Source organism: Triticum dicoccoides, chromosome 6B, assembly GCF_002162155.2.
Source record: "Triticum dicoccoides isolate Atlit2015 ecotype Zavitan chromosome 6B, WEW_v2.0, whole genome shotgun sequence".
NCBI classification, from domain to species: Eukaryota; Viridiplantae; Streptophyta; class Magnoliopsida; order Poales; family Poaceae; genus Triticum; species Triticum dicoccoides.
Window position 1 is genome coordinate 43296111 of NC_041391.1, and position 72089 is coordinate 43368199.

At 45.1% G+C, this 72089-nt stretch overlaps 2 protein-coding genes and 6 pseudogenes across 2 annotated transcripts; all 8 read left to right on the forward strand.

Annotated features, from left to right (window-relative positions):
• Positions 1-2367: 2367 nt before the first annotated feature.
• LOC119320680 lies at positions 2368-4869 on the forward strand (annotated as a pseudogene).
• A 2482-nt stretch (positions 4870-7351) lies between these two features.
• Positions 7352-18735, forward strand: LOC119320681 (annotated as a pseudogene).
• Positions 18736-22282: 3547 nt separating this feature from the next.
• LOC119322112 lies at positions 22283-25930 on the forward strand (annotated as a pseudogene).
• Positions 25931-26728: 798 nt separating this feature from the next.
• Positions 26729-30559, forward strand: LOC119320682 (annotated as a pseudogene).
• Positions 30560-31889: 1330 nt separating this feature from the next.
• On the forward strand, positions 31890-34914 carry LOC119325385 (receptor-like protein EIX2). The gene has a single exon (XM_037599138.1). The coding sequence runs from the start codon at positions 32008-32010 to the stop codon at positions 34912-34914; it is 2907 nt and encodes a 968-aa protein (XP_037455035.1). The 5' UTR covers positions 31890-32007.
• A 2714-nt stretch (positions 34915-37628) lies between these two features.
• On the forward strand, positions 37629-41690 carry LOC119320683 (receptor-like protein EIX2). Its single transcript, XM_037594666.1, has 4 exons — positions 37629-39908; positions 39984-40535; positions 40931-41049; positions 41580-41690. Exons 1-4 carry the CDS (start codon positions 37631-37633, stop codon positions 41688-41690), a joined length of 3060 nt encoding a protein of 1019 aa, XP_037450563.1. The 5' UTR covers positions 37629-37630.
• A 25556-nt stretch (positions 41691-67246) lies between these two features.
• Positions 67247-72089, forward strand: part of LOC119325798 — a 28185-nt pseudogene continuing 23342 nt past the window's right edge.
• On the forward strand, positions 68443-68581 carry LOC119327046 (annotated as a pseudogene).

Below are 72089 nucleotides of genomic sequence, written 5' to 3' on the forward strand. Positions count from 1 at the left end.
GGTGGTCATCTCTTCCGTCAGAGGTGGTCGGCCTGAGGCTGGGTGTTCGGATCTCGGGATCCGTCATCTGGCACCAGCTGCGAGTCGGGGAGACGTAGTTGCCGGTGAAAACCGAGCTGACGGCGGGCGATGGCGGTGTTCCATGTCGTTACCTTGATGAAGACATCATCGTGTGACTACCGTTGACCCACTCGTATTGCTCCGGGGGAAACCTAGGATCTGGTGTTCCAGACCGGACGATGGCGGCACTGCGGTGTTGTTTCTCTCTTGGGAGCATTGTTTTGTGGAGCATGGCTGGAAGTCAGAGGAAGGAGGTGGAGCGGCTTCGTCTTGCACGGAGCTTTGGTGGAGCTGTCAAGTCATGCCTGGTCGACAGGTGCTATGCTTGGTCATGCTTGAAGCAAATTAACGAGCATTGCGCCTCTTTTTTATTTTTAATGACTTATTATAACTCAGAAATAAAAAGAAAAAATGTAACAGAAAAGAAAAAAACTATATAAAAAACCACTCAGAAATAAATAGAAGAAAAAATAATTTTGATTAACTTTACTAAAAAATAGCATAGATGCTTATTTTTAATGACTTATTACAACTCAGAAATAAAAACAAAAGAATAAATATAATAGAAAAGAAAAAAAACTATATAGAAAACTACTCAGAAATGAATAGAAGCAAAAAATAGTTGTGATTAACTGTACTAAAAAAGCAGCCTTTGGTCCCGGTTCAAGCCACCAACCGGGACCAATGTTGTTGGGCCAGGAGCGAGGCCCATTGGTCCCGGTTCGTCCCACCAACCGGGACCAATAGGTCCAGACGAACCGGGACCAATGGCCCACGTGGCCCGGCCGGCCCCCGGGCCTCACGAACCGGGTCCGATGCCCCCATTGGTCCCGGTTCTGGATTGAACCGGGACTAATGGGCTGGACCGGCCTGGACCATTGGTCCCTTTTCTACTAGTGTAAGTATTGCACATCTAAATCATATGCCATTGATTTTACGCTAAGATTCGTGCAAGCATTTTCTTTTATCTTTTTCCTTTTCTTTCTAGTTTGATTGAGTCACTTAGATGTGCCCTAGACATACCTTATTTTTTCATTGATTTGTACACAAGGATCAAAGGGCTTGTATGTTTTACTATTTTTTGTATTTTAAGGAGCCTCTGTTAACCAAGTCATACACACCAAAAGTGGAAGGGTAGATGCGCTTCCAATTCCTATAGAACCAGCCCTTTAAATTTGAGATGGGGCTCGGATCTGAAGTGGACATAAGACACACAAATGTATAAGAAAGAAAAAGATTTTAGTAGTGACTATCAAGCGTCCTTGACTGGGTCAGTCAACACATATGAATAGCTAACCTTAGGTATGCAGGTTGTGACTAGTGTGCTACCAAAGAAAATACAACACCGATCTTGATGGGTTTCTTTGACTAGGTGTGGAATTTATTATTATTATTATTATTATTATTATTATTATTATTATTATTATTATTATTATTATTATTATTATTATGTTGACGTGTTTGATGGGTCTCTTTGACTAGGTGTGGAATTTATGCTAGTAGATCATGCATCCGTGACAGCTAGCTGTGGAATGGGAATTTGGGGATGACACAAAGAAATTATACAAAAGAGTTCAATTGTTTGCTTCGAGATGTATCTAGGTGCAATTTGTTTTTTCGAACACAGTATAGACGCAAGCGCTCATATATACGTGCATACACTCATCCCAATGAATGCACACACGCACACCCTATCCTATTAGCATCTTCGACGGACTCAGTCAGCATATCATCTTGAAATTTACGAAGTCATCATAGGCGCCTCGTCGTCGACGGGACTGTCCCTCTAACCATCCAACCACAGGTTGGTTCGCTATCTAGGTACAACTTAGAAGAGTTAATAATATACAAGAGTTGTTGACATATTATTAACACAACAAACAAAAAAACAAGAAATAACCGTAATAATGTATTGGGGATAAGCTACTGTCTTTGTCATTTTTACGACTGAGATCCAATATGTTTTATGGTCACATTCCAACCGCTTGCCGTGGCCGTCGGCTGGTGGAGTTAGTGGCGCGATAGTGGTGGTTTGGCCATATCGCTCTTCTTCCGCCAAGTCCTCTTTCTATCGGAGGTCGACCGCTTGTATCTGGCCGCTGATGAGTTTCGATCTTTCCATCAAAGATTTATACGGATTGGTATATGTTGCCCTTGGATATCTAGATTGAAAAAGTTCCGGCCATGCGCGCTCATTTTATCAGCCAGCACAACCCTAAGACGGCGGGTGAAGCTTCACTTTTTACCAGTGTCATAGGACATGTCTAAGTTAAGATTCGTAAGACATTGATAGAGGTGGAGAAATTCATGGCGATTGCAACTGAAGGTCTTGAAGCTTTGGTGGAAGGATGTATTGGATGCGATGAAATATGTGTGATAGATGTCCGGTGACTTGCGTCAGCAGCCTCGACAAGTAGGGGCAACAATATTCGAGGACTACATTTTTTAGTGGTGCTCCTCAAGTACTGAGTCTCGATTCCCATCGTGAAAATTCAAGGTATGTCTTTTATTGGTTGTACTTGATATTAATCTTGTTGAAAGCATTGTTTTTTTGTGTGAATTCGGACTTTCTTCAGGATGAAAACCTAAGATCTTCGATCGGGCAACGACAATGCTTGTGCATTGTATTCTTCTTGAAGGCGTTGTTTTGGAACCTTTTTTGTAATCTGGGTGTTGTCTTTGGTGGTGATTAGAACACTGCTGATGCTTGATTACCGGTAGTGGCGATTCTACTAGGAGGCTTCAGGCTTAAGCCTACCCTTCAGAAATCTTATTTCAGCTAACAGTTTTGCTAAGTCTCAGTCAACTGAGACTTCGTCATGTCTCAGCAGACTATATATTCCTTTCATCCTCCATGAAGATTCGTACACTAATTTTCTTTTCAGTTTTTTTTCTTCTTCTTATACTACAACCTCCGTCCTGGTTTATAAGTCCTCTTTGTATTTTGTTCAAATTTTGACTAGATATTTAACAAATAAAATATTAATGCAAGTCACCAAATATTATATCGTTGGATTTGTATTTGAACATAGTTTCCATTTATATTATTTCTTATGACATGCATTAACATTTTGTTAGTTAAATTTAAAGTCAAAATTTAACACAGAATACAAAGGGGACTGATAACCCGCAAGTATACGGGATAGTTGTAGCCTCTTTCGATAAGTAAGAGTGTCGAACACAACGAGGAGCTAAAGGTAGAACAAATACTCTCTCAAGTCCTATCGGCCACTGATACGACTCTACGCACGCTTGAGTTCGCTTTACCTAGAACAAGTATGAAACTAGAAGTACTTTGTAGGTGTTGTTGGATAGGTTTGCAAGATAATAAAAAACGCGTAAATAAAAACTAGGGGCTGTTTACGTAAAGATGCAAATAAAGTAAATATTAGTAGAGAGCTTTTTGCTACGAGAAAATTATTTGTCCAAGGCAATCACACTACTAGGAAAATGCCTACTAATGACGCACCTGTTTTGGCTACTAATGGTGCACTACAGGTGCGCCATTAGTATCTGGTATACTAATGGACCACCACCACAGGTGCGCCATTAGTATGCCACAGGTGCGCCATTAGTATCTGGTATACTAATAAGATAGTAGACGTTTTCTCTCATATATTTTTCAGGTTTAAGTGCGGGCATAGGAATGGGCAGCGGCGCTGGCCTTCTACTCATGGTGCTTGGTGCCTTTTTTTGACCCGGAAGATGAAGCATCGGAGGGCAAAAATGTTGAAGCAGAAGTTCTTCAAGCAAAACAGGGGGTATCTCTTGCAGCAATTGGTGTCACAAAAAGCGGACATCACGGAGAGGATGATCATCCCCTTGGTGGAGTTGGAGAAGGCCACAAACAATTTCGACAAAGCACGCGAGATCGGTGGGGGAGGGCATGGCACGGTGTACAAAGGGATCATGTCAGACCTGCATGTCGTGGCGATCCAGAAGTCTAAGGTCGCGATCCAGAGGGAGATCGACGAGTTCATCAATGAGGTAGCCATCCTCTCTCAGATCAACCATCGAAACATGGTGAAGCTCTTTGGGTGCTGCCTCAAGACGGAGGTACCATTGCTAGTGTACGAATTCATCCCCAATGGGACTCTTTACCATCATCTTCATGCTGAATAACCTAAAGCATCGTTACCATGGGTGGATCGTCTGAGAATTGCAACGGAGACGGCAAGAGCTCTCGCGTACCTTCACTCGGCCGTGTCAATCCCTATGGTCCACAGGGACATCAAGTCTCAGAACATTTTGATAGATGGCAATCTTGTAGCAAAGGTATCAGATTTTGGAGCTTCAAGGTGCATTCCGGTCGATCAAACAGGGAATGCAACCGCCATCCAAGGGACATTCGGGTACTTAGACCCTATGTACTACTATTCGGGACGGCTTACCTAGAAGAGCGACGTTTACAGCTTTGGTGTTCTCCTCATGGAGCTGCTCACCAGAAAAAAACCATGCTCATTTCGGTCGCCGGAGGAGGAAAGCCTTGTCGCATATTTCACTACCTTGCTCGCAACAGGCGGTCTAGTCCGTGTGCTAGATCCTCAGATTGTGGTTGAAGGGGGCAAGGAAGTTGAAGAGGTAGCTATGTTGGCAGCGACATGCGTGAGGATGGAAGGAGACCACCGGCCAACCATGAGGCAAGTCGAGATGACACTCGAGAGCCTTCGAGTAGCCAACGAAAATTTTAAGATGTATGAGATGGCTGCCCCTAGTTATGCAGTTGTTCCGGGTAAGAGCACGGAGGAGGTGAGCAGACAATACAGCTTAGAAGAAGAGTATTTGTTGTCATCACGATACCCACGGTAGTGAATGTATTTTTGTGCTAGTTAAGTTTAATTAGAAACCAAGGATTTTTTTTTCATTGATTTGTGCACAAGGATCAAAAGGGCTTTTATGTTTTACAGTACTATTATTTTGTATTTTAAGGAAACAACGAGGCCTCTATTAACCAAGGTGGAAGGGTAGATACGCCTCCTAGTCCTATAGAACGAGCCCTTTAAATTTGAGATGGGGCTTGGATCTCAAGTGGACATAAGACACACAAACGTACGAGAAATAAAAAGATTTTAGTAGTGACCATCAAGCGTCCTTGACTGCGTCAGTCACATATGAATAGTTAACCTTAGATATGCAGGTTGTGACTAGTATGCTACCAAAGAAAACGCAACATGGATCTTGATGGGTCTCTTTTTTATTATTATTATGTTGACGTGTTTGATGGGTCTCTTTGACTAGGTGTGGAATTTATTCTAGTAGATCATCTCATACATCTGTGACAGCTGCGGAATGGGGATTTGGAGATGAGACAAAGAAATTATACAAAAGAGTTCAATTGCTTGCTTCGAGATGTATCTAGGTGCAACTTGTTTTTTGGAACACTCATATATATACGCGCATACACTCATCTCATGAACGCACTCACGCACACCCTACCCTATTAGCATCTTCGACAGACTGAGCCGATATATCATCTTGAAATTTACGAAGTTATTATAGGCGCCTCGTCGTCGACGGGACTGTCCCTCTAACTATCCAACCACAGGTTGGTTCGCTATCTAGGTGCAACTTAGAAGAGTTAATAACACACAAGAGTTGTTTACATATTATTAACACAACAAACAAAGAAACAAGAAATAACCGTCATAACGTATTGTGGATAAGCTATTGTCTTTGTCATTTTGACGACTGAGATCCAATATGTTTTATGGTCACATTCCAGCCGAGCTTATGAAGCTTGTTCATCATCAATATTTGGACCTTGCTTACCACAATACATCAGGGAGCATACCGAGATCTATTGTTGATTGCAAAGTTGTGACACAAACAAGAGACTACACTGATAATCAATCTTCAGTCTGCATCCACTTTTAGTTCTGGGTTTATTGACCATGAACTAGTTAACTATATATATGCTAGGAACTTCACAGTACCCACGAAAGGTCGAGAGAGATTATATAAAAGAGAAATCGTATATACGGTGAATCTTGATTTATGCTGTAATAATCTTACTGGAGAGATTCGTAAGGAAATGAGCACTCTCGTTGCATTGAAGGGCCTGAACTTATCACGAAACAGGAAAAATCCTTGAGAATAGTGCAAGTGGAGTCACCGGAGTGAGTATCATCTTCTGAACACAGGGTGTTCTGTTTTTCTGTCAGATAAGATAAGATATATTGCTAGTTCAGAACGAATAATGCAGAGAAGCACAAGCAGGGGCCGTCAGTCCATAGGTTACAGAAGTACAGGTCTCCGTCCCCACTTCACAGACGCGGATTCATTCCCTTGTTGCCGGCGCCGGCGAGGAGGGCCGAGGCGGCGGGAAGGGGGTGCTGGGGTCGTGGGGGAGTTCTTCCACCAGATCGCCGCCAGCCACCTCGCCAGCCCGCTGGACGTCGTCTCCGTCCGTCCTCGTCACCGGCCTCCAGATCGCTAGGTCATCTCCTTCCTCCGTCCCTTGCCCGAGCAGATGGACGGGACAATGTTGGAACTTCTTTCAGATCCATCTTAGTTTGGACATTAACTATTTTATAAGCACATACTGAACATTATTTTTATACATATAAATTATACTACTATTCTTAGACTATTTACATTTGGGATTACTGGTAACTTAAACATTATGCTTCTATTTTTCATTCCCAACATATTCATGGTCCAGAACTACAGCTACTTCAGATATTTCTTCACATTGAAGATTAGTTTTAACCAAAGCATAATGTAATTAATCTAGATATTGATAGGACGAGAGGGGAGGGGAAGGGGGTTGTGGGTGAGTGAAAATACACCCAGCATGAATCTTGTAGAGTAACGTTCTTGGACCATCGAGCACGTCAAAAATAGCTGTAGAAGAACGGCATATCGAGCTTCAGGCCGGTTGCTGTCAATCCCTGGCACCACTCCACTCTCCAGTGGCTGCAATTAAATTCCAAGCTTCAGGAAGACCTGGTCGGTCTGCTACCTCTGGTTCCCAACCGTATAACAGAGGGAACCCCATGAACAAGGCAAAAGCAGAATAGCGACCAGTGACCTTATCGTGCAAATGACTTGTGTTAACGTTTACACGTAGCACAGGTCATGTTCCTGTCTATAAACGACAATAAATCATAAGAAATTTCACCTCAGATGTCACTGTAAGCAATTAACCATCGTTGAAAATTCAACAGTCAGGACACCAAGAATTGTTCTCTTTTTTTCTAGTCGAGGTGGCACCAGGAGTTGGAATTACATATATATCACACATACACGGGGTGTGATGCACCAAGAAAAACATATGTACAACCCTCAGAAGGAGGAAGAAGAAGAAGATCATACATCCATGGCAAAAGCACCCATGGACACGCTTCGACTCTCCTGCATCCAAATAGCCATAGCCTTGCTCTTGTTCACTCAAGCCAAGAGCACCACAGAGGACAGTGGCAGAGCTAGGCAGGAATCTCAGGAGGGGCCAAAAGCCAAAACATGAACAATTAAGAGGGCAAAGATTGATCTTTTCCTTATCTAATCCCTGCACAGTAATTTTTCTTCACTGTTTTGCCTAACGCTAGGGGGCCACGGCCCCCTCAGCCTTGCACTAAGCTCCGCCACTGACAGAGGACACATCTGCCCTGCATCCAAACGATGTGATCGCCAGCTGTGTTCCGGTGAGAGATCTGCCCTTCTTGCCTTCAGGGCAGGTCTATCAGACCCTGGCAACCTCCTTTCGTCATGGAAGGGTGATGACTGCTGCCGATGGAACGGCGTCTACTGGCCATGCTGTCAGGCTCGATCTCCGAGGCCCTAATTACGGAAGTTATGGTGAGAATAGGGAGGTGCTAGCAGGCAACATAAGCTCCTCATTGCTTAGTTTACATCATCTACGCTATCTCGACCTCAGCTACAATGGGTTTGACAAGATACAAATACCGGAGTTCATGGGTTCTCTCCATCAGCTGAGATATCTCGACCTATCAAGCTCACAGTTCATTGGAAGGATACCACCGCAGCTCGGTAATCTCTCCAACTTACAGTACCTAAATCTTGATACCGACTCATACACATATTCCACTGATATCACCTGGTTGTCACGGTTAACTTCCCTTGAGCACCTAGATATGTCTGGGGTGAACCTCAGCACAATTGTTCACTGCCTTCCGGTTATGAACATGCTTCCAACTTTGAAAGTTCTTTGTCTTCCCTTTTGCGAGCTTAGAACTGCCCCTGATTCTCTTTTGCTCTCAAACCTGACATCTCTTGAAACATTAGATCTCGCAGGCAACGACTTCCATAAGCATAGCACGCCCAACTGGTTTCGGGATTTAACTAGCCTAAAGTATCTAGATATCTCATCTAATGGTTTCTATGGCCCGTTTCCGGACGAGATAGGTAATATGACCTCCATTGTGGAACTTGATTTATCATATAATAACCTTGTGGGCATGATATCATCCAGCTTCAAGAATCTATGTAATTTGGAAAGATTATCTTGTTACTCGAACAATATCAACGGGAGTATAGAAGAGTTATTCCATCGATTACCCAACTGTTCACGGAATAAACTACAGAAGTTGTTTCTACCATATAGCAATCTGACTGGAAGCCTGCCGACTACACTAGTAGAGCCCTTGAGAAACCTGAGCTGGATGGATCTCAGTGATAACAAACTCACTAGTCATGTGCCGGTGTGGATAGGAGAGCTCACACAGCTAACTGCGTTGGACCTTAGCTCTAATAACCTGGACGGGGTTATGCATGAAAGCCATTTATCACGTCTAGCTATGTTAGAGGAATTGACATTGTCAGGCAACTCCATAGCCATCACAGTGAGTCCAACTTGGGTTCCTCCTTTCAGGCTAAATTTGATTGGACTTCGGTCCTCTCAGCTAGGGCCTAAATTCCCAATGTGGCTTAAATGGCAAACACCCGTAATGAGTCTTGACATATCAAACACAAGCATAAATGACATGGTACCAGGTTGGTTTTGGATAGCAACTTCCTCAGTAGAATATTCCCTAAATATTCAAAATAATCAGATTACAGGAGTGCTTCCATCAACAATGGAATGTATGAGAGCAACAAATATGGATTTCAGTTCTAACCAGCTTGGTGGTCCAATACCTAAACTTCCCATCAATCTAACCCACCTGGATCTCAGTCGGAACAATCTTGTTGGGCCACTACCATTAGACTTTGGAGCTCCAGGGCTTAGAACACTGTTTCTATATAACAACATGATCTCTGGGGCCATTCCATCTTCATTGTGCAGATTGCGAAAATTGAGGTTCTTAGGTCTATCAAGAAATAACCTCAATGGATCAATTACCGATTGCCTAGTCAACAAGTCCAGCACAGACATGACAGATCTGAGCATCGTTAATCTAAGCTTGAGAAACAACAACCTCTCTGGTGAATTTCCTTCACTTCTCCAGAAATGTCCACAACTCATCTTTCTTGATCTCGGACATAATCAATTCGTTGGGACTTTACCAGCATGGATCGGGGAGAAGCTACCATCTTTGTCATTCTTACAACTGAGATGCAATAAGTTTCATGGTCAAATTCCAGTCGAGCTTACGAAGCTTGTTGATCTTCAATATCTGGACCTTGCCTACAATAATATATCAGGGAGCATACCAAGATCTATTGTTAATTGTACAGGCATGACACAAACAAGAGACAACTTTGATTATCTTCAGAATGCGTTAACTTTTGAAAGAGAGGATGGTGACAGACTAGTATTTGTCTATGTTGAGAATTTCACGATACTCACGAAAGGTCAAGAGAGGCTATATACAGGAGAAATCATATATATGGTGAATCTTGATTTATCCTGTAATAGTCTTATGGGGGAGATCCCTGAAGAAATTAGCGCTCTTGTAGCATTGAAGAGCCTGAACTTATCATGGAACAACTTCAATGGAAAAATCCCTGAGAATGTTGGTGCCTTAATGCAAGTGGAGTCACTCGACCTATCGCACAACGGTTTGTCTGGTGAAATCCCTTCAAGCTTATCGGCCCTCACGTCATTGAGTCGCCTGAACCTGTCCTACAACCATCTGAGAGGAAAGATACCAACTGGAAATCAACTACAAACACTCGAAGATCCGGCCTATATTTATATTGGCAACCCCGGCCTCTGCGGTCCTCCTCTCTCTGTAAATTGTTCGTCACAGCCCGAGCCTATTACAGGAGAAAACCACGGAGATGCAAGTGACAACTTGGTTTCGTTTTTGCTCGCCATGGGCTCTGGATATGTGATGGCTCTCTGGGTGGTATTCTGTACCTTCTTGTTCAAGAGGAGATGGAGAGTTTCATGGTACTCGCTCTGTGACAGCCTGTATGATTGGGTTTATGTACAAGTGGCTGTTACCTGGACTTCCTTCAGAGCTAAAATTAATGGGTAGAAGCTGAGATAAGAGGACCATCACTGGTTCTTGGTTTGCTCTCATGTAATTCAATAAATGCTTTTGAGATTTATCATGAATGTATCATTCAATGTTCAGGTATTGTACTAGAACTAGTCTGGATGTGTATTCAAGGTGCATTCGATCGACTGGGGTTGGTATGCTGTTTTTCGTATTGTACGAGAACCAGCACTTGTGGTTCTTGGTTTGGTATAGACATGTAATTTGATATACTCTGGAGATTTATCATGAATGTATCAATTGATATTCCAGTGTATTGTACTGGAACTAGTCACACATATGTATTCTGGGTGCATTGTATTGGAACTAATCATGCACATGTATGAATTCTAGGGCCATGCCATCGACTGACGTTTGTATTACATAACTATATATGATGTGTTTTGTATGTGCTTTCTGTTGCTGGTGTTTTTCTTTTTATAATATAGTTTATGGTCCTTTTTTCAATGTGCTTTTACCCCATGGTAAATACTGATACCTCGGGCAAAACTCAAATGGCAAAGTTAAGGAGGATGAAACCGGTGATGGCAAGGATGATGATAACATGGCAGGCAATGAAGCTGATTCTGATTTTGTTCTGGCCTGGAAGACGTTCGATTCTGCAAGAGCAATAGTTGAGAAGAGACCAGACAATACAATGGAAGGTGATCTCTGTTTTGTTTGTTACTCCTGCATATATCCGATTTACAGATTTCATACGGGTTGCTTCATTACTACTTCAAAGCTTCAGCTCTCTTGGATTATTTGGCTGAGCCTGACCATTGTCGACTTGTCGAACTGTGTCCCCCTTGTGGTAATGACCGTGTTAGTGGTCTCTCCCGTTTCCAGCCCGAGCGAACTTTTTTAGTTTTCGTGTCTGCTCAACTTACATCTTCTCTGGTTATATCAGTTACTACCAAATTCCTTCCTGAAGTTTAATCCTCCTTGTGTTCCTCGGACAAAGGCATATGCGTTCGTGCACCATCAGGCCAACTCCAACAGGCACCCCCAAATGGTCCGCGGTTGTATGTTTAGACCATGACGGACAAAGCAGGCCGTCCAAAACGCGCCGCATCCGTAATTTTTGTCCGTTTGGCATGTCTGGCCCGCCCCATTTTCGGCGCAACCATGCGCTCGGTTTGCATCCACACGGACGCTGAACGGACGGGCACACGCTTGCCGGTCGTCCGCCTCGGGGACGCGTGGCGGCCGCCCTGTCAAACACCATACATATGCGGTATATATTCGGGATATAGATATATGGCTAGGAGGTAGTTTGTATGAGATATTCTTGTAACCATCTCCTCCTTTTCTTCTCTCTCAAGTTGTATCCTAGATTCTCCCTTATCTCTTCTTCTCAACCGCACGTAAGCCATCTAGAGTTTTGGCTCCCCTACTATATAACATGGACACGTCGCCCCCAACAGGGCAGGACGTTTTACCGCTCGCACATGGTAATCAGAGCCCCTCTTCTTCAACTCATCTGGCTACCAGAACCACCTGTGTCGAAGCCATCATGTCTTCCTCCTCCGGCGCTTCCTTCCCGGCTAGTCTCAATGGCCAGGTCACCGAGAAGCTATCCCGCACGAACTACGTGCTGTGGCGCACGCAGATCATACCCCAACTGCGTGGCGCCAGGGTCTTCGGCTACGTCGACGGCACCCAGCCGGAGCCGACAAAGCTCCTCGTCACCACCAAGGAAGGCAAGGAGACTTCAACGCCCAACCCTCTCCACCCAATCTGGTTCGGGAAGGACCAACAGGTCCTTGGCTACCTGCTGGGCAACCTCACAAAGGAGGTGCTCCTCATGGTGACCGCGGTCACCACTGCGGGCGTGCTCTGGACGACGCTCGCCGGCATGTACTCGTCGCAATCGGCGAGTCGCATCAACAACATCCGAACTTCTCTCATCAACGCGCAGAAGGGCAACCTCTTCGTCGCCTCCTACTTCGCCACCATGCATGGCTACGCCGATGAGCTGGCCGCAGCGGGCAAGGCGATCCTCGACGATGAGCTCATCTCCTACATCATCCACGGGCTCGATGCTGACTACCATCCTCTGATATCTGCTCTGGATGCTCGCGTAACCCCCGTCACCATCGACGAGCTTTTCGCTATGATCTCCAACTTTGATCAGCGGATGGTGCACTTCCACGGGTCCAGCGGTGGCGGCTTCAAGTCCTCCGCGAACTCGGCCTCTCGCGGTCGTGGTGGCTCCTCTCAGCGCGGCGGCTTCTCCCATGGCAGGGGGAGGTCCAGTGGAGGCGGAAACGGTGGCGGCTCCAACTCCCGCAGTGGCGGGCGTGCTCCCTCCAACAGCAGAACTCGCCGCGGTGGCGGAAACCCTCGTGCACGACCTGATGCCCCTCGCTGCCAGATATGTGGCAAGTTGGGGCACACAGCAAAAGATTGCTGGTACCGCTATGAAGAGGACAACGATTCCTCTAAAGACGATGACAAGGTGGCGCCGGCTGTAGATGGCTCCTACAGAATCGACACCAACTGGTACGTCGACAGCGGCGCCACCAACCACATCACCAACGAGCTCGAGAAGGTGACGATGAAGGAGAAATACCGCGGCAAGGACCAAATCCACACAGCTAGTGGTGAAGGTTTTAGTACCCCTTCTCGTAAAATCCATCTTAGGAAAATTTTGCATGTTCCAAATGCCGACAAGAGTCTCATTTCTGTCCATAGAATTGCCCTTGATAATCATGTCTTCCTTGAATTTCACCCTTATTTCTTTTTGATCAAGGATCAGGCGACGAAGAGCATTCTCTATCAAGGTAGATGTGTTCGTGGACTCTATCCGTTGATTCCGGAGCTTAGGAGACTGAATAAACAAGCTTGTGGTGCTATCAAGCTTTCATCCACACGATGGCATGATCGTCTAGGACATGCTTCTTTTTCTTTAGTTGAAAAATTGCTTAGAAAGAATAAGCTCCCGTTTGTTGGTGAGCACAACATTGAAACTATTTGTGATTCCTGTCAACAAGCTAAAAGTCATCAGTTACCCTATCCTATTTCTACTAGCGTTTCTACCAAACCGTTGCAATTAATTTTTTTCCAGATGTTTGGGGTCCTGCCCCCAACTCAGTTGGTAGACATACGTACTATGTGAGCTTCATTGATGACTATAGTAAATTCTTTTGGATTTATCTTCTCAAGAAAAGATCCGATGTTTTTCAAGTCTTTAAAAATTTCCAAGCACTCGTTGAACGCCAGTTTGAGTGCAAGATACTTGCTGTCCAATCAGACTGGGGAAGAGAGTATGAGAAATTAAATTCTTTCTTTCAAACTCTCGGCATCTCTCACCATGTGTCATGCCCCCACGCTCACCAACAGAACGGTTCTGCCGAACGCAAGCACAGGCACATTGTTGAGGTCGGTTTAGCTCTTTTAGCCGGCGCCTCCATGCCTCTAAAATTCTGGGATGAAGCTTTTCTCACTGCCGTTCACATCATTAACATGCTTCCTAGTCGTGTTATCAATAATGAAACTCCAGTAGAAAGGCTACTCCACACCAAACCTGACTACACGTCTCTTCGTGTTTTTGGGTGTGCATGTTGGCCAAATCTTCGTCCATATAATCAACGCAAACTTATGCTTCGCTCAAAGCAATGTGTGTTTCTTGGGTATAGCGCTCAACACAAAGGTGCAAAATGCCTATGTGTCCACAGGGTGTGTTTATATATCCCGTGATGTTGTTTTTGACGAAACAAAGTTTCTTTTTGCTGATCTTCATCCCAACGCTGGTGCATTACTTCGCAATGAAATTCTTCTCCTACCGTCTCACCTCCCCGGCCTTGATCAAGGGGGAAATACTTGTGATGATTCAATGCTGACTAACCCTCCTAATGGTGCACATGGGTCCTCTACTGATGTTGTAGGAACAAACAACGAGCAAAATGATGAAGAAATCAGGCAAAATGATAAAGAAATTGGCCCCCAAGTGCCATATTTGCTGTGTCCAGATTTGGGAAACAGATCCTCCTCGGGATCGCTGCCGAATCAGCAGTGCAGAATATCTGCGCCGGGATCAGCGCTGGCAGATGCGCCAGACCCGACAGCAGCGGAACCTGCTACTCAAGCGGGCTCACGCGGCTTCGCGCACGCCACGCGCCAGCTCTCGGGTGGCAGCAGCCCCACGCCGGCTCCGCTCCAATCGCCAGACTCCACGTGGCGACGTCCTGGTGGCTCGGGCGGTCCGCGCTTCCTCGACAAACCGTGCTGCTACAAGCGGCGCGCCCAGACGCGGCCGACCGACGTGGGGTCCAGCGCTGACCCATCCAGCCAGGTGGGCACGGGTTTCGGTGCTGATCCGCGTGGCCCCGCGCAATCATGCACTCATAATGAGCCGGTCGGCCACCAAGGATCTTCTGCGGCAGATACAACCTCGCTGTTACGTGCTGGAGACACAAAAGATCCAACGCGGGTACCGGGCGGATCTACCTCGGGATCGCCTGCACCAGGAACTCCTGTGCGTGGCTCCGAATCCTCTGCACCGGCTGATTCTATGGTGCAATCTCGGCGACTCACACGGTTGCAAAAAGGTGTAACTCAACCCCTTAATTATAAACATATAAGTACATATGGCCTAGTTTTCTCTATAGATGAACAAGCTGAACCAAGGACTCTGGATGAGGCATTCGGAGATGAAAGGTGGAGAAAAGCAATGATGGAAGAATATGTGGCACTAAAGAAAAATAAGACATGGCATTTGGTTCACCCACAATAAGGTAAAAATCTTATAGATTGCAAGTGGGTGTTCAGAGTTAAAAGAAAATCTGATGGAACTGTTGATAGATACAAAGCTAGGCTTGTTGCAAAAGGGTTTAAACAGAGATATGGTATTGATTGTGAGGAGACCTTCAGTCCTGTTGTAAAAGTTGCCACTGTTCGACTTGTTCTCTCTATTGTTGTGTCTAGGGGATGGAGTCTCAGACAGCTACATGTACAGAACGCGTTTCTCCATGGTGTTCTGGAAGAAGAGGTGTACATGAAACAACCTCCTGGGTTTGAGAGCAAATCTAATCCCTCATTTGTTTGCAAACTTTATAAAGCACTTTATGGCTTGAAGCAAGCCCCACGGGCATGGTACTCCTGTATTAGTCACAAGATGCAATCACTTGGTTTTGTCCCTTCCAAGTCAGATACCTCACTGTTCATCTACAATAAACTCAATACATGCATATTTGTTCTTATATATGTTGATGATATCATTGTTACAAGTTCATCTAGTGAGGCCATTGCATCACTGTTGAAGGATGTAAGTGCAGAATTTGCTCTCAAAGATCTTGGAGATTTGCATTTTTTTTCCTTGGGATTGAAGTGAAGAAACACAAGGATGGACTTCATCTCTCTCAAGAGAAATATGCAACTGATTTGGTGAAAAAGGCAGGTCTGCAAAGTTGTAAACCCTCCTTTACTCCTTTATCTAGATCAGAAAAACTATCTCTCACAGAAGGACAACTCTTGAATCAAGAGGATAGTACGAAGTACAAGAGTTTAGTAGGTGCACTACAGTACTTGACCCTAACAAGGCCTGATATTTCTTTTGTTGTCAACAAGGTGTGTCAGTTTCTGCATGCTCCTACTACTGTGCATTGGACTGCTGCAAAACGCATTGTTAGATATGTCAAACACACTTTGAGCATTGGCCTTAATTTCAGCAAGTCATCCTCAACTCTTGTTAGTGCTTTCTCTGATTCTGACTGGGCAGGTTGTCTGGATGACAGGCGCTCCACTGGTGGATTTGCAATATTCTTTGGACCTAACTTGATTTCATGGTGTGCAAGGAAACATGCCACCGTGTCTCGGTCTAGCACATAGGCAGAGTACAAGGCATTAGCAAATGCTACAGCTGAAACCATATGGGTTCAATCAATGCTAAAAGAACTTGGTATGCAAAGTTCTCAAGCTCCATGCTTGTGGTGTGATAACCTTGGTGCTACCTACTTATCTGCAAATCCAGTTTTTCATGCCAGAACAAAGCACATAGAGATAGATTTTCACTTTGTCAGAGAAAGAGTTGCACGGAAACAACTTGATATTCGGTTCATTCACTCCAGAGATCAAGTTGCAGATGGGTTTACTAAAGCCCTGCCTATCAGAAGCTTTGAAGATTTTAAACATAATCTCAACCTAATGAAGTTGTGATTAAGGAGGGGTGTCAAACACCATACATATGCGGTATATGTTCGGGATATAGAGATATGGCTAGGAGGTAGCTTGTATGAGATATTCTTGTAACCATCTCCTCCTTTTCTTCTCTCTCAAGTTGTATCCTAGATTCTCCCTTATCTCTTCTTCTCAACCGCATGTAAGCCATCTAGGGTTTTGGCTCCCCTACTATATAACATGGACACGTCGTCCCAACAGGGTAGGACGTTTTACCGCTCGCACACGCCCAACTACCTCCACCGCCCAAACTAAATGTGCACGAGCGGCGGGCACCGACTGTCAGCCACACATCCTGCAGTTGTCATCCTTCTTAAATTGGAGGCCAGGCCATAAATTGGAAGTCGTGGACTGGCCCGTCCATAGCTTCCACTTCCCTGCTGGCCTGCCTCCTCGAGCACCGACAAGAGCGAACCCTAGGTAGCGCCTCCGCACCCCCACTCGCCCACCTCCCCGCCGGCGCCATGGGCTGACATTGGATCAAGGGGAAGCACGACCACGAGGACGGCTCCTCCTCTGGCCGCCACAGGTCCAGCTAATCCGATCCACTCGCACCACCTGCTCCGCCTGCTTTCCCGATCGCACCGCCGCCGGCCGGGCATCGGGACCGACCATACATTCACGTCGACGTCTACCAGCGCTACTGGGGGACGGCGACGCCATTGTCGTGGGGAGATGTCCACTTGCCAAACAACTAGCATCACTCCGCCAACCGGGTGCCCATCCCTCCGGTGCCCGTCAGCGGTCGCGCCCGCCTCCAGGAGATCAACCGACGCCGCTCCCACCTGCCGCCGGATCTGCTGGACGACCCCGGGTACGCCGTAGGTTCGCCATTGTGGGATACGTGGCTCCGGGATGAGCACGACCAATGATGGCAATCTTTTTTGCCGATCGTCCTCCGAGCCCGCGGTGACCACGTTCTTCTCACGCTAGCAGCCCTCCCAAAACGCGGGGCCGTAGGCGTGTGCGTGGCATCACGCCAGCGCCTTCTCCTTCTCCGTCCCCGTCCCTGCCACCGTCGCCGCCCATGACCGAGGAGGAGGCCCGACTCATGAGGCGTGTCATGGAGGACTCCATGAACAGACAGGACAAGCGAAGGGCCTGGAAAACCGCGCTGGCCCTCTCTGCGGCCAGTGACGTGGGCATCACGGAGCTGGACCTTGCCTGGTGGGCCAGTGGTGGAGCTGGGAGTGCACGGTGCCGAGATGGCTGACGCGGTGGGTGGCGGCCCATGGGCAGCCACACCGCCGTGGTCACCAGAGCAGGAGCCGCAGGAGGAGATGGTGCATGCGCCGCCAGTGCATCCGGTCTACTAGGGGCCGCCTGCCCACCTTTGGCATCCACCTCCGTACGTCGACCTCACCAGCGATGACGACGCGTAGAAGGGAGGCTCCTGGAGACGACGGTGGCCTCACCGGCGACCATTTTTATCTAGTTTTGAAGTCTTTTATTAAGTTTAATTTAGTTATTATGAACTACGGTGAATGTGGGTACTGCGGCCGTGTGGCCTTTTTAATGTCTATGTTTATGTTTTCGTATTATTTGCAAGTATATTTGGGTTTTCCTTTGGGCACAAATGCAAGTCCAAAACACGCGGACGTTTTGGGATTGCGGTGCCGGTTAGGAGCGATGTACGACCGCAAACGGATGGCCGTGTCCATTTTTCTACCTCAAACCGACGAAAAGCGGATGAACCGGACGTCCGTTTGAAATCGCGCGTTGGAGTTGGGCTCAGTCTGCCCAACATGCAGCCGGCTTCGTGCAGTCTCCAGCTTTTCCTCTCCAGCTTTTCAGCTCGTTAATGGAGCAAACTGGAAAACGGGAAATAGTATGTCATGGTGTTCTGCTGTCTTTGTCAGATAACCAGGGAAGAGCTGACAAGGAATCATTCAGAGAAGAGAGACAGCACGGGAAGACTAGTCTTCTCGCCAAAGGCCGCGAAAAACGGATTGCTCCTGCGATGCTCCCCACGCGCGTCACCGAGGTAAACAAGTCGCTGTCGTCGGGGATCCACCTCCTCCTCTCTTCCCTTCCTCGTCGCCGCCAGCATGCGCGGCCAGGCGAAGCCCAGTCGGCGCTGGCGACAGTGGGGTGGTCTCGTCTCCTTGCGTGAGGCCTCTGGCGCGGTACGAGGCGGACAGGCCTGGATGCAGCGCCCGCGACGCGCGCAGCAGCGTGGCGGCGCGCCGGAGCTCATCAGCAACGGCAGCATGATGGCGGCGTGTCGCACGTCAAGGTGGTGTGCCGCTGGGCGGTCGGAGTCGCCGGACAGCGGACGCGCCGATCTGGCTGCTTGAGCGAGGCGCGCTGAGGGCGGCGTGGGTCGCGGCCGACCGGCTCCGCAGTGGTCGTCGGCTGGTGGAGTTAGTGGCGCGGTGGTGGTGGTTTGGCCCTATCGCTCTTCTTTCGCCAAGTCCTCTTTCTATGGGAGGTCGACCTCTTGTATCTGGCCGTTGACGAGTTCATATCTTTCCGTCGAAGATTCATATGGATTGGCATATGTTGCCCTTGATATCTAGATTGAAAAAATTCCGGTCGTGCACGCTCATATTATCAGCCAGCACAGCCCCAAGAGGGCGGGGTGAAGCTTCACTTTTTACCAGTGTCATGGGACATGTCTAAGTTAAGATTCCTAAGACATTGATAGAGGTGAAGAAAGTTATGGCGGTTGCCATTGAAGATCTTAAAACTTTGGTGGAAGGATGTATTGGATGCGATGAAAACTGTGTGCTAGATGTCTGCTGACTTGCATCAACAGCCTCGACAAGTGGGGGCGACAACACTCGAGGACTACATTTTTTTATGGTGCTCCTCAAGTACCGAGTCTCGATTCCCATCATGAAAATTCAAGTCTGTCTTTTATTGGTTGTATTTGGTATTGATCTTGTTGAAAGCATTGTTTTTTTGTGTGAATTCGGATTTCTTCAAGGTGAAAACCTAAGATCTTTGATCGGGCAACGACAACGCTTGTGCATCGTATTCTTCTTGAAGGCGTTGTTTTGGAATCTTTTTTGTAATCTGGGTGTTATCTTTGATGGTGATTAGAATACTGCTGATGCTAGTGATTGATCACCGGCAGTGGCGATTCTACTATTGGGCTTCAATAGGCTTAAGCCTACCCTCCAGAACTCTTATTTCAGCTAACAGTTTTGCTAAGTCCCAGTTAATTGAGACTTCGTTATGCCTCAGTAGGCACTATATTCCTTTGATCCTCCATGAAGATTCGTACACAATTTTTCTTTTCAGCTTTTTCTTTTTTCTTCTTATACTACTACCTCTGTCCTGGTTTATAAGCCTTTTTGTATTTTGTGCCAAATTTTGACTAGAGATTTAATTAATAAAATATTAATGGATGTCAGAAAAATTTATATCGTTGGATTTGTATTTGAACATAATTTCCAATTATATTATTTTTTTACATGCATTAACATTTTGTCAATTAAATTTAAAGTCAAAATTTAACACAGAATAGAAAGGAGACTAATAAATCAGAACGGAGGTAGTATATCACTTGACTGAGACCACACCACACCCTTCAGCTAAACATATTACTTGACAATTATACTGAGGTGTTTAACGCGTAAATTGCAATGCATTTGCTAATTAGACTTAGAAACTTGATGTTTCGAGCATACCCTTCATTTCCGTGCTAGATTCGTCAATCATCGGGATGAAGTGTTTTTTCTTCTGTTTTTTGGCTGTGTATATTTGTATATCTTTGAGACATTTCGTTGATAGAGATGACAGGTGTAATTGATATCTTTGTGATATTAATGCATTACCGAAAAAGGCTTTCGCCCTGTTATATATAAAGCAATGATCATCCACAATTCGATACAAACGCACGCCATCAAAATAAGCGCACACACCCAAGGCAGGATACATTGACGCTGAACGCAGCAACACCACCCCTAGCACTACAAGAGCAACTGGAGGACGTCAATCATGAACGTCACCGCGATGAGATGAAGCCACATACGACGAACTGTGGGCTCCAAGGCGGCGCCTTCAAGAAGGTTACGACACTAGAGCGTCGCCACCGCCCGACCCGATGATCAGAGTTTCCCCTGGAGCAACACGCGGGCAATGAAAGCCGTGACGACGCCTTCAAGAAGGGAACGAGCTTCGCCGCCGCCGCTCCGTCCGAAGATAGATCAGGTTTTCACACAGGCCAATACTCACCGCCACCGAACGCCACACCTCGGGGAACACACCGCCCACGCGGCCATGGCCACCAGGCAGCATCGCGCCACGGGCTCTGCCTATGAGCACCGTGGTACCACCACCAAGACCGTCGCGCCAGCATCCAAGACCTAGACATCATCTCACCCGAGACAAGCCGCTACCCCAACCAAAGAGACAAGCGGAAAGGATCCGCCTTTCGCATCCCTGGGCGGCCCCAACGCCGAGACCCAATAGGCCGGCCAAAAACTGGCCTCCATCGATCCGTCCTACTACCAGGCGCGAGACGGGCGATGGACCGCAGCTGCGGGAGGGCCAACCCTTGGACGAAAGTAGCGCCCGATGATGAGGAGAGGGGTCGAAGACTGACACAAGCCGCCTACGGACGAGCCGCCACCGGAACAAGCCAGCCGCCTCCACAGCCGATCTGCAAAGCTGCCGTGGATCCACCAATGGCCGGAGCAGCAGCCACACCAGGCCACTGCCCAACCCGCGCCGTCCGTCGAGCTCCAAGCGTTGAAGCCGCCGGGCACGCACCCACGCCACGAGCCACCATGGCCGCCGCCTGCACCTGATCTGCGGCACAGGCCCGCGCTGTCGCCCCGTCACCACCGGCCATCCCCGCCGCCGAGCCACCACCACACCGCCCGCGAGCACCATTCGGACCGCACCCAACCTCACCTACCCGGAGTAGCACAAGCTCCGATCTGCCTCGGGCCCATATCAGGTTCGCCCGAGCACAAACCGTAGGTCGTAGCCACCTTGACAAGCGGCGCCGCTCGCTGCCGACCTATACCCAGGAGAAGGGAGATCGCAACCGCCACCCTCACCCTGTCGTCTAGCAGCAAACACCGTGTCGCGCCCCTGCCGACGACCCGTGCAACCCCCACGAGCTACCACCACTGCGCCGACCCAAAGCACGGGAGGACCCAGCCGGAGCCAGCACCAGCCACCGGAGGGACGCCTGGGCCAGGTGCCGCCACCGCGGGCGGTGGGGAGCCCAGTGCCACCCGAGGTGCCGGCAGCCCGATCTTGCCGCACCAGATCGAGCCACGAGGGCCACCACGGGCACGCAGCGAGCGGCCCCCCATGCCGCCACCAGGAGCCGTGGGCGCGTGGCACACGCGTGACCCCGCCGCTGACGCCCATGGCAGTGCCGCCATGCCCCGCCGCCAGCGCGCAGCCACCTGCTGGAGTTGCCCGCCCGCGAGAGCCCGCCAGCCGTGGGAGAGAAGCTCCCGCCGCCGTTGACGCCGACTGGGCTTTGCCCCGGCGGCGCGCCCTGTCGGCGGTGAGGAGAAGGGATGGAGAGGAGGGGGCGCTTGCCGGCGGCTCGCCGGAGCGGGAGCGGGTCCCGCCACTTCTAGTTCTAACCACGCCTCATATTAATTACATTCCTTACGTAAAAAAGAAAAAAGAAAAGACAGCACGGGCACGGATTAGATCTTCATCCCCACGGTGTGGTCTGCCTACTCTGCTCACTCCGACATGCCCGGCGACCTGCGCCAGCAGAGTAGCCGCGGCAGGGGAGCATGAAGGAGGCGCGTCTCGGGGAGTTCTTCCAGCGGATCCGCTCGCCGGCGTCTCCGGCCTCGTCACCGGCGCCGCCAGCCTCCAGATCGCAAGGTCGCCTCCTTCCACATTCCCCTCCCCCATTCAGCTCCCCCATTCTTGCGGGAGATGGACGAGATTGGGATTTCTTCTTGGACCGGATTTCTTTCTTTCACATCAATCTTTAATTTGGGACCTAGATGGGACGGCGGGATTTCTTTCTTTCACCACTTATTCTGTAAGAATTCTTAGAATATTTACATTGTATTTTCATTCCCAATAATTCATGGTCCTTGGACACTAGTAAAGGACCCTCAGGCTAACTAGCTGTGGAAAAACTGCACGTAGCTTCACACCGTTGTCAATTGACGCTCCACCCTCCACTCCAGCAGCGACTTCCAAGTCATGATTGGACGACCCTCAAGGCGACTAGTTGTGGAAAAAACTGCGCTCAGCTCCACTCTCCAGCGCCTTCCATGAAATTCCAAGCCCCAAAGTCCTCATTGGTCTGCTATCTCAAGAAGAACATATATACCTGCCCCGGGAGAAAAGAAGACCACACATGTTCATGCAAAAATCTCCCATGGACACACTTCACTTCTCCTGCATCCAAATAGCCATAGCCTTACTCTTGTTCACTCGAGCCAAGAGCACCACAGAGGGCAGCACATCTGCCCTGCATCCAAACGATGCGATCCCCAGCTGTGTTGCCGGTGAGAAGTCTGCCCTTCTTGCCTTCAGGGCAGGCCTATCAGATCCTGGCAACGTCCTTTCATCATGGAAGGGCAATGACTGCTGCCGATGGAAGGGCGTCTACTGCAGCAACAGAACCGGCCATGTTGTCAGGCTCGATCTCCACAGAAACGAGCAGGCACTAGCAGGCAACATAAGCTCCTCGTTGCTTGGTTTACATCATCTTCGGTATCTCGACCTCAGCGACAATGGGTTTGACAAGATACAAATACCGGAGTTCATGGGTTCTCTCCATCAGCTGAGATATCTCGACCTATCGGGGTCACGGTTCATTGGGAGGATACCACCGCAGCTGGGTAATCTCTCCAACTTGCAGTACCTAAATCTTGAGACCTACTCATACATGAGTGTTGATTCTTCTTTCCATAGAGGCACATATTCCACTGATATCACCTGGTTGTCATGGTTAACTTCCCTTGAGCACCTGGATATGACTGGGGTGAACCTCAGTAAAATTGTTCACTGGCTTCCCGTGTTGAACATGCTTCCAAATCTGAAAGTTCTTCGCCTTCGCCATTGCCAGCTTAGAATTAGCCCTGATTCTCTAGATATCTCGAGCAATGGTTTCTATGGCCCGTTTCCAGATGGGATAGGTAATATGACCTCCATTGTGGAGCTTGATTTATCATATAATAACCTTGTAGGCATGATACCATCCAATATGAAGAACCTATGTAATTTGGAGACATTAGATTTTTCTGTGAACAATATCAACGGGAGTATAGCAGAGTTATTCCGCCGATTACCAAACTGTTCACAGAATAAACTACAAGACTTGTCTCTGTCGGACAACAATCTGACTGGAAGCCTACCAACTACAGCAGTAGAAAGATTAAGCAACCTGAGCTCGCTGGATCTACACCACAACAAACTCACTGGTCATGTCCCGGTGTGGACAGGAGAGCTCAAACAGCTAACAACCTGGACAGGGTCATACATGAAGGTCATTTATCACGTCTAGATATGTTACAGGAATTGAGATTGTCAGACAACTCCATAGCCATCACAGTGAGCCCAACTTGGGTTCCTCCTTTCAGTCTAGGAATAATTGGACTTCGGTCCTGTCAGCTAGGGCCAAAATTCCCAATGTGGCTTAGATGGCAAACACACGTAATGAGTCTTGATATATCAAACACAAGCATAAACGATATAATACCGGATTGGTTTTGGACAGCAGTTTCCTCAGTAATGTCTCTGAATATCCGAAATAATCAGATTACAGGATTCCTACCATCAACAATAGAATTTATGAGAGCAGAAGAAATGGATTTCAGTTCAAACCAGCTTGGTGGTCCAATACCTAAGCTTCCCATCACTCTAACCAAACTGGATCTTAGTCGGAACAATCTAGTTGGGCCACTACCATTAGACTTTGGAGCTCCAGGGCTTGAAACACTTGTTCTATATAACAACATGATCTCTGGGGCCATTCCATCTTCATTGTGCAGATTGCGATCATTGTGGTTGTTAGATCTATCAATTAATAACCTAAATGGATCAATTACTGATTGCCCAGTCAATGAGTCCAGCACAAACATGACAGATCTGAGCATTGTTAATCTAAGCTTCAGAAACAACAACCTCTCTGGTGAATTTCCTTCACTTCTCCAGAAATGTCCACAACTCATCTTTCTTGATCTCGGACATAAACAATTCTCTGGGGCTTTACCAGCATGGATTGGGGAGAAGCTATCATCTTTGTCATTCTTACGACTGAGATCCAATATGTTTTATGGTCACATTCCAGACGAGCTTACGGAGCTTGTTAATCTTCAATACTTGGACCTTGGCTACAACAATATTTCAGGGAGCATACCGAGATCTATTATTAATTGTAGAGGCATGACACAAACAAAAGACAATGATGATCTTCGGGATGCATTCACTTCTGGAGTATATTCTGCTGGCAGTGACCTAGTTGACTATACTGAGAATTTAACAGTACTCACGAAAGGTCAAGAGAGATTATATACAGGAGAAATCATATATATGGTGAATCTTGATTTATCCTGTAATAGTCTTATGGGAGAGATCCCTGAAGAAATCAGTGCTCTTGTAGCATTGAAGAGCCTGAACTTATCATGGAACAACTTCAATGGAAAAATCCCTGAGAATATTGGCGCCTTAATGCAGGTGGAGTCACTTGACCTATCACACAATGATTTGTCCGATGAAATCCCTTCAAGCTTATCGACTCTCACATCATTGAGTCGCCTGAACCTGTCCTACAACAGCCTGAGGGGGAGAATACCGACTGGAAATCAACTGCAAACACTCGAAGACCCAGCATCTATTTATATTGGCAACCCCGGCCTCTGCGGTCCACCTCTCTCTGTAAATTGTTTGTCACAGCATGAGCCAATTCCAGGAGAAAACCACGGAGATGCAAGCGGCGACTTGGTTTCGTTTTTCCTTGCCATGGGCTCTGGATATGTGATGGGTCTCTGGGTGGTCTTCTGTACCTTCTTGTTCAAGAGGAGATGGAGAGTTTCGTGGTACTCGCTCTGTGACAGCCTGTATGATTGGGTTTATGTGCAAGTGGCTGTTACCTGGACTTCCGTGAGAGCTAAAATTAATGGGTAGAAGCTGAGATGAGATAACCATCACTGGTTCTTGGTTTGCTCTCATGTAATTCAGTATATGCTTTTGAGATTTATCATGAATGTATAAATCAGTGTTCAGGTTTATTGTGGTAGAACTATTCGGGATATGTATTCAAGGTACATGCCATGGACTGAGATTGGTATGCTGTTTTTCGTATTGTACTAGAACCAGCACTGGTGGTCCTTGGTTTGCTCTAGATATGTAGTATGATATAATCTGGAGATTTATCATGAATGTGTCAATTGATATTCCAGTGTATTGTACTGGAACAAATCATGCACATGTATGCATTCTAGGTGCACTGTATGAATTTTAGGTGCATGCCATCAACTGAGGTTTGTATATATGATGTGTTTTCTATGTGCTTTCTGTTGTTGGTGTATTTCTTTTTATAATAATTCAATGGTAAATATTGATACCTCGGGCAAAACTCAAATGGCAAAGATAAGGAGGTCGAAACCGGTGATGGCAAGAATGAAGGTGATTCTGATTTTGTTCTGGCCTGGCAAGAGCAATAATTGAGAAGAACCCAGACCGTACTATGAAGAGAAAATTGAAGTCCTTTTTACCGAAAAAGGCTTTCGCCCCGCTTTATATATAAAGCATAGATCACCAACATCTCAGTACAACACACGCCACCAACACATACGCACACACCCAAGGCAGGATACATAGGCGCTGAGCGCAGCAACACCACCCCTAGCACTACAAGAGCCACCGGGGCCTCAACCGTGAACACGCCACCGCGAAGAGAAGAAGCTACATACGACGCTCCGTGGGCTCCAAGGCAGTGCCAACAGGAAGGTTACGACACCGAAGCGCCGCCACCGCCCGACCCAAGGATCAGAGTTTCCCCCAGAGCACCACGCCGGGCAGCGAGAGTCGCCGCGACGCCTTCAAGAAGGGAACGAGCTTCGCCGTCGCCGGTCAGTCCGAAGATAGAACAGGTTTTCACCCCGACCAATATTCACCACCACCGAACGCCGCAACCTGGCTACCACGCCGCCCACACGGCCATGGCCACCAGGCAGCACCAAGTCACGGGCTTTGCCCAGGAGCACCGCGACACCACCACCAGGGCGGCCGCCCCAGCATCCATGACCTTGACGCCACCTCACCCGTGGCCCACCGCTACCCCAACCAAAGAGATGAATTGAAAGGAACTGCCTTTCGCACTCCTGAGCAGTCCCCAGCGTCGAGACCCGAAGTCCGGCCAAACCTGGCCACCATCGACCCTTCCTGCTGCCGGGTGCGAGACGAGCTCGGTCCTGCAGACGGGCGCCAGACGAGTCAGATCCTGCTGCCGGGCGCGAGACGGGCACGGTCCTGCTGCCGGGCGCGAGACGAGTCGGATCTGGCCGATGAAGCCCGGGCATGCCCCGCCGTCGACAGTGTCCGCCACGCAGGCTGCACCAGCGCGCCGCCGCCGCCAGAACGCGGGGCCGCCACACCCGCACAACACCGCACCGTCGCGCCCACCGCCGCGCGATGCTCCGGCCCGAAGAAGCACGCCCGCGCAGCCCCGTTGAGCAAGAGGACGCCAGCGCCCCGCCGCCGCCTTTGCCCGACCGGTGCCCTCTGGCGGCGGCGGAGCAGGGGAAGAGGAGGAGGAGGGGGGCGCTCGACGGGATCTGGTCGCCCTCCCCCGTCGCTAGTAGAGCCCTTGAGAAACCTGGGCTGGCTGGATCTCAGTTATAACAAACTCACTGGTCACCTGGACGGTGTGGATAGGATAGCTCACACAGCTAACGATGTTGGACGTTAGCTCTAATAACCTGGACGGGGTCATGCATGAAGGGCATTTATCACGTCTAGCCATGTTAGAGGATTTGATATTGTCATACAACTCCATTGCCATCACACTGAGTCCAACTTGGGTCCCTCCTTTCAGCCTAAATTGGATTGAACTTCGGTCCTGTCAGCTAGGGCCTAAATTCCCAATGTGGCTTAAATGGCAAACACCCGTAATGAGTCTTGATATATCAAACACAAGCATAAATGACATGGTACCAGATTGGTTTTGGATAGCAGCTTCCTCAGCAGTGTATCTCAATATCCGAAATAATAAGATTACAGGACTGCTCCCATCAACAAAGGAATTTATGAGAGGAATAGAAATGGATTTCAGTTCTAACCAGCTTGGTGGTCCAATACCTAAACTTCCCATCAATCTAACTGACCTGGATTTCAGTCGGAACAATCTAGTTGGGCCACTACCATTAGACTTTTGAGCGCCAGGGCTTAAAAGACTTGTTCTATATAACAACTTGATCTCTGGGGCCATTCCATCTTCTTTGTGCAGATTGCGATCATTGTCGTTGTTAGATCTATCAAGTAATAACCTCAATGGATCAATTACCGATTGCCTAGTCAACAAGTCCAGCACAAACATGACAGATCTGACTCTGAGCATCGTTAACCTAAGCTTGAGAAACAACAACCTATCTGGTGAATTTCCTTCACTTCTCCAGAAATGTCCACAACTCATCTTTCTTGATCTCGGAAATAATCAATTCTCTGGGGCTTTACCAGCATGGATTGGGGAGAAGCTATCATCTTTGTCATTCTTATGACTGAGATCCAATATGTTTCATGGCAAATTCCAGTCGAGCTTACCGAGCTTGTTAATCTTCAATACTTGGACCTTGGCTACAACAATATTTCAGGGAGCATACCGAGATCTATTATTAATTGTACAGGCATGACACAAACAAGAGACAATGATGATCTTCGGGATGCATTCACTTCTAGAGTATATTCTGCTGGCAATGAACTAGTTGACTATACTGAGAATTTAACAGTACTCACGAAAGGTCAAGAGAGATTATATACAGGAGAAATCATATATATGGTGAATCTTGATTTATCCTGTAATAGTCTTATGGGAGAGATCCCTTAAGAAATCAGCGCTCTTGTAGCATTGAAGAGCCTGAACTTATCATGGAACAACTTCAACGGAAAAATCCCTGAGAATATTGGCGCCTTAATGCAGGTGGAGTCACTTGACCTATCACACAATGATTTGTCCGGTGAAATCCCTTCAAGCTTATCGACTCTCACATCATTGAGTCGCCTGAACCTGTCCTACAACAACCTGAGGGGGAAAGTACCGACTGGAAATCAACTGCAAACACTCGAAGACCCGGCCTATATTTATATTGGCAACCCCGGCCTCTGCGGTCCTCCTCTCTCTGTAAATTGTTCGTCACAGCCGGAGCCAATTCCAGGAGAAAACCACGGAGATGCAAGCGATGGCTTGGTTTCGTTTTTCCTCGCCATGGGCTCTGGATATGTGATGGGTCTCTGGGTAGTCTTCTGTACCTTCTTGTTCAAGAGGAGATGGAGAGTTTCGTGGTACTCGCTCTGTGACAGCCTGTATGATTGGGTTCATGTGCAAGTGGCTATTACCTGGGCTTCCTTGAGAGGTACAATTAATGGGTAGGAGCTGAGATGATATTACCAGCAGTTATTCTTGGTTTGGTCTCATGTAATTCAGTAAATGCTTTTGATGAGATATATCATGAATGTACCAATCGATGTTCGAGTGTATTGTACTAGAACTATTCAGGATATGTAATGCATTGTTTGCATGTTGTTTCTCGTATTGTACTAGAACCAGCATTGGTTCTTGGATTGCTGCGGAAATGTAATTTAATACTCTGAAGATTTATCATGAATGTATGAATCAATGTTCTAGTGTATTATACTGGAACTAATCATGCACATGTGTATGTATTCTAGGTGCATGCGATCGACTGATGTTGGCATATGATGTGTTTTATATGTGCTTTCAGTGCTTTTCTTTTTATGACTAACAGAAGGATGAAATCGGTGATGGAAAGATGATGATGATAACTTGGATCTGGCCTGAAAAATGTTGGATTTGCAGGGCAATAGATGAGAAGAACCCGACAATGTTGAAGTCCCTTTTTGCTCTGATCAATGTCTCCGCGGAAGGAGGTGGTCTCCGTTTTTTAGTTACTGCTGCTTTTAACTGTTGGATGGTTGTCATACTCACGTCCCACATTTTATTTATAGATGACATATGCAGCTCGCTTGATTAGTATTTCAAAGCTTCAGCCATCTTGGAGAATTTGGTTGAGCCTAACCATCGTTGAATTGTCCAACTGTATCTCCCCCTTCGGCAATGGCCATGTCAGTTGTCTGCCTTATAGAAGCAACATATTTGTGTTTACTGCGTTTTGGGAGTATGATTTTTATGAATTTGAGTTGACCCACATCTGGCACAGGTTCCTTCATTTTGTGTAAATGCACATGCTATTATATATGCACTGGGAGCATGTATTCTGTAGATATTCGCTTGTTAGTTTTCTTTAATTCTGTCCTAGAACCTGAAAATTGCTCTGGAAGCTTCTGTTGGTCGATAATGATGCATCTGCTTCTGATGAAGGAGGCTCTGGAAAATCTGCTCTAGAAACCGACATAGGCATATTGGCTGCATTCAAGAAGAAGGTAATTGTTGAACCGGTATGGGCCCAAGCCCATCAAGATCTGTCACTTGGGCCCAAGCCGAATCAATGTTGTATTGTTTGGTGTCACAGCCTTGGATCAAAGACATTTTTGTCAGAATTTTTTTTATATGCACCAGCACCAGTCACAAAAATTAAGTCAGTAGCATGTTCCAAAATCCTAATAGAATAGCTTAGGAATGTGAAATTAACTGTGTGAATGAGAAACTTATGTAAACTTGCTAGTGCTACTTCACAAGGATGTATCTTTCGATACTACATTCAGATGATACTCCAGTACATAATATTTTGCTGAAGTCAGTATATGTGAAACTACTGAGACTATTTCCTCCGGCCATATTCAGTTTGGAGCTCTGAAGTTGTCTTGCCTTTACTTAAAATCCGAGTCTAAAGCTAGATGTACTGTTGAAGGTACAGGAGTGAAGCTGGTTAGACGCAGGTGGCGCATCAGGTGCTTACTCTTTTTTTTCAGATTTAATGTAAATGACATGGATCATTCATATGTATTGTACATCATCCACTGTACTCGTTTCAGAAGTTTTATTTGTATATCCTCACGTAAATATTTGGGGCCAACAGATAACCAACATTCAGTTGTTTCCTTGAACAAGAATACGAAGAGATGGATTCAGAACATTTCGCATTGCGGTTCAGAGTTCAGACATAGCCGGCGACAGCGGGGAGTGGGGGCGGAGGGCCCAAGGCGGCGATCAAGCCCGGTAGGGGTGGGGCGGAAGGAGGATGGCGGCTCTGGAACAGGTTGCCGTCGCGAGGGGGGTAGCCGCTAGCCCGCTCGACGGCGTCTTCTGTCCTCGTCACCGGCGCCATCGGCCTCGAGATCACAAGGTCATCTCCGTCCTCCACCATTCCTTTGTTGGCAAGAGCCTCGCTCTCTCGCCGTGTTACCGGCGAACGCACACACGCACGCAAGCTGCTCGAGCAAATGGCCGTGAGAAAAAACAGAGGAGCAGCACACAGGCTAGTTCTCCAGGCAACGAACACCCATCGTTTTTCTTCTCAGTTCACAACGGATGCAAACTTTGCTTTCCGTGAGCTACATAAATTTACACAGATGGATGGGAATTCATCATTTACCCACACAGATGGATGGGGATTGGCTTCGCCAGACGTCCCAAGGTTGGAACTTCTTTCTGATCAAACTTAATTTGGACCTTAGTAGTGGGATTCATCATTCACATCCCAAATATTATACGTAGAAGTCAAGCACTCGTAGCTGCACCCAGCTTCACATTGCTGACCAGTGGCTTTGAATTCCAAGCCCCAGAGTCCTTGTTAGTGTGCCACCAGAGCTAACATAAACATCGACGCCAGAGCTAACTTGTTAGTGACCAATGGAATCCATCAGCTGTTTTTTATAAGAGCACACATCAACATCGTAGATATACATTATATAATTCCTAGAATATTTACAATTAGGATCGCTACTAACCAAAACATTGTGCATATTTTTCTTCATTACGAACAAACTGCTCTGATTAATTATATGCAACTTCACTCTCCAGCTGCTTTAATGAAATCCCGAGCCTGCAAGCCCCTATTGGTGTGCGCTGCTACCTCAAATCCCAAAACAAACAAGGGAGAAACTCCATGAGCATGGATACAAAGCCCGCACGCCATCATTGGTCTGCTCCCTCAACTTCACTCTCCGGCTGCTTTAATTAAACAGCAACCAGCGACTTCTATCTTGGCAGGCAACACCAAGAGTTTGATTACATATATATCATGTATGTATACCATGGCGTATCCTACACCAAGAAGAACACATACTCACGGCAAAAGCAGACATGGACACGCTCCAACTAGCCTGCATCCAGATAGCCATAGCCTTGCTCTTGCTTACTCAAGCCAAGAGCACCACAGAGGACACATCTGCCGTGCGTCCAAATAATACGGTCACCAGCTGTATTGCCGGTGAGAGGTCTGCCCTTCTCGCCTTCAAGGCAGGTCTATCAGACCCTACCAACCTCCTTCCATCATGGAAGGGTGATGACTGCTGCCGATGGAAGGGCGTCTACTGCAGCAACAGAACCAGCCATGTTGTCAGGCTCGATCTCCGAGGCCCAGGTTACAGAACCGGCAATAAGAGCAGGCAGGTACTAGCAGGCAACATAAGTTCCTCGTTGCTTGGTTTACATCATCTTCGGTATCTCGACCTCAGCTACAATGGGTTTGACAAGATGCAAATACCAGAGTTCATGGGTTCTCTCCATCAGCTGAGATATCTCGACCTGTCGTGGTCACGGTTCACTGGAAGGATACCACCGCAGCTGGGTAATCTCTCCAACTTAGAGTACCTAAATCTTGACACCCACTCATACGTGAGTGTTGATTCTTCTTTCCATAGTGGCACATATTCCACCGATATCACCTGGTTGTCACAGTTAACTTCCCTTGAGCACCTGGATATGACTGGGGTGAACCTCAGTACTATTGTTCGCTGGCTTCCGGTGGTGAACATGCTTTCAATTCTGAAAGTTCTTCATCTTTCCGATTGCCAGCTTAGAAGTAGCCCTGATTCTCTTCTGCTCTCAAACCTGACATCTCTTGAAACACTTGACCTCTCCGAAAACAAGTTCCATAAACGTAGCACACCCAACTGGTTTTGGGATTTAACTAGCCTCAAGAATCTAGATATCTCGGGCAATGGTTTCTATGGCCCGTTTCCAGATGAGATAGGTAATATGACCTCCATTGGGGAGCTTAATTTAGCAGATAATAACCTTGTGGGCATGATACCATCCAATTTGAAGAACCTATGTAATTTGGAGAGATTAAATTGTTACTCGAACAATATCAACGGGAGTATAACAGAATTATTCAACCGATTACCCAGTTGTTCAAAGAGTAAACTACAGAAGTTGTATCTACCAGAAAGCAATTTGACTGGAAGCCTGCCGACTAGACTAGTAGAGCCCTTGAGAAACCTGAGCTGGCTGGATCTTTCTGAGAACAAACTCACTGGTCATGTCCCGGTGTGGATAGGAGAGCTCAAGCAGCTAACGAGGTTGGTGCTTAACTCTAATAACCTGGATGGGTTCATGCATGAAAGCCATTTATCACGTCTAGCTATGTTGAAGGAATTGACATTGTCAGACAACTCCATTGCTATCACAGTGAGTCCAACTTGGGTTCCTCCTTTCAGTCTAACAATGATTCAACTTGGGTCATGCCATCTAGGGCCTAAATTTCCAACATGGCTTAGATGGCAAAAGAACTTGCAGAATCTTGATATATCAAACACAAGCATAAATGACATGGTACCAGATTGGTTTTGGATAGCAGCTTCCTCTGTAGAGTATCTGAATATTCGAAATAATCAGATTACAGGAGTGCTCCCATCAACGATGGAATTTATGAGAGGAATAGATATGGATTTCAGTTCTAACCAGCTTGGTGGTACAATACCTAAACTTCCTATCAATCTAACCGACCTGGATCTCAGTCGTAACAATCTAGTTGGGCCACTACCATTAGACTTTGGAGCGCCAGGTCTTGAAACACTTTTTCTATATAACAACATGATCTCTGGGGCCATTCCATCTTCTTTGTGCAAGTTACGATCGTTGAAGTCATTAGATATATCAAGAAATAACCTCAATGGATCAATTACCGATTGCTCAGTCAATGAGTCCAGCACAAACACGACAGATCTGACCATCGTTAATCTAAGCTTCAGAAACAACAACCTCTCTGGTGAATTTCCTTCACTTCTCCGGAAATGTCCACGACTCATCTTTCTTGATCTCGGACATAATCGATTCTCTGGGGCTTTACCACCATGGATTGGGGAGAAGCTATCATCCTTGTCATTCTTACGACTGAGATCCAATATGTTTCGTGGTCACATTCCAGTCGAGCTTACGAAGCTTGTTGATCTTCAGTATTTGGACCTTGCCTACAATAATATATCAGGGAGCATACCGAGATCTATTGTTAATTGGACAAGCATGACACAAACAAGCGACAACTTTTTTGTTCTTGAGAATGCATTAACTACTCAAGGAGGAAGTGATGCAAATCGAGCAATTGACTATACAGAAAATTTCACGATACTCACGAAAGGTCAAGAGAGACTATATACAGGAGAAATCATATATATGGTGAATCTTGATTTATCTTGTAATAGTCTTACCGGAGAGGTTCCTGAAGAAATCGGCACTCTTATGGAATTGAAGAACCTGAACTTGTCATGGAACAACTTCAATGAAAAAATCCCTGAGAATGTTGGTGCCTTAATGCAAGTGGAGTCACTCGACCTATCGCACAACGGTTTGTCTGGTGAAATCCCTTCAAGCTTATCAGCTCTCACGTCACTGAGTCGCCTGAACCTTTCTTACAACAATCTGAGAGGAAAGATACCAACTGGAAATCAACTGCAAACACTCGAAGACCCAACATCTATTTATATTGGCAACCCCGGCCTCTGCGGTCCTCCTCTCTCTGTAAATTGTTCGTCACAGCCCGAGCCAATTCCAGGAGGAAACCATGGAGATGCAAGTGACGGCATGGTTTTCTTTTTCCTCGCCATGGGCTCTGGATATGTGATGGGTCTCTGGGTGGTCTTCTGTACATTCTTGTTCAAGAGGAGATGGAGAGTTTCGTGGTACTCGCTCTGTGACAGCCTGTATGATTGGGTTTATGTGCATGTGGCTGTTACCTGGGCTTCCTTGAGAGGTAAAATTAATGGTTAGGAGCTGAGGTGAGATTACCAGCACCTGTTCTTGGTTTGCTCTCATGTAATTCAATAAATGCTTTTGAGATTTATCATGAAGGTATCAATATTGATGTTCAGGTATTGTACTAGAAATTATCAGGATATGTATTCAAGGTGCATGCCATCCACTGAGAGTGGTATGCTGTTTTTCGTATTGTACTAGAACCAGCACTGGTTGTTCCTGGTTTGCTCTAGACATGTATTTTGATATAATCTGGAGATTTATCATGAATTTATCAATTGATATTCCAGTGTATTGTACTGGAACAAGTCACGCACATATATGTATTCTGGGTGCATTGTATTGGAACTAGTCATGCACATGTATGAATTCTAGGTTCATACCATCGACTGAGTATATATGGTTTGTTTTGTATGCGCTTTGTTGTTGGTGCTTTTCTTTTTATGATAATTTATGGTTCTTTTCCATGTGCTTTTACCCCATGGTAAATATTAATACCTTGGGCAAAACTCAAATGGCAAAGATATATAAGGAGGATGAAACCGGTGATGGCAAGGAAGATGATAACATGGCCGGTGATGAAGCTGATTCTGATTCGGCCTGGAAGATGTTCGATTCTGCAAGAGCAATAGGAGAGAAAATCGAAGTCCTTGCTCTAGCTGAGGTCTCCATGTAGGAGGTGGTCTCTGTTTTGTTTGTTTTGTCCTGCATCTAACCGTTTGATGGTTTTTATACTCATGTCACCGTATCCGATTTACAGATGACGTAGATTGCTCGTTGATTACCACTTCAAAGGTTCAGCTCTCTTGGATTATTTGATTGATCCTGACCATTGTCGAATTGTCGAACAGTATCCTCCCTGTGGTAATGTTCGTGTCAGTTGTCTGCCTCTGCTTTATGGTAGTATAAAGCAACATATTTGCCACCCAAGTGTTTGTTGGGTTTTGGGACTAAATTTTGTCCAGGTAGTCTGAAGATCTAAGTGTCTAGGGGTGTCATACTTATTTTGTGATACTTGCATGGTTTCAGTTGATTTGAGTTGGCAAATGTGAGTTCAGATAATGCTTGTATCTTGTAGATATTTGTCTTGTTGACCTCTTTAATTCACTCCCAGAAATAGTTCCTTCAATTCAGTCCTAGAAACTTCTGCATATTCTGCGAGTAGGGGTCCACGCTTGGAGGCGCGGTCCAATATTGTGCTGCTGCTATCTTGCTATGCGAGTCACGTATGCAGAAGCTTTGTCGGTTGATAATGATGCATCTGCTTTGTCGGTGGAAACCCCTTGTTTTCAAAACAAAACGAGAAAGTACAGAAAGGGCATGTGATGTTTTCTCTAAAAGAGGAGATTAATGTTTGACAGTATATATAGGCTGGCCTTGTGACTGACCATCGCTTTTCCTCCATGAGGTGATGGAAAATAAACCAAGCAAGTATCTGTAAACAGAAATTTGGACACAAACAGGTTTCGTGGTGTAGTTGGTTATATCCGTCAGGTTCGAACCTGGGCGAAGCCATCGTTTTTTGTTTGCTCCCAACTACTTTTTTTTCCTCACGGCTCACACGCATATGTCATAGCAGGCATATATTCCCTTTTCTCCTGAACTCAAACTGTAAAAATAACAATCCGATTATAATGCAACAACGACAAAGCCTTCTGTCCCAAGCAATTTGGGGCAGGCTTATCCAGTTATAATGCAAGCCAACAAAATCTTGTACTAGCACCCCGAAAGAAAGAAAAAAAAAACTACCAAATTTCAATGGACGCAAGACTGTTAAATATGCTCTACAAGTATCATCAGCCAGTTTGTTCTTTTGTCTCTCCAGCTCTCAGTTCGTCACCGGGGTGAGTATCATACTAGCTAGTATCATCTTCTGAACACAAGGTGTTCTGTTTTTCTGTCAGATATTCTGCGTGTTCAGAACAAATAATGCAGAGAAGCGAAAACGCGCCGCGCCGGCGAGGAGGGCCGAGGCGGCGGGAAGGGGGCGCTGGGGTGGCTCAGGGTCGTGGGGGAGTTCTTCCACCGGATCGCCCCCAGCCACCTCGCCAACCTGCTCGACGGCATCTCCGTCTGTCCTCGTCACCGGCCTCCATATCGCCACGTCATCTCTGTCCTCCGTCCCTTGCCCGAACAGATGGACGGGACTGGGTTCGCCGTCACAAAGTTGGAACTTCATTTCATTCCCAACATATTCACGGTCCAGATGCTTGATATTTCTTTAAACCGAGGATTACACATAATGTAATCCAGATAATAATAGAAAGAGAAGGGAGGGGAAGGGGGTTTAGGTGAAAATACACCCACCATGAATCTTGCATGGTAACATTCTTGGACCATCGAGTATGTCGAAAATAGCTGTAGAAGAACGGCATTCAGCTTCAGGTTGCTGTCTATCCCTGGCTCCACTCCACTCTCCAGTGACCAGTGACCAGTGACCTTATCATGCAAATGACCGGTGTTAAAGATCACACGTAGCACAAGTCAGGTTCCTGTCTATAAACGACAATCAGTCATAAGAAATTTCGCCTCAGATGTCACTGTAAGCAGTTAACCATCGTTGAAAATTCAACGGTCAGGACACCAAGAATTATTCTCTTTTTTTCTGGTCGAGGTGGCACCAGGAGTTGGAATTACATATATATCACACATACAAGGGGTGTCCTCCTGCACCAAGAAAAACATAAATCCAACCCTCAGAAGGAGGAAGGAGGAAGAAGATCATACATCCATGGCAAAAGCACCCATGGACACGCTTCAACTCTCCTGCATCCAGATAACCATAGCCTTACTCTTGTTTACTCAAGCCAAGAGCACCACAGAGGAGACATCTGCCCTGCGTCCAAATGATATTGTCACCAGTTGTATTGCTGGTGAGAGGTCTGCCCTTCTTGCCTTCAGGGCAGGTCTATCAGACCCTGGCAACCTCCTTTCATCTTGGAAGGGTGACGACTGCTGCCGGTGGAAGGGCGTCTACTGCAGCAACAGAACCGGCCATGTTGTCATGCTCGATCACGGAGGCCCTGATTTCTACGAAGGCTGTGATGAGAGTAGTTGGGTGCTAGCAGGCAACATAAGCTCCTCGTTGCTTGGTTTACAGCATCTACGCTATCTCGACCTCAGGTGTAACGAGTTTCTCCAGATACAAATACCGGAGTTCATGGGTTCTCTCCATCAGCTGAGATATCTTGACCTATCAAAGTCACTGTTTGTTGGAAGGATACCACCACAGCTGGGTAATCTCTCCAACTTACAGTACTTAAATCTTGATAACTCATACCGTTGTCCTTTCTGCACGTACTCCAAGGATATCACGTGGCTATCACGGTTAACTTCCCTTGAGCACCTGGATATGACCTACGTGAACCTCAGTACAATTGTTCACTGGGTTCCGGTGGTGAACATGCTTCCAACTCTGGAAGTTCTTCGTCTCCCCTTTTGCGAGCTTGGAAGTAGCCCTGATTCTCTTTTGCTCTCAAACCTGACATCTCTTGAAACACTCGACCTTTCAGAAAACAACTTCCATAAGCATAGCAGGCCCAACTGGTTTTGGGATGTAAGTAGCCTCAAGCATCTAAATATCTCGGCCAATGATTTCTATGGCCCATTTCCGGATGAGATAGGTAATATGACCTCCATTGTGGAGCTTGGTTTATCAAATAATAACCTTGTGGGTATGATACCTTCCAGTATGAAGAACCTATGTAATTTGGAGTTATTAGGATTTCCATACAACAATATCAATGGGAGTATACAAGAATTATTCAATCGATTGCCTAGTTGTTCACAGAATAAACTACAACAATTAGATGCATCATACTGCAGTCTGACTGGAAGCCTGCCAACTACACCAGTAGATTCCATAAGCAACCTCAGCCAGCTAGTCCTCTCTAACAACAGACTCAGTGGTCATGTGCCGGTGTGGTTAGGGGAGCTCACAAATCTAGCAATGTTGAACCTTAGCTCCAACAACCTGGTTGGGGTCATACATGAGGAACATTTATCACGTCTAGAGATGTTATACACATTGGATTTGTCAGATACCTCCATTGCCATCACAGTTAGTCCAACTTGGGTTCCTCCTTTTAGTCTAAGAGAAATTTACCTTCGGTCCTGCCAGCTAGGGCCTAAATTTCCAGCGTGGCTTCGATGGCAAAAACAAGTAAGGGGTCTTGATATATCGAACACAAGCATCAGTGACATGGTACCGGAATGGTTTTGGAAATCAGCTTCATCGGCAAGGTTTCTCAATATTCGAGACAATCAGATTAAAGGAGTCCTCCCATCAACAATGCAATCTATGCATGCACAAGAAATGGATTTCAGTTCTAACCAGCTTGGTGGTCCAATACCTAAGCTTCCATTCAATCTAATGGGACTGGATCTCAGTCGGAACAATATAGTTGGACCACTGCCATCAGACTTTGGAGCCCCATTGCTTCAAACACTTGCTCTATACGACAACATGATCTCTGGCGCCATTCCATCTTCTTTGTGCAAGTTGCAATTATTGCAGCTGTTAGATCTATCAAGAAATAATCTCAATGGGTCAATTACTGATTGCCTAGTCAATGAATCCAGCACAGACATGACAGACCTGAGCATCATTAATCTAAGTTTCGGAAACAACAACCTCTCGGGTGAATTTCCTTCACTCATACAAAAATGCCCCAAACTCATCTTTCTTGATCTCGGACATAATGAATTCTCTGGGGCTTTACCAACCTGGATTGGGGAAAAGCTACCGTCTTTGTCATTCTTACGACTGAGATCCAATATGTTTTATGGTCACATTCCAGTAGAGCTTACGAAGCTTGTTAATCTACAATATTTGGACCTTGCATACAACAATATATCAGGGAGCATACCGAGATCAATTGGTAATTGCACAGGCATGAGACAAGCAAGAGGCAACTCTGATAATCTTCGGTATGCCTTGCATAATTTGTTCCAGCTTGGTGAAAATAGTCTAGTTGACTATACTGAGAATTTGACAGTACTCACGAAAGGTCAAGAGAGATTATATACAGGAGAAATCATATATATGGTGAATCTTGATTTATCCTGTAATAGTCTTACCGGAGAGATTCCTGAAGAAATCGGCACTCTTATAGAATTGAAGAACCTGAACTTATCATGGAACAACTTCAATGGAAAAATATTTGAGAATGTTGGTGCCTTAATGCAAGTGGAGTCACTCGACCTATCATACAACAATTTGTCTGGTGAAATCCCTTCAAGCTTATCGGCTCTCACATCATTGAGTCGCCTGAACCTGTCCTACAACAATCTGAGAGGAAAGATACCAACTGGAAATCAACTGCAAACACTTGAAGACCCAGCATCTATTTATATTGGCAACCCGGGCCTCTGCGGTCCTCCTCTCTTGCGAAATTGTTCGTCAAAGCCTGAGCCAATTCCAGGAGAATATCATGGAGTTGCAATTGGCGACGTGGTTTCGTTTTTCCTCGCCATGGGCTCTGGATATGTGATGGGTCTCTGGGTGGTTTTCTGCACCTTCTTGTTCAAGAGGAGATGGAGAGTTGCTTGGTACTCGCTCTGCGACAGCTTGTATGACCGGGTTTATGTGCAAGTGGCTGTTACCTGGGCTTCCTTGAGAGGTAAAATTAATGGTTAGGAGCTGAGATGAGATTACCAGCATTGGTTCTTGGTTTGCACTCATGTAATTCAATAAATGCTTTAAATTTGAGATATATCATGAATGTATCAATCGATGTTCAAGTGTATTGTACTAGAACTAGTCAGGATATGTATTCAAGGTCTGTATGCTGTTTTTCGTATTGTACACTAGAACCAGCATTAGTTCTTGGTTTGCTGTGGACATGTAATTTATATACTCTTGAGATTTATCATGAATGCATCAATTGATGTTCTAGTGTATTGTACTGGAAGTCTGGAACTAGTCACACACGTATGTATTCTATGTGCATGCCATCGTCTGATGTTTGTATATATTCTTTGTACGTGATTTCAGTGTTTTTCTTTTTATGACAAAGTTCAAGAGGATGAGTGGTGGCAAATGATGATGATAAGTTGGCAGCTGATGAAGCTGATTCTGATCTGGATCTGGCCTGGAAAATGTTTGATTTGCAAGAGCAAATAGTTGGGAAGAACCCAGACGATGCTGAAGTCCTTTTTTGCTCTAGCTATGGCCTCTGTGGAAGGAGGTGGTCTTTGTTTTGTTAGTTAGTCCTGCATTTAACTGTTGGATGGCTTCCCAACTCCCCATATTTGATTTAAAGATGACATATCGCTTGATTACTACTTCCAAGCTTCAGTCATCTTGAAGAATTTGACATATAAGATATAAAGCAGCATATTTGCAACCCCAAGTGTTTCGCGCATCTTTATCGGGTATTGGTACTGTAGTACATAGTACATTTTGGTGACTTAAGCTGTAGATATCTGCTCTGCTAATTATAATTAATCTAGTCGTAGAAACTTGAGCGTATGCTTGGTCTTCTTCAAGCTGGAGTCCAAGCTTGGGGGTGCGCCGAACCTGAAAAACGGGGTGGAAGCTTTGTTGGCTGATAAGGATGCATCTACGGAGTACATCTGAATGGACAACGCAAATTATGAACAGATAAGACAATTGTCCTGTTGTTTTGTTGTTTGTTTGGTTGGTGATCTTATTCTGCTCACTCGTCTGTGGTGTGCAGTCTTCGCTTGTTGTTGTTGGGATTCGCATGCTCCCGTGGTTGGTCAGTGATGGAGGAAATGATCTGCCCTTGATGGGTCAGCGGCCGTCAGCACCCAGAATGATATACTGACAAGTTTTTTTAATGAGTAAGTTTTCTTTTAGTGGACAACTATTACGCCAGGGATAGGGATGGAAATTTTATCCATGGATCCGGATACCCATGGATACCCGACCCCGTTGGGCAAGATTATGGAGCACATTTGTGCCCATGGGTTCGTGGATATGAATACCCACAAACAGCCCGGTTGGGCACGGTTACAGTTTGTGCTCCATGGATATCCGATGGATACCCGTATGACACATGGGGCCGTATGGTAGTGATAGTAGAGTAACCAAACCCCAAGTCACCTGTGGTCACAGAAGGTCAAAGCCCGCCCACACACTAACCTAATTAGTAATTATTAAACTAGTACAATAGTGGAGCAGCCAAAACTGACCGGTTTTAAAAGGAACCTTAATTACATCAGATGTATGAGATAATTTTGAGAAACAACAAATCAATGGTCAATGGCAAGCAATATACAAGTGGTGTCATAAGCTATATGCTGCAGAATCAACCTCTGGTACGTCACACTTTAAGACTCATCATATGACTTGCTTCTTACTTATGCTTGTAGCTTATGTTGTCATTTGTGAATGAATGATGGTGAGTTAATTTGGTCTTTGGGAAGGCTTCGTGCTGATTTTTCTATGCCCATGGAGCTCCATGGGTATCTAGGTATCCAACGGGTTTGGTTATGGGAACAAGTTGTGCCCATGGATAGGCTGGTGGATGGGCAGAGGGTAGGAATATGGGTCATGGGTTGGATTTGGACCAGCTTCACCCGCCCGAAACCCAACCCATTGCCATCCCTAGTCGGGGAGACGTAAACCGAAGGAGAGGGAGTAGAGCGGGAGTTTCTGTGGGCCAAGCCCTTAAGAGTACGTGGTCCTTTGGGCCAAGTGTGTGTCGCATCAGACTGTATCATGGAAATGTCAAATCCTGCTCATTTGGTACAGGGCGCACACACCCCCTGTACGCTTGGTTTTATAGCGGGCCGGCCCATCCCATTTTCCTTTATGCTCTTTTCTATTTCTATAGAGTGCAAAAAGTGCGTCCGAGCCAGGTTTCGAACCCGCGACGCGCTTCTTAATAGTAAGACGCTTTAACCACCTGACCAACAAACCTGGTGTTCTTACATGGTGCTTCATTTCTCCTTTTCTTCTTCTTTCTTTGTTTTTTATGTTTGTACCTTTTTTCGTTTTTTTTTAAATTCGTGATGTTTTTTTACGAGAGAAATTCGTGATTTTTTTTCTTGAAAGTAGATGAACTTCTTATAAAAAATTTCAACTTTTTTCCTTGAAAGTAGATGAACTTTTCCAATTTTTTGTGAAATTTTTCCAAATTTCGATGAATTTTTTTTTCCAAATTCATGAACTTTTTAAAAATCAGTGAACTTTTCTGTAATTAGTGAACTTTTAACAAGTCCGATGAACTTTTTCAACTACGATGAACTTTTTTCTAACCGGTGAAATATTTTTCAAATTCGATGAAGTTTTTTCAGAAACGATGAACTTCTTTTCAAATCCGATGTAATTTTTTACTAATTGATGGACTGTTTTCAAAACCGAGAACTTTGTTTTTCAAATTCGATGACCTTTTTCAAATTCAATGAAATTTTTCAAATTCGTTGAACTTTTTTACAAGTTCAATGAACTTTTTTCAAATACAATGAAATTTTTTCTAATCCAATGAACTTTTTGAAATTCGGTGAACTTACTTCAAAACCAATCAACTTCTATTCAAAACCGGTGAACTTTTTTCAAATTGATGAGCTTTTTTCAAAATCGATGAACTTTGTTTTTCAAATTCGATGAATTTTTTAAATTTCTTGAATTTTTTTTCAAATTTGCGAACTTGTTTTGGAAAATCTTGGACATTTTTTAATTCACGGTTTTTGTTGATCTATTGTGAATTTTCTTCTTCTTATTCTCAATTTAACATTTGTAAAGAATTTAGTATCCAACTCATGCTGAAAATTATTTCTTTAATTCTTTTTCAATGATTCAAAGCTTATTTGTTAATTGTTACTCGAACAAAAAAGTATTAATTAATTAGATCAACAAAAAACCTACACGCCAAAAAATTCCTCAACCAGCCAAAACCAAACTTTACTACTTTCTGTACTACTACGAGCGAATAGAAAGAAACGGTCAAAAAAAACAATGAGCGAACACGCACGAACCAGCGAAACAACTTTTGTTTAGAGGAACCAACGAAACCGCTAGTAGGCAACCAACGAGCCAGCACGCACGAACCAGCGAACACAATGAAACAGCTAGAAAGAACGAGTGGGCTTCCTACAATGCAGCCCATGAAGGAAGCACGTAGGTGCCCAAACTCCTTACGGGCGCCAAAGGCGCCGGCGAGGAGGTCTCTAGGGAAATATAACTTGGAGAAAAGTAGTGTAAGGGAACTCCTATCTGTCGCTTATTGCAGCAGAGTGTCGGGCAAACGCACGGGCAAACATCGTGTGCTACCAGGGATCGAACTGGAGTCCTCCAGCATTAGAGCTTGTTGTTCTAGTCAGCAGACATAATGAGCGTGAATGATTATAGAACAACGCAATAGAAGAACCAAACACATCACAGATCCAAACTTTTTATTTTTCTGTTTCTTGTTTTTAAATTCTTTGTTCAAAAGTTACAAAAAATGTTCTGGATACCAAAATTTGTGCACAAATTCAAAACATATGTTCGTGTTTTTGGACATTATTCGTGTCTATAGAAATCTGATTTGTGTTGTAATAATAGAACATTTTATAAAACGCGAACACTTCAAATAAAATTAACAAATTTTGAAAACAATACAAACATTTTCATAAAATGCGAACAACTTTGGAAAATCACTAACATCTTTTTGATACGAGCAGTTTTTTAAAACATGAACATTTTTAAAAACTCCCAAACAATTTTGTAAATATGAACATATTTTTGAAATTTGTCGATTTGTTTTTGAAATATGGAACAAATTTAGAAACATGAACAATTTTTGGAAACATGAACATTTTTTGAAACTGAGCATATTTTTTGAAATTTGCGAACAAAATTTGGAAACAAGAACAAAATTTGAAATCACAATGGTTTTTATGAAAATGCAAACATTTTGAAAAACTGCACAACAAATTTGAAAAAATGAACAATATTTAGAAACACAATTTTTTTGGAAACATGAACATTTTGAATTCCCATTTTTTGTAAAATGTGAAGGTTTTTATAAACTTGTGAATAATGTTTGAAAAACATAATCATTTTTTATATATAAATGAAAAATAAAAAGAAAAGAAAAAGAAGCAGAAAAAAGAAGAAAAGGAAAAAAGAAACGGGAAAAAGGAGAAAAGAAACTAAAACAGAAAAAAAAACTGGTTCAGGAACCTCCTAGAAGGTTCTCAAAACCGGAAAAAACCAGATAGGAACCTCCTGGAAGGTCCCCAAAACCGGGAGGCCTGAAGCGTTGGGCGGGCCAGCCCAGATCATCCCTCGTTCACGAACCCTTGTGCGAAAGCTCGACAACTTGACGCAGCGTGCGTCATATAGGATTTTCCATAGTGTAATCGCTGCCAAAAGTGGCCAAGTGGGACGGTATGGCCTAGCCCATGCTTAAGCAGGTAAGGCATGACAAGGCCTGCTCATGCACGTTTTTAAGTGGGTTGTGTCGTGCCGGCACACGGGCCGCGAACCCATGGCACACTTAATAAATGGGCCAGCCAATGGCATGTTTAGTCCTAATGGGCCATGTTCTATAGCTGTTTTTTTTTGTTCTTTTGGACCTACTTTTTTGGTACAAATATCAGAAAATATATATTAAAATACATAGGTGGTACATACCGGCACACGGGCCTGGCCTAGCAGCTGATACGTCTCCAACGTATCTATAATTTTTGATTGCTCCATGCTACTTTATCTACTGTTTTGGACTATATTGGGCTTTATTTTACACTTTTATATTACTTTTGGGACTAACCTATTAACCGGAGGCCCAGCCCAGAATTGTTGTTTTTTGCCTTTTTTAGTATTTCGAAGAAACAGAATATCAAACGGAGTCCAAACGGAATGAAACCTTCGGGATCATGATTTTCCAACCGAACGTGATCCAGGAGACTTGGACCCTACTCCAAGAAGCCTCCGAGGAGGTCACGAGGGTGGAGGGCGCGCCCCCTACCTCGTTTGCCCCTCGGAGCTCCACCGACGTACTGCTTCCTCCTATATATATACCTACGTATCCCCGAATGATCAGAACAGGAGCCAAAAACCTAATTCCACCGCCGCAACCTTCTGTATCCACGAGATCCCATCTTGGGGCCTGTTCCGGAGCTTCGCCGGAGGGGGCATCCACCACGGAGGGCTTCTACATCATCACCATAGCCCCTCCGATGAAGTGTGAGTAGTTTACTTCAGACCTTCGGGTCCATAGCTAGTAGCTAGATGGCTTCTTCTCTCTTTTTGGATCTCAATACAATGTTCTCCCCCTCTCTCGTGGAGATCTTTTCGATGTAATCTTCTTTTTGCGGTGTGTTTGTTGAGACCGATGAATTGTGGGTTTATGATCCAGTATTATCTATGGAAAATATTTGATTCTTCTCTGAATTCTTTTATGTATGATTGAGTTATCTTTGCAAGTCTCTTCGAATTATCTTTTTGGTTTGGCCAACTAGATTGGTAGTTCTTGCAATGGGAGAAGTGCTTAGCTTTGGGTTCAACCTTGCGGTGTCCTTACTCAGTGACAGAAAGAGTTGTAAGGCACGTATTGTACTGTTGCCATCGAGGATAACAAGATGGGGTTTTTTTTATCATATTGCATGAATTTATCCCTCTACATCATGTCATCTTGCTTACGACGTTACTCTAATTTACTTAATACTGTAGATGCATGCTGGATAGCGGTCGATGAGTGGAGTAATAGTAGTAGATGCAGAATCGTTTCGATCTACTTGTTTTGGACGTGATGCCTATATACATGATCATTGCCTAGATATACTCATAACTATGCTCAATTCTGTCAATTGCTCAACAGTAATTTGTTCACCCACCGTAGAATACTTATGCTCTTGAGAGAAGCCACTAGTGAAACCTATGGCCCCCGGGTCTATTCTCATCATATCAATCTATATCACTTTATTTACTTGCTTTTGTTTTTTACTTTGCCTTTACTTTTACTTTGCATCTATCTATCAAAAATACCAAAAAATATTATCTCTATCAAATCTCACTCTCGTAAGTGACCGTGAAGGGATTGATAACCCCTAAGCGTTGGTTGCGAGTTGCTATCGTCTTGTGTAGGTATGAGGGACTTGTGCGTGGTCTCCTACTGGATTGATACCTTGTTTCTCAAAAACTGAGGGAAATACTTACGCTACTTTACTGCATCATCCTCTCCTATTCGGGGAAATGCAACGCAGTGCTCAAGAGGTAGCAAGAAGAATTTCTGGCGCCGTTGCCGGGGAGGCTCACGCAAGCAAGTCAACTATACCAAGTACCCATCGCAATCCCTATCTCTCGCATTACATTATTTTCCATTTGCCTCTCGTTTTCCTCTCCCCCACTTCACCCTTGCCGTTTTATTTGCCCTCTCTTTCCCAATCTCCTCCTCTCTTTCCCGTTTTCCTTTTTCTCGCTGCCTTTCTGTTTGCTTGTGTGTTGGATTACTTGTTTCCATGACACAAGATAATACCAAATTGTGTGATTTCTCGAATACCAATAATAATGATTTCCTTAGTACTCCGATTGCTCCTCTTAATAATGATGAGTCTTGTGAAATCAATACCGCTTTGTTAAATCTTGTTATGAAAGATCAATTCGCCGGCCTTCCTTGTGAAGATGTCGCTACTCATCTAAACAATTTTGTTGATTTGTGTGATATGCAAAAGAAAAAAGATACGGATAACAATATTGTCAAATTGAAGTTATTTCCGTTTTCACTTAGAGATCGTGCTAAAGTTTGGTTTTCGTCTTTGCCTAAAAATAGTATTGATTCTTGGAACAAGTGCAAAGATGCTTTTATCTCTAAGTATTTTCCTCCCGCTAAGGTTATCACTCTTAGGAACGATATCATGAATTTTGAACAACTTGATCATGAGCATGTTGCCCAATCTTGGGAAAGAATGAAATTAATGCTTCGCAATTGCCCTACTCATGGTTTGAATTTATGGATGATCATACAAATTTTTTATGCCGGATTGAATTTTTCTTCTAGAAATCTTTTAGATTCGGCCCCGGGAGGCACTTTTATGGAAATTACGTTAGGGGATGCTACCAAATTGCTTGATAATATTATGGCTAATTATTCTCAATGGCACACCGAAAGATCTTCTAGTAAAAAGGTGCATGTTATAGAAGAAATCAATGTTTTGAGTGAAAAGATGGATGAACTTATGAAGATGTTTGCTCCTAAAAATACTCCTCTTGATCCCAATGATATGCCTTTATCTACTTTGCTTGAGAATAATAATGAATCTATGGATGTGAATTTTGTTGGTAGGAATAGTTTTGGAAACAACGCTTATAGAGGGAATTTTAATCCTAGGCCGTATGCTAGTAATCCTTCTAATAATTATGGAAATTCCTACAATAACTCTTATGGAAATTTTAATAAGATGCCCTCTGAATTTGAGAGTAGTGTTAAAGAGTTTATGAATTCACAAAAGAATTTTAATGCTTTGCTTGAAGAGAAATTGCTTAAAGTTGATGATTTGGCTAGGAATGTTGATAGAATTTCTCTTGAAATTGATTCTTTAAAGCTTAGATCTATTCCTCCTAAGCATGATATCAATGAGTCTCTCAAAGCCATGAGAATTTCTATTGATGAGTGCAAGGAAAGAACCGCTAGGATGCGTGCTTACAAAGATGCCTTTATTAAAGCGTGTTCTTCCAATCCCTATGAAAATCAAGATGAAGATCTAAAAGTTATTGATGTGTCCCCCATTAAATCTTTGTTTTGCAATATGAATCTTGATGAATCTGAAGATTATCTTCCTTTACCTAGAAGGCGTTCTAAGAATTCGGAGTTTCTAGATCTTGATGATGAAATTGATGAAAGTGGGATTGAAATAAATAAAAACCGTGATGTTGCTAAACCCACTATTTTGGATCTCAAGGAATTTAATTATGAAAATCGTTCTTTGATTGGTTGTATTTCCTTGTTGCAATCCGTACTAGAATCTCCTCATGCTTATAGTCAAAATAAGGCCTTTACCGAACATATTGTTGATGCCTTGACGCAATCTTATGAAGAAAAACTTGATTTGAAAGTTTCTATCCCTAGAAAACTCTATGATGAGTGGGAACCTACTATTAAAAGTAAAATTAAAGATTTTGAGTCTCATGCTTTGTGTGATTTGGGTGCTAGTGTTTCTACTATCCCCAAAACTTTATGTGATTTGCTAGATTTCCGTGATTTTGATGAATGCTCTCTAAACTTGCATCTTGCGGATTCCACTATTAAAAAGCCCATGGGAAGAATTAATGATGTTCTTATTGTTGCAAATAGGAATTATGTGCCCGTATATTTTATCGTTCTTGATATAGATTGCAATCCTTCATGTCCTATTATTGTTGGTAGACCTTTCCTTAGAACGATTGGTGTAATTATTGATATGAAGGAAAGGGAATATTAGATTCCAATTTCCCTTAAAGAAGGGTATGGAACACTTCCCTAGAAAGAAAATAAATTACCATATGAATCTATTATGAGAGACACTTATGGATTGCCTGCCAAAGATGGCAATACCTAGATCTATCCTTGCTTTTATGCCTAGCTAGGGGCGTTAAACGATAGCGCTTGTTGGGAGACAACCCAATTTTATTTTGTGTTTTTGTTTTTGCTTCTATTTAGGAATAAATAATCCATATACCTTCTGTTTGGATGTCGTTTTATGTTTTAATTAGTGTTTGTGCCAAGTAGGACCTATAGGATAACCTACGATGATAGTTGATTTGATTCTGCTGAAAAACAGAAACTTTGCACGCACGAATTTAGTTATGATAAATCACAGGAACGTGCTTTTGCGTTGATTCTTTTTGCTTCTGATCAATAAACAAATTTTCCAGGACTTCCTATTTTGGTAGAATTTTTAGAGTTTCATAAGTTTGCGTTAGTTACAGATTGCTACAGACTGTTCTGTTTTTGACAGATTCTGTTTTTCGTGTGTTGTTTGCTTATTTTGATGAATCTATGGCTAGTAAATTAGTTTATAAACCATAGAGAAGTTGGAATACAGTAGGTTTAACACCAATATAAATAAAGAATGAGCTCATTACAGTACCTTGAAGTAGTCTTTTGTTTTCTTTCTCTAACGGAGCTCACGAGATTTTTGTTGAGTTTTGTGTTGTGAAGTTTTCAAGTTTTGGGTGGATTCTTTTGATGGATTATGGAACAAGGAGTGGCAAGAGCCTAAGCTTGGGGATGCCCATGGCACCCCCAAGATAATCCAAGGACACCAAAAAGTCAAAGCTTGGGGATGCCCCGGAAGGCATCCCCTCTTTCGTCCACTTCCATCGGTAATTTACTTGGAGCTATATTTTTATTCACCAACATGATATGTGTTTTGCTTGGAGCGTCTTGTATTATTTGTGTCTTTCCTTGTTAGTCTACCACAATCATCCTTGCTGTACACATCTTTTGATAGAGCCATATATGAATTGGAATTTGTTAGAATACTGTATGTGCTTCACTTATATCTTTTGAGCTTGATAGTTTTGCTCATAGTACTTCACTTATATCTTTTGATCGTGATAATTTTTTGCTCTAGTACTTCACTTAGATCTTTTAGAGCACTGTGGTGGATTTGTTTTAAAGAAACTATTTGATCTCTCATGCTTCACTTAGATTATTTTGAGAGTCTTTAATAGCATGGTAATTTGCTTAATGTTAATATACTTGGTGTTCAAGATATGTGAAACTTTCTTTTGAGTGAATTGAATACTAAGATAAGTTTGATGCTCGATAATTGTTTTGAGATATGGAGGTGATAATATCAAAGTCGTGCTAGTTGGGTGATTATGAATTTGATGAATACTTGTGTTAAAGTTTGCAAGTCCCGTAGCATGCACGTATGGTTAAAGTTGTGTAACAAATTTGAAACATGAAGTGTACCTGGCTTGTGCATCCTTATGAGTGGCGGTCGAGGACGAGCGATGGTCTTTTCCTACCAATCTATCCACCTAGGAGCATGCGCATAGTACTTGAATTTTTAATGACTTCTAAATTTTTGCAATAAGTATATGAGTTCTTTTGACTAATGTTGAGTCCATGGATTATACGCACTCCCACCTTTCCACCTTTGCTAGCCTCTTCGGTACCGTGCATTGCCCTTTCTCACCTTGAGAGTTGGTGCAAACTTCGCCGGTGCATCCAAACCCCGTGATACGATACGCTCTATCACACATAAACCTCCTTATATCTTCCTCAAAACAGCCACCATACCTACCTATCATGGCATTTCCATAGCCATTCCAAGATATATTGCCATGCAACTTCCACCATCATCATCATGACATGCATTATTTTTGTCATATTGCCATTGCATGATCTTGTAGTTGACATCGTATTTGTGGCAAAGCCACCATGCATTATTTTCCATACATGTCACTCTTGATTCATTGCACCATCCCGGTACACCGCCGGAGGCATTCATATAGAGTCATATCTTGTTCTAAGTTTCGAGTTGTAATCCTTGTGTTGTAATCAATAGAAGTGTGATGATCATCATTATTAGAGCATTGCCCAAATAAAAAAAAGGCCAAAAAAAAGAAAGGCCCAAAAAAAGAGGGCAATGTTACTATCTCTTTTTCCACACTTGTGCTTCAAAGTAGCACCTTGTTCTAGTGAGTCTCATATATTGTGCTTCAAAATAGCACCTTGTTCCTCATGTAATGAGTCTCATAAGTTGTCTTTTTTATACTAGTGGGAATTTTTCATTATAGAACTTGGCTTGTATATTCCTACGATGGGCTTCCTCAAATGCCCTAGGTCTTCATGAGCAAGCAAGTTGGATGCACACCCACTAGTTTTCTTTTGTTGAGCATTCATAGCTCTAGTGCATCCGTTGCATGGCAATCCCTACTCACTCACATCGATATCTATTGATGGGCATCTCCATAGCCCGTTGATACGCCTAGTTGATGTGAGACTTTCTCCTTTTTTGTCTTCTCCACACAATCCCCATCATCATATTCTATTCCACCCATAGTGCTATGTCCATGGCTCACGCTCATGTATTGCGTGAAGGTTGAAAAAGTTTGAGTTATTTAAGTATGAAACAATTGCTTGGCTTGTCATCGGGGGTATAGAAGTTGGGAACATCTTTGTGTGACGAAAATGAAGCATAGCCTAACTATATGATTTTGTAGGGATGAACTTTCTTTTGCCATGTTATTTTGAGAAGACATGATTGCTTTGATTAGTATGCTTGAAGTATTATTATTTTTGTGTCAATATGAACTTTTGTCTTGAATCTTTCGGATCTGAATATTCATATCACAATTAAGAAGATTTACATTGAAATTATGCCAAAGTATCACTCCGCATCAAAAATTCTTTTTTATCCGAGCAGTAATTAAGCTTGGGGATGCTTGATACGTCTCCAACGTATCTATAATTTTTGATTGCTCCATGCTACTTTATCTACTATTTTGGACTATATTGGGCTTTATTTTCCACTTTTATATTACTTTTGGGACTAATCTATAAACCGGAGGCCCAGCCCAGAATTGCTGTTTTTTGCCTTTTTCAGTATTTCGAAGAAACAGAATATCAAACGGAGTCCAAACGGAATGAAACCTTCGGGGTCGTGATTTTCCAACCGAACGTGATCCAGGAGACTTGGACCCTACTCCAAGAAGCCTCCGAGGAGGTCACGAGGGTGGAGGGCGCGCCCCCCTGGGCGCGCCCCCTACCTCGTTTGCCCCTCGGAGCTCCACCGACGTACTGCTTCCTCCTATATATATACCTACGTATCCCCAAACGATCAGAACAGGAGCCAAAAACCTAATTCCACCACCACAACCTTCTGTATCCACGAGATCCCATCTTGGGGCCTGTTCCGGAGCTTCGCCGGAGGGGGCATCCACCACGGAGGGCTTCTACATCATCACCATAGCCCCTCCGATGAAGTGTGAGTAGTTTACTTCAGACCTTCGGGTCCATAGCTAGTAGCTAGATGGCTTCTTCTCTCTTTTTGGATCTCAATACAATGTTCTCCCCCTCTCTCGTGGAGATCTTTTCGATGTAATCTTCTTTTTGCGGTGTGTTTGTTGAGACCGATGAATTGTGGGTTTATGATCCAGTATTATCTATGGAAAATATTTGATTCTTCTCTGAATTCTTTTATGTATGATTGAGTTATCTTTGCAAGTCTCTTCGAATTATCTTTTTGGTTTGGCCAACTAGATTGGTAGTTCTTGCAATGGGAGAAGTGCTTAGCTTTGGGTTCAACCTTGCGGTGTCCTTACTCAGTGACAGAAAGAGTTGTAAGGCACGTATTGTACTGTTGCCATCGAGGATAACAAGATGGGGTTTTTTTTTATCATATTGCATGAATTTATCCCTCTACATCATGTCATCTTGCTTACGACGTTACTCTAATTTACTTAATACTGTAGATGCATGCTGGATAGCGGTCGATGAGTGGAGTAATAGTAGTAGATGCAGAATCGTTTCGATCTACTTGTTTTGGACGTGATGCCTATATACATGATCATTGCCTAGATATACTCATAACTATGCTCAATTCTGTCAATTGCTCAACAGTAATTTGTTCACCCACCGTAGAATACTTATGCTCTTGAGAGAAGCCACTAGTGAAACCTATGGCCCCCGGGTCTATTCTCATCATATCAATCTATATCACTTTATTTACTTGCTTTGTTTTTACTTTGCCTTTACTTTTTACTTTGCATATATCTATCAAAAATACCAAAAATATTATCTCTATCAGATCTCACTCTCGTAAGTGACCGTGAAGGGATTGACAACCCCTAAGCGTTGGTTGCGAGTTGCTATCGTTTTGTGTAGGTACGAGGGACTTGTGCGTGGTCTCCTACTGGATTGATACCTTGGTTCTCAAAAACTGAGGGAAATACTTACGCTACTTTACTACATCATCCTCTCCTCTTCGGGGAAATCCAACGCAGTGCTCAAGAGGTAGAAGCAGCCCAGGCATGGCCTCGGAGTACCCGCACGACCCTCTTGGGCCCATGATGTGCCAGGAATGCGGGGATGGCCTCGCAGCTTAGGCATGGCCCCAGGCATGCCCGCACAACCCACTTAGCCTTGTGCGGGCCCGTCACGTGCAAGGCATTACCTTGCGCACCCAGGCATGGTCCCGGGCTTGCCCGCACAGCACACTTAGCCATGTGCGGGCACGTGACATGCCAGGCACGTGGGCTAGTGGGCCGACCCTCCTAACATGGCCTAGCTGGTCAGGTCTAATCACAGCTAATGAATGAACGATCACTTGCGCACTCTCTTCCCCGTCTTCGTTCTCTCTCCTCCCAAGTATCCCTTCCCTACTCCTCCATTTCAAAACTTCATAAGAATATCCATCGCGTAATCCAAAACATAATGTCTTCCACAACTCCGGAACATAATAACTATTATTCGATCCTAAGGTAAATCTTGAAGATAGACTCAATCAACCTCGAGTAGATAGATCCTAAGATAATTTTTTCCCATCACAAATTATCTTATCACAAAACTATCTGTTACCGATAATTTCAGTGCTTGTAGAGAATACCTTGCTGAAAACCGCTTGTCATTTCCTTCTGCTGCTCGTTGGGTTCGAGAGTCTTACTTATCGAAAGGACTACGATAGATCCCCTATACTTGTGGGTCATCAAATTACATGAATGATATTCAAGTGAACCTTTGGTTATCAGGTGATGTTCCCTTTTCTTCCCAATATTTTACGAAACCGGGTGTGCATCGGTATCCTCCTGAGTCATCACCATGCTCACTATACCGTTGCTCATGTTACCAATTGTTTTCTTCTTTTTTGTTTATGTGTGCCGGCATCCCCATGACGTAGTCACCTATGTCTGGCCAGACGATGATGGATGCAATCATAATGAGAGGGCCTTAAGAATATCTCTCCACCATCGGAGGAACATATCCCTCTCTCAAGCTATCTAGTCACTTGTCAAACTTTCCTGTGAGCCTGAAAGTTGTCGTTATGATCACCTTGTTATAGATGATATTTGAGAACCCCAAAGCCCATCGTCTGTAGGAAGTGATCGAGACACTCTCATGGTCTGAGGAACTAAAACACATGCTAACACTACGTGTTATAATAAATAATTTCTAACGATATAATCACAAATTATAACAGACAAGTATTGGGTCAATTCAATATGATCATTTTTCTAACTTCATACCCTCATTGTTGTTTTAGGACTATCGCTACACTTAACGACATCCTAAGATCCGGAAAACATGATCACCAGCAACACTTGAGCCAGTCTTAGAGGCGAGACCCAGAACCTATTTTTACCGTTTATTACTTCACATGTGCATATGAGTTTTCCACTGAGTGACATATTCCAGGATCATAGTAGTTATATCATGAAATATAAACTCTTAATTATGAATAATGGAAATGCAATAATACAACATTATTGCCTCTAGGGCATATTTCCAACAAGCGGGCGCGTCGCTGCTAGTTGTGGACGTCCAGCAATGCCTCTATGGCGGGCGGAAAGGTACAACGGTGGCGGCAGAGGTGGAGGGTGTGGATGCAAAGTAAGGGGATAAGGGTCGGAGTGGAAGAAAATGGGAAACAAGACGAGGATTTAGTGGCCCTCGGGTGTCAGAGTCCTACATGGCTGCTGTCCGAACTCCTGCACCCCCTCTCCCTGTCTTCACTTTATGGGAGAAAGTGAATCTAGACGGTTCGACGGACCAATACAGGTCTGCGCTGGATGGCACAACACGTCCATACCACACGATTCAGGCGGTTGCGAGTGTTTGAGGGTCAGCGGTGGAGATGCCTTACCTAGCCTGCACACCTTTTGACATGCAACTCCCATAAAAATCAAGGAACTCTTTATTTTTGTTGGGGAAAGAAGATAAAGTAATTCAAACTCTGGTCTCTACTTTTTGCAAGGTTGCCTAGGGCTCTGTGGTGTGGAGTCACTACAATTTTCTAGGCTGGGGTCACGAATGTTGAAAAGACAAATTTGCCCTTGGCCATACCTTGTGGCCATTTAGCTAAATGATCTACTGACTTCGGTGTACTCCATTACCAGCCTCCAGCTCAAGAGGAAAACAAAGAACTGAGAGAGAACCAATGAGACACAAACCACCGGGTTAGGGCAGATGGCCCGCACCATTGCTCGAGCCAGGGAGATGGTCGCCGTCTGTGAGCCGCCGGTAGGCCGCCGTCACAAGATTCATGCGGATGGGCCCCTGCGCCTGGGTAGGGCGCCGCCAGAGCCAAGGAGATGCCCGGTCGGCTCGCCGTAGGATGTCTGACGTTGCCGCTTTAAATCGAAAGGGCGTGGCTGCACGATATGGTTGTGAGAGGGAGGAACAGCAACCGAAGTTCAGTGAAGGGTGCCGACGTCACTTCGAACCGAAAGGGCACCGTCGTCGCTTCAATTTGGATATGTATATGTGATGCAAAATTTCGGTAACATATTTTGGAAAGGGAAGTTTTAAGTGGTATATGAGGGTACGTGCAATTTTTCAGTGGTATATGTGGAATTCACCAGGAGATGACTTGTGGCACGCAGGTGCGGTTCAAGCCCCTCCGCGTGCTTTTTCTTTTGGCTTTTATTTCATATCTTTCGAACGAAAAGACTAAATTAAGTGTTGTTTTCGTGTTCGTGTTTTTTGTTGCGAAGGTTTTCAAATAAGGTCCATTCCGAATACAGGGACAGAGAAAATTGTAATTTTCATATGTAAAATTGTAAGTTTCAAAGATTAAAACTTAAAATTTACAAAGCCCTCCTCCGGGATCCAACTACTTTGCAGATCGCGGAGTAGTCGAGTGGCAAGGAAAGGTAGGGCAGGTGCATGCTCCCGCACCTGCGTGCCCCCTCCAAATTTCTGGGAACTCACCAATGGAAGTGATTTGACTAACAAAATGTTAATGCATGTCACCAAAAAATATATCATTGAAAACTATGTTCAAATACAGATCCAACGATATAATTTTTATTGACATGCATTAACATTTTGTTAGTTAAATATTTCGTCAAACTTTAGCACAACTTGCAAAGGGGACCAATAAACCAGGCTTGAGGTAGTACCCCTTAAAAATAAAATAAAAATAGACATAGCCTCCTAGTCAAAGAAAGTAAGAAGTCAATCAAGGCACGAATGCCAAAAAGAAGACTAGTCAAGGCATATGTTGTGCTACGTATTATTGGTATAAACAGGCCCCTAGAAAAGTACTACTACTCCGGTCTTGATTTATTGGCCCCCTTTATAATTTGTGTCAAATTTTAACCAAATATTAATTAACATAAGCTTAACGCATGTCAATAAAAATTATATCACTGAATCATATTTAAATAAGTTTTCAACGATATGCTTTTTTGTGACATGCATAAATATTTTATTAGTTAAATCTATGGTAAAAAATTAGCATGAAATACAATGAAAACCAATAACCAGAATGGAGGTAGTAGTATAAATCAGTCACAATCTGCAGGCAGCTGTGTGCATGAATGCATGTTTCGTAGATAAACTAAAAAGTAATCAACCAACAATAATCTAAAAGGTCGATCAATCACGCTGAAACAAAGAGTACGCTCTCTATGGGTCTCCAGGCCAGACCAACCGGCTATTTTGGGGGGGCTTCGCTGGGCGCTCCGGACTACTAGGAACCCGGTTCAATATTTAACATGTCTTTTCAAACAAGCCTGCTGATTTACTGTTTAAAGTGTCTATCTTTTTGCAGCAATGAAAATTGTTGACTAAAGTCGCGAATCGGGATGCGTTGGAGGGGCTGATTTCTAAAGTTCGAGTGTGTGTTGCTTCCTTGTCTGCTCCTGTGCAAGATGCCCAAGATTAATCTAGAGTCAATTACATTGGTGGTGCTACAACTTGACGTAAATGGTCATTTTGGTGCTAGAAATTATGGTGTATATGAAAGTGGTGCAAAAACTTGACATTGACGTGCAAATACAGTACTTTTCTCATTGTATATGGAGTCGGTGCTGACCAGGCGCATGGGGCCCGCTGTCAGCCACTCGACCAGAGAGAACGGGCGTGTGGCCTGATTTTTTCAAAAACACCATCGAAATACTTTTTACAAAAAAAAATCCGGGAAGATTGTGTCACCTCTATGAGAAGTGGTACCGCATGTCACCTGAGACAACAAACTAAATGCCAGATGTGGCTGGCGGGTATAGAACAGAGAACCTCGTCCACGCAAAGGTTGTGGCAAACCAATGCACCCACTAAATTTTATTTTACTAATATGGGTAATAACATTATATGTATTTTAACCGCAGCGCAGGCGGAGGTTAAAGTGGACTGCAGATCTTGCGGCTTATTTTGCACCTATTAATTTTTTTTATTTTTTTTGTAGAAAGTATCTAAATTATACTCCCTTCGTTCCAAATTACTCGTCGTGGTTTTAGTTCAAATTTTGAACTAAAACCATGACGAGTAATTTGGAACGGAGGGAGTAAGTGTTTAAAAAATCTAACTTATAATCTCAGTAATAAAATAACGAATGAATATTTGTGTTTACAAATATTGTACATGCAAACAGAATAAATTATTTTATAAACTCGTTCACATATTATTTAATTTTTTTATGAATTATAACAGTGTTTGCATAGTTTATAATTAAAAAAAGTTAAATTAAAATTCAAAAACTGGTATACAACATTTCAATATATGCATGTTTGTACAGTTCAATGTTTGTATAACGAAAAATAATCATAATTTATAATTTAAACTGCTCATGTGAATATTCATTTTCTATAATTTAAATATAAGCCACGACTGTATAATATTTATGTATTCATTAAGTATTTTAATTTTATTAAATGTCCATATTAACTAAGTATTTTTAGTCATGCCTGGATGTATATTTAAATTTTATTATTTACTATTAATCATTTTTATGTATAATATTTGTATCACACAAATATTTGAACATATTTTTATTAATTACGTTTTACAAATAAATTTTAAAAAGGAACAAGTGTAGAATGGGCCGCCCTATCTGCGGCCTATAAAAGCTCTGCTTGCTGCCAGGTTAGTTCATATAACTTTCTTACCCATATTTAACATGAGATCTTGTTTGTGTGGTGGTTAGGGCATGTACAATGGTTGATAAGATAGTCTTATCTTAAGTTTTGCATGTAATTTAGAGATGACAAAAAAACATGTCTACAATGGGTCATCTCTTAGCCTTATCTTCAATAACTAGTTATTCTTAAAAACATGGTGAGACATATTGTGCTAAAAAATCATCTTTTGTCTTCTGTTAAATAAGAGAAGACAAGCTTTTTCTAATGATTTCTCTCTTCTCCACCTCATCATTCATCCTACGTGGCATTCCTAAGATAGAACCATTGTACATGCCCTTAGACGTATTGGTCACTCATTGTCAGACATGAGTTTGAGTCGAGGCTTCCTAAATTTTTGTTTAATTTTCACTCTTTTCTGACAGGCAGGACCCACTCCTCATAGAGCTGAAAAAATGCCACTTTTCCACGTCAATAGGATTTTTTAATATAAATTTCGAGGGTGTTTTCCAAAAAATCAGGCCATGCACCCATTCTCTCTGGTCCAGTGGCTAACAGCAGGCCCCATGCGCCTAGTCAGCACCGACTCCGTATACAAGCGAGATAAGCATCATATTTGCATGTTAATGCCAAATTCTTGCATCACTTCAATGTACACCACAACTTCTAGCATCAAAGTGACCGTTTATGCCAAGTTGTAGCACCACCAGTGTAATTGACTCTTCTTCCTCCGCGATTGTAGGGGTAGGTTGTTGGCCTACGCGCTTATTTTGCTGTTATGCTCATGGCATGTGTGCCGTGAGCTTATCTGGCCTGCGTGCTGTGGTTGTTGGCCTTGCTACTGTTCTATGGTCATGTTGTTTGCTCTGTTGGCTTGTTGAATTCTGCCTGGTGGTTTATCGGGTGTATGCCTTTTTCTCTAAAAAGAAACAAAGCGAGTATTGTTTGAGGTTTTCTTGTACTCCTATTTCTCAGATTAATGTGCAAAGAGATATAGTACTGATATGGAAAGTGTATTTTTTTCTAAGGACATAATAGCATATTTCAAATTTTACCATGATATACCTGAAAATACACTCTACCCTATGCCTCGTTAATGTAAATTGGGACAAATAAGCGAACTAACATGTGGTTGGATGGTTAGAGGGACTGTGGTATCCCCAGCCCACCAGGGTTCAAATCCTGGTGCTCGTGGTGATGCGCATTCAGTGGGAGAAGACGTTCCCGTCGACGACGAGGTTCCTACGGTGACTTCGTAAATTTCAAGATGATATGCCGGCTCAGTCTTTCGGAGGTGCTCATAGGGGTAGGGTGTGCATGTGTGTGTGCATAGGGGTGAGTGTATGCACGTGTATATGAGCGCTTGCATCTGTTACTGTGTTCAAAAAAATGGGGGCAAATAATCACTTATAATTTGTGTAATTTTAAATATATTTTTGGTCCAAAACTTAGATTTTGCTCCATCCTTGTTGAAAACGTCCACGTATACAGTGCTATTATTGCTTGTGTCGCAAGGAAAATGAACAGTGATATATACTAGTCGGCGTAGGCAAGGTCGGTCTACACGCGTGAATATCGATGCATGGGTTGACTCAGGCCATGCATGGACCGATAGCATATACTAGAAGGTGGCGCGCGCTTTGTTGCGCCGCTTTTCACTATCATATTTGTTGTGTATCTTTTTCTAGTTGTTTAATTACTAATGTTTTTTCTAATAAAAAATCATCAATGTTTGTTGAGCAGCGTATTTTGTGTTGTTTGCTTTGATGGGCTTGGTCCCCGTCTTTTGATTGAACACTGCTAATCATGTATGCGCAATGTAAAAAATGTTTACTAAATTTACTATTCAATTTGCAAGATTACACTGCTAAAGGGAGACAACAATAATCACAAAGCAAAAATATAAAAGATAATGTTCATTTATTGCTTATGAGCATGGCCATTGTAGGTGATACAAAAAAAGTGAAAGCACAATCCTAGTGTCTTATGAAAGCATGTCATCAAAAAATCTTGTTAGTATGTTCGGGCAACACACTTATCACTAATCCAAATTAAGTAAAATATGTGTCTAAAATATACCGAACATGGTATAATTACCATCAAAACTTTAAGCATGCAGCATTTTTTGTAGTAAACATGGATTGCACAAATATATGGAGTACCTTGTCTAAACTTTTGATATACGAAGCACCTTCATCTACTCGGCAAATATAGCCTTCAACACCAGTGAAACGTCGTCATGCTTGCACAAATACAGCAAAAACACTAATCCACTACTACATCGGTGTTATCTAACTACTGCATCCATCCATCTTGCCTCTAGAAATTGAAGAATAAAGAGAGCATAAAGAATGGGCATTTGTCTTTTGATAGGAACAAAAAGAATGAATTGTACATCACCGGCAGTACCATGCCTTCTCCGACCTCCCGCATGCGGCCAGTTGTCTTTTTTTTTTTACTGAAACCAGCAGGAGTTCTGCCTTTTTCATTATAGTAGAGGGAAAACTATACAATGTTTGTCAGGGGAGAGTGACAATCAGAGGGGAGGGGGAAGCAGAGCATGGGAAAGGACAAAAAAATAGCAGAAAAAAATTTCGGTAGCCTAGGACTGCTAAGCAGCTCCGCTACCCAAAATAACACTACTCTCATGCCCCTGGAGGGAGGCTAATATTATCTCTCGCTCTAACAAGAACATCCGAACTGGATTGTGCGGTAGCCTTAAAAATTCTTCTGTTTGTTTCAAGCCATATATTCCATGTAATATAAACAGCCGATGTGCATTCATCAAACAGATGTCCTCTTTTCTTCAGCTTTGCCACTTTGTTCCACCAAGAGGAGATAGAGGTTGCGTCTGTAGAAAATATGAGATGGATGAATATTGTTGTTGTATGTTGTTGTGACCCAGGTGTGGGTATATATAGAGTACAATATGTGAGAGAGACTTGGAGTAGGGGACAAGTCGTACATGATTTAAACCAATCCTATCTCTAACTCCTAATCTCTAACTTAAACATAATTATACTTCTAACATTCCCCCTCAGTCGTAGCGTGAGTGAAGTGAACGATTGCGACTGAATTTGAAGTCTTGCGCTTCCGCCGTCCTCTCCGCTGCACCATCATCAACTGCGTCTCTGATGGCTGATGGGTCGGCACCTAGGGCGGTGACTGCGTCCCCTTCTGGTGCCTTCCCTGTCTTCTCCTCTATTCCCTCCCGCAGTCACAGCGGGAGTGTCGTGGACGCAAGTGACGAGGCGGACGCTGTTGACTGGAGTTGTTGCCGATGAGTTATTGTAGACGTAGCCGTGTGGTTGATGTCGAGGTAGCCGGTCAGGGTGATGTAGCCGTGGTCGATGGTGTGGTCGTCGTGGATGATGAAACCGCACAAAGCCAGAGGCGCAAAAAAAAATGCGCTATGACGGGGCTGCAGACGTGGACGATACACCTTGCGGATGTCAGCGGGTGCTGTCGGCGATGAGTCCGCCGGTTTTGCCAAGACCGGAGGAAGCCCATTGAGCACACATCGGTTTTGCCAGAACCGTGTGGCGTGTAGGGTCGTCACTGTAGTGACGCCGTGTCGATGCAGTCGTGTTGTCGTGGATGACGCTGTCGATGACGTTGTCGTGACGCGATCATTGCCGTCGTCATGGTCGCGTCTTGCAGAAAAAATCTGTCAGAGGACGCTAGTTGTCCATCTTGTGGACGAGGCGGTGGCGGTGTGTTGACGATGATGTTGATGAAGACCATGTTGATGAAGACCTTGACGGTGAAGTGTCGGCGATGCAGCGACATGTCGACGATGATGCGTCGCTTGGAGGCGTCCCTCGTGGCGACGGGGTGTCGATGTCGTGTCGTGCTGAAGAAGTCGATGAAGAATTGCACGCATTCCACACCGGCCTGGCGTGTGGATGGTACATGTCGTGGTCGCTTCTCGTAGATGTACTCGACGAAGATTTTTTTTTTCTCAGGTGCGATGTAGTCGTACAACTCGATGATGTGGTGCGGGTCGGTGCAGATCGCTTGGCGAAGATAGCTTGGTGCAGCGGTTATGGACGTGGCTCGAAAATTGTGGTGGGCGACGGTGCAGGTTTGCCGGCTCGATGCAGATGTAGTGTAGGACGATGTCGATGCAGGATTGCTAGGTGAGCCGTACGCTGAACCTTGACGTAGTCTTGGGCTCTTGGCCACACGCACGTGTAGAACCCACCTTGGCCAGTACCTGCATACATGCATCTGAGATAACATGCGAGTTAAATCCCTCCCGTGATCAGAACACCACCCGGCTGAGAGGCATAAGATTGGTTCAAGCTCTTGCGTGCGGCCGGTGAAGACGATCGCTCGTTGTAGTCCCGCGCACTGGAGATCGATGTAGATGGCGAGCTGAACTGCTTCGTGTGGATGCGCCGGAGCCGGTCACTGGATGTGTACTGCGTCGGGAGGAGGTCCGATTGGATCCGACGCGGCCGGCTGCTGATCGCCCATGGGGTGGATGCAGATCGGGTCGGTCGGAAGGCACACGCCCGCGGAGCTGACGCCCTGATTGCTGGCTCTGCATGTCGTCGTAGGTGGCGCGCTGGACTGCTCGGAGTAGATTGGCATCGCGAGGCCGGTCGTCGACGAGGTAGCCTCTGGATCACGCTAGTGCAGCCTGCCGCGCGTGCTCCACCACAAGCATCTTGCTGGATTTTTCTCGCCAGATTCAAAGGTCACTGGATTTATTTGCTGGCTAAATGGAATTGATCGAAACTAGCTAAGAAATTGATCTATTGCTCGTGAACTCGAAAACTGGATCTAAAACTACGTGATCGATCTAATATTTGATTGATAGGGTGCCGCGCCCCCGAGGAGAGGAGGTTAATCTCCCCGGGGGCTGCGCGCTGCAGAAGTGGTGAAAAGTCCTAGGATCGGCGTCGTTAGACAAACCGCTCTGATACCATGTAGAAAATATGAGATGGATAAATATTGTTGTTGTATGTTGTTGTGACCCAGGTGTGGGTATATATAGAGTACAATATGTGAGAGAGACTTGGAGTAGGGGACAAGTCGTACATGACTTAAACCAATCTTATCTCTAACTCCTAATCTCTAACTTAAACATAATTATACTTCTAACAGCGTCCATTGCAGCCTGAGCTGCTAGCAGGTAGAAAGGGTTGGCCTCAAACCAAACCTCTTTTGCAAAAGGGCAATCGTGGACCAAGTGATGCGCGGATTCAAGAATTTGATCACAGCCAACACACATTTCATTGTGATCCCAATTCCTTGCTTCCAACCGGTCAGCAGTCCAAAGCCTGTGTTGAAGGAGTATCCAGTGGTTAGACCCATCATAATCAACATGGCTCAGTCAAAAATAATAATAAAATGTTACTGGGACAATAGCTAAAGCCTAAACATAACATCCAAAACAATGTAGGAATACTTAGCCACTAAATAGACTGCACTTCAATTAGTGGAGGATTTTAACACGCCAAACAAAGTCGCATGAAAAACTGAATTTCATCCGACCCAAGCAAATAGAACAATATATTGCACAAAATTCAAATGCACGAGTACTTTATATAATTTTCCATCAGGTTACTTTCTCCTCCACTTTTCTTACTTGAGCCTCTCCTTAGTTTAGACCTACAATTATGAGCATTATCTGGTTGAAACTGGTGCGGTCAACACATACTAATAATTATTGATTTGTTTGATTGATGTTGCATCTCCTGAATCGAGGAGTTGTGAGAGAAGCCATTGTGATGTAGATGTGATTATAGTTCCTTAGCCGGAAGATATTTGGACTACAGAAGAAGGTAAACATCAGTATTGCAGTGTACTTGCCCACTGTCAGTTATATGTTATAGCCAAGTTGCTTGTTGCTCACCTGAACGTCATGAGTTAGAAGAAGTGTTGCAAAGCCCCATGAATCTTATTTCCAAAAGCACCCCAAATAACTCTAGTCTGGGTTAGAAAGCATACTACATGAACCAGCAGCAAACTGGATCGACCTCATTGTTGGTCGAGGATGTATAATGGAGTTGGAGATTCTGATCAAGGAAGACAGCGACAGAGACTCTGTCAGAGGTCAGATTTGCATGGTTGTTTTCTTGAACCTTGTAAATGAACAAAAACAATAGGCTAGCACAAATTTATTTAAGGTTGGAAAAAAATACCGGTTGTAAGTCTAAACACATGCTGCTAGCCTGCGACTACATTTTGTAAGAGTGAACATATTTATCAAAGCAACTTGTTGGCTGCAAGTTTACTATCAGGCTTTGTTTGGCCACAACATCCAGACTTTGTCCTCCGAACCTGCATTATACTATAGTACAGTACAAGTTGGGAATATTTTCAATTGTTGGAATATTTCTTAGATGAATAATAGCAGACACAAAAAATATTTCCTTTCTCATATAATAACCTGAACCTAAGAGGCCAAGAATACCACCGTAAAAAAAAAAGAGAGGCCAAGAGGTACAGTCGCCTAAGGGCATCTCCAGCCGCGTCCCCAAGAAGGCCTCCCCAGGCGATTTTTTCGCGCCGGCGCCGAAAAAACGGCCCATTCGCGCCCCCAGAACGCCGAAAATCGCCGGCTTGGGCCGAAAACAGCGCCGGCGGACCCAGCCCGAACCCGGCGCGCTGGGGGGCGCCCGGGGGCGCCGGGGCGAGTTGTTTTGGCCTCGTCTCCCCCCAACGTCCTCGGTTTCCGCGGGAAATCAATGGCAAGGCTGCCGCCGGTCAGCCTTGCCATTGATTCCTTCACGGGCGATGCTTCACGGGGCGGCGCCGACGCCTCCCCTCCCTCGCACGCGTACACACGGGCGCGGCCCGGCTATAAAAGCCGGCGGCCTCCACTCCACTCTCCTGTGCCCACACCAGCCCCGCCCGCCCCTCGCCGCCGTCCAGCCCCTCCCTCTCCCTGCCTCTCCCGCGCGCCGTCGCCGTCACCATGGCAGAATGTTTCCCCGGGGACGAGGCGGCGGCCAACGGCTTCGGCCGCCGTTCGCTCCGCGTTCTGGAGTCCTGGCTCCTGTTCCAGGCGAACATCCCGGCGCCGCCGGACAAGCGCGCCGGGCCATCGGGGTGGAGGCTCAGCGCCGGGGGAGTGCCCATTCCCCCGTTGCCCGACGCCACGGCGAAGCCGGAGTACTTCGCCGAGAGACGAAGCCGGGGTTGGCGCCGGTGAAGACGGAGCCGGGTCTGGCGCTGGCGAAGGCGGAGCTCGTCGACGACGACGCGGCCCTAGAATGGGCGCGCCAGGACTCCATTGCGATGGAGAAAGCGCGCCGGGAGAAGGCGAAGGAGCGCCAGCGCGCCGCCCTGCGCCGCTTCGAGGAGCGCCGACGCGGCCGCGACGAAGACGGAGTCGTCGTCCTATGCGACAGCGACGACGACGACGCGCCGCCGCCAGTCCACCATGGCGACGTCGGGTCCAGCCGGGGCGTCCGCGTCAAGGAGGAGAAGGCCGACGACGACGATGGCGGCGACGGCGGCGACGACTTCAGCCCCTTTCTTTTTTAGATTAGCTTAATAATGTAATGAAAATGGGCGAATTTGGCCGAAATTCGCCATGTTCAGACGAAATTTAACTACTCTTTGTCATAACTTCGCCGAACGCACCCCCCTTTTTTTTTACACTCGCCTGTGGGCGGCCCTGGGGCCCGACGGCTGGGCGACGACTCGCTCCAGGGCCTTTTTTTTCGCCGGCTCACCCCCAGGCGGCGCTTTTGGACGCCCCCTGGGGGGTCAACGGCTGGAGATGCCCTAACCTGCAGGTCTGGTGAATCGATGATTAAGTGCAGACTCACAACCACCGGCTCCGCGACATCTTCTCCTCCAGACTCCTTCCCGCTGCCATGCTCCACCAGGAGATCCTCCTCCTCCTCGTCGCACCTGCAGGCGGCCGTGGTGGCCTCGTCGGTAGCGAGGTGCGTCTTCTTGAGCACTCCTGCTCCTTTCCTCAGGGGAGCGGTGCGGAGACTCGACGGTGCTCGAGATGGAGCAGCGGAGAGGAGAGGAGGGAAGGGGGGGCTAGCGGGCAGGAGAGAAGGATTTGATGGAGAATCAGGGAACTCGTCATGGATCCGGGGAGCGACACTGGCGGCCGCACGGCGACGAAGAGATTGGGGAGGACACCATTGTCAAACCGTCTTTTCATTCGCTTTTCATGCGTGCTGGGATGCGATACCGACACGAGCAAAGTCGTATAAAAACGACACGTAGACCTATCATCCAAGCTCAGCCTAGATGCCATCGCTCCTACCGGCTGACATGCGGGCTCCAAGACGTAAAAGTAGCCAGACCTCTCACAGCGCTTCATTTTTTTGGGAGCTTAGTAACTCTAGGGATGCGTCGCACGCAGCTGCACCTCCGGCGACGGTACGAGTGTTTTACACGCAGTGTGACCAGATGATCCCGGCGGCGGCGCTGATCGTGTTGCTGCTGCAGCTCTGCATCTCGTCCGCGGCGGCCCAGGTCACAGGAGGTGCGGGGCTGCCGCCGGCGAGCTGCCCGACCAACTGTGGCAGCGTGAGTGTGCCGTACCCGTTCGGCATCGGCGAAGGGTGCTCCTGGCCAGTACTGCTCCTGGCAGGGCTTCAGCCTCACCTGCGTCCGGACGCGCGGCCGAGAGCGGCTGCTCATCGGCGGCCGCAGCGGCACCCTCAAGGTCGTGGACATCTCGCTGGCCAACTCCACGGTGCGCGTCATGGACACCGCGGGCGCCGTGAACATAACCTACCACGGGATCCCCGAGGGCAACGGCACGTGGGGCGGCCTCGCTGGCGCCCGCGCCGGCCCGTTCGTGGTGTCGGAGACGCGCAACCAGTTCCTGGTCACCGGGTGCAACGTGCAGGCCACGCTGCTCGGGGATGTTAGAATACGTATGTGCACAGGACTAGGACTTGGACTAGGACTTGGATTCCATGATGTATACGGGCCTGGACGGGACCGTCTCAACCTGTAAACGATCTCTACATCTCTGTAATATAAATATACGTCAAGGTGAACCCAATAGGGCACCACGAATCAATCTATCGATCTCTGATTTTTACATGGTAGCAGAGCCTTCTCTTCTAAATCGCATCTAGATGTCTATCGTTCCCTTCGGCAGTTCCTCAGGTGCTTCTTCCTCGATCACCCAGCCCATGGCGATGTTTGGCGACACTGCCCGCGAGAAGCTCGGCTGCGACAACTTCCTTCTGTGGAAGGCGACGGTTCTACCTCCGATTCGAGGGGCGCAGCTTGACGGATACCTCGACGACACAATTGAAGCTCCGGCCAAGACCATTGATGTCCAGAAGGCCGACAAATCAGGCACGGAGACAATGCCAAACCCCGAGTACGCTCGCTGGGTAGCCCAAGACCAGCAAGTTCTGGGATCGCTACTGACCTCTCTCTCCCGTGAAGTACTCACTCAAGTCGTCTCTATGAGGACTTCCGCGCAGGTCTGGACAGCTCTTGAGGAGATGTACTCCTCTGTCTCTCGGTCACGGATTATCCAACTCCGGACCCAGTTCGCTGGCACTCGAAAGAACGAGATGACTGCCACAACATACTTCACAAAGATGCGAGGCATTGCCGATGAACTCACAGCAGCAGGGAAGAAGATCGAAGACGATGATCTCATCTCTCAAATTCTTGCAGGATTAGACGCAGAATACAATCCTTTTGTCTCCTCCATTGCCGCAAGAACTGACGCCTATTCCCTGAGCGAAATTTATGCTCAGTTTCTTGCCTTTGAAGCACGCCTGGAGTCCCAAAATTCTGGGTCACAACAGTACAAACTCTTCCGTGAACCTATCTGCACGAGGGGATCGCGGCAAGGGAAATCGTGGCGGCAAATGCAATGGTGGCGGGAACCGTGGTGGCTACGGCAACAAAAACCGCGGTGGCTACAACAACAACTACGGCAACAACAGCCATAACTATGGCAACAATAGCTACCCCAACAATAATCGTGGCGGAGGACGATCAGGAGGTGGAGCAAATTTTCCCCGTGGTGAAAAGCCTACTTGTAAGATCTGTGGCAAGGTTGGGCATCCAGCTCATATGTGTTGGCATCGGTTCGACCGAGAGTATGTCACCGAAGAGAGATATGCTGGAGCAGCCACTACTTCGTATGGAGTTGACTCAGATTGGTATTTGATACCGGAGCAACCGATCATATTACAGGGGAGCTCGACAGGCTGACAACACACAAACGCTACAATGGTCCTGAACGAGTTCATGCAGCTAATGGTGCAGGTATGGATATTAGTCACATCGGTCATGTAGTCATTAATTCTTTTGATCATACTCGAAAATTTCATCTTAACGATGTACTTCATATTCCCCAAGCCACAAAAAGCCTAGTTTCGGCAAGTCGTTTTGCTTCTGATAATAATACCATTGTGGAAATTCACCCTCATTCTTTTCTTGTAAAGGACCCAGCAACGAAGGCAATCCTTCTAAGAGGCCGATGTGAGCAGGGTCTTTACCCAGTCAAGTCGTCTACAAACTGATTGGGGTGGTGAGTGTCACAAACTCAACTACTTTTTCCAACGTATTGGCATCACTCATCATGTTTCGTGTCCACATGCGCACCAACAAAACGGTTCCGCCGAGAGAAAGCATCGTCATATTGTTGAAGTTGGGCTTGCATTGCTTGCTCATGCCTCCATGCCACTTAAATTCTGGGATGAAGCGTTTCTTTCCGCTGTCTATCTTATTAATCGTGTTCCTAGTCGTGTCATCAATATGCTTTCCCCGCTTGAACGACTCTTTAATGAAAAACCTGACTATTCATTTCTTCGTGTTTTTGGTTGCGCATGTTGGCCTAATCTTCGACCATATAACACTCGCAAATTAGCTTTTCGCTCTGTTCGGTGCGCTTTCCTAGGCTACAGTAACAAACACAAGGGGTACAAGTGTCGTGATATTTCTTTTGGCCGTATATATATCTGTCGTGATGTTATTTTTGACGAATCTGTGTTCCCTTTTTCGCAACTTCATCCGAATGCCGGAGCCCGTCTTAGAGCCGAAATTCTTCTTTTGCCTCCAAACCTTCAGAATCCTACGAGTACTGATCAAGGGGGTGATGATTTGCATGATCATGTGGCCAATCCTACTAATGCATCCGATGCTTGTGTTGACAGTACTCAGGAACAGGAAAAACAGGGGCAAAAATTAGTGCAAAACAGCTCCGGTGGCCTTGATTTTGTGTGTGCAGTAGATGGCAGCAGGCGTGAGGCGGACTGTAGCAGACCGCATGCATGTCCAGAATCTACAACGGACTGTAGCAGACCGCATGCATGTCCAGAAAATACAATGGCACCGGGATCTGCTCCTTCCGCAGTGCTCAGTCCTCGGCAGCCGCATGGTGCGTGCAGGGACCCTTCGTCACGCACTGAACCAAGCACGCCCACGCATGGGAACCGCGGGATCCGTGCTGAACCAGCCGCCACTACGCCCCAATCTCCTGCTTCTTTTTCAGGATCTCCAGCCAACGAACCATCTTCGGGTGCACACAACAATGGATCTTCTGTCGCTTCTCCTGTTCAACAAGCAGTACAGCAGCCTGAATCTTCTGTGGCTTCACCAGTTCAACAAACAGTGCAACAACCTTCTGTTCCGGATCACGCTGTGACCCGCTCACGTAATAATATTTTCAGACCCAAGATTATCACGGATGGACGAGTTCGATGGTGCAAATTGTGCACGACAGGTGAGCCAAATAATCTGACCGAAGTTCATGATAAAAATTGGAAAGAAGCTATGGACGAGGAATATTCTGCGTTGATAGAAAATGATACATGGCATCTTGTGCCAGCTCAGAAGGGTACAAATATCATAGACTGCAAGTGGGTCTATAAAATAAAAAGGAAATCCAATGGAGAGATTGACAGATACAAAGCACGTCTCGTTGCCAAGGGATTCAAGCAGAGATATGGGATAGATTATGAAGACACTTTTAGCCCGGTTGTCAAAGCAGCAACAATTCGGTTAGTTCTTGCTTTGGCGGTGTCCAACAATTGGTGTCTTCGTTAGCTAGATGTGAAGAACGCGTTCCTTCATGGTGTTCTAGAAGGGAATGTGTACATGAGGCAACCTCCAGGATATGAAGATCCAACTAAGAGGCAATATGTGTGTAAATTGGATAAAGCTCTGTATGGCTTGAAATATGCTCATCGGGCGTGGTTTGCTAGACTCAGCTCGAAACTATTAGCTTTGGGATTTTCCTCTTCACGGGCGGACACATCATTGTTCTTCTTCAAGCGAGGTGGAGTTTCAATGTATCTTCTTATCTATGTGGATGACATCATAGTTGTGAGTTCATCCGATACTGCAGTTGAAGCCTTGCTCAAAGATCTTCGATGTGATTTTGCTCTCAAAGATTTGGGAAATCTCCATTATTTTCTTGGCATTGAGGTAAAAAAGAAAAAATAATGGAATATTGTTGACACAAGAGAAATATGCAAATGATATCCTCAAAAGAGTTGCGATGCAACGTTGCAAACCGTTGGATACGCCACTCAGTTTCAGAAAAGTTGTCAGCTGAAGATGGCGATTGGCTGGGTGACGAGGATGGAACTAGATACAGAAGTATAGTGGAAGCATTGCAGTACTTGACCTTGACAAGACCAGATATTGCTTTTGCTGTGAACAAGGTTTGTCAGTTTCTTCATTCACCCACTAGTACACACTGGACTGCAGTTAAGCAAATTCTACGATACATCAAAGGCACGGTTGGAGTAGGACTAAAAATTACAAAGTCGAAGTCTACCCTTGTGAGCGCTTTCTCAGATGCAGACTGGGCTGGTAATCCGGATGATCATCGATCCACAGGAGGTTTTGCTGTATATTTTGGTGACAATCTTGTTTCTTGGAGCGCTCAGAAGCAGGCAACAGTGTCGAGGTCAAGCACGGAACCTGAGTACAAATCCTTAGCCAATGCAATAGCTGAAATCATTTGGATTCAAACACTTCTCAAGGAGCTCGGAGTCAGTCAACCTAGGGTTGCATGTCTATGGTGTGACAATCTTGGAGCAACATATCTCTCAGCTAATCCAATATTTCATGCTCGAACTAAACACACTGAGGTTGATTATCACTTTGTTAGAGAGAGAGAGAGTTGCAGACAAGCTTCTCGAGATCAGATTCATCCCCTCCGGTGATCAGGTAGCGGATGGCTTCACGAAAGCACTTGCTACTAGACAATTAGAAGTATTCAAACGCAATCTTAACTTAGATAAGTTATGGTTGAAGGGGGGGT

Excerpts from the sequence above, each read along its gene's own strand:
- LOC119325385 (XM_037599138.1), top strand. The coding sequence starts at position 32,008 with ATGGACACGCTCCAACTAGCCTGCATCCAGATAGCCATAGCCTTGCTC.
- LOC119320683 (XM_037594666.1), top strand. The coding sequence starts at position 37,631 with ATGGCAAAAGCACCCATGGACACGCTTCAACTCTCCTGCATCCAGATA. Across the intron at positions 39,909-39,983 it reads TTTGACAGTACTCACGAAAG|AGATTCCTGAAGAAATCGGC; the intron begins GTCAAGAGAGAT and ends GTCTTACCGGAG. Across the intron at positions 40,536-40,930 it reads GAGAGGTAAAATTAATGGTT|TGGTGGCAAATGATGATGAT; the intron begins AGGAGCTGAGAT and ends CAAGAGGATGAG.